At 41.4% G+C, this 72,089-nt stretch overlaps 2 protein-coding genes and 1 long non-coding RNA gene across 8 annotated transcripts in view; 2 read left to right on the top strand and 1 right to left on the bottom strand.

Annotated features, from left to right (window-relative positions):
* Positions 1 to 10,896, top strand: part of RPL7 (ribosomal protein L7) — a 12,494-nt gene extending 1,598 nt beyond the window's left edge. Inside the window, exons 3-7 of the mRNA XM_034763116.1 lie at positions 544 to 710; positions 2,187 to 2,324; positions 3,561 to 3,670; positions 4,918 to 5,128; positions 10,841 to 10,896. Of these exons, the coding sequence (XP_034619007.1) occupies positions 544 to 710; positions 2,187 to 2,324; positions 3,561 to 3,670; positions 4,918 to 5,126 (624 nt within the window). The 3' untranslated portion in view covers positions 5,127 to 5,128; positions 10,841 to 10,896. The remainder of the gene's footprint in view (positions 1 to 543; positions 711 to 2,186; positions 2,325 to 3,560; positions 3,671 to 4,917; positions 5,129 to 10,840) is intronic.
* Positions 10,897 to 18,787: 7,891 nt separating this feature from the next.
* Positions 18,788 to 37,284, top strand: LOC117873579. 3 transcript variants are annotated; one of them, XR_004644762.1, is made up of 6 exons: positions 18,788 to 21,555; positions 22,139 to 22,385; positions 27,472 to 27,645; positions 34,764 to 34,892; positions 36,309 to 36,391; positions 37,196 to 37,284. It is a non-coding gene; the product is annotated as an uncharacterized LOC117873579 (long non-coding RNA). The 3 variants fall into 3 exon arrangements; XR_004644763.1 differs by lacking the exon at positions 37,196 to 37,284 and having other exon boundaries at positions 18,788 to 19,190; positions 21,362 to 21,555; positions 36,309 to 36,386; XR_004644764.1 differs by lacking the exon at positions 37,196 to 37,284 and having other exon boundaries at positions 36,288 to 36,370.
* C2H8orf89 (chromosome 2 C8orf89 homolog) lies at positions 36,014 to 55,627 on the bottom strand. 4 transcript variants are annotated; one of them, XM_034763112.1, is made up of 8 exons: positions 55,369 to 55,627; positions 53,500 to 53,551; positions 46,640 to 46,800; positions 45,300 to 45,456; positions 43,400 to 43,495; positions 39,898 to 40,008; positions 38,336 to 38,400; positions 36,014 to 36,347 (listed from the first exon to the last, which is right to left on the bottom strand). In XM_034763112.1, the coding sequence occupies exons 1-8, from the start codon at positions 55,400 to 55,402 to the stop codon at positions 36,196 to 36,198; spliced, it is 828 nt and encodes a 275-aa protein (XP_034619003.1). In that variant the 5' UTR covers positions 55,403 to 55,627; the 3' UTR covers positions 36,014 to 36,195. The 4 variants fall into 4 exon arrangements, with proteins under 4 accessions (XP_034619003.1, XP_034619005.1, XP_034619006.1 ...); XM_034763114.1 differs by having other exon boundaries at positions 45,300 to 45,453; XM_034763115.1 differs by having other exon boundaries at positions 46,640 to 46,797; positions 55,369 to 55,404.
* Positions 55,628 to 72,089: the final 16,462 nt, after the last annotated feature.

Genomic DNA, 72,089 nt, shown 5'->3' with positions numbered 1-72,089 from the left:
AGTAGATCTTAAATCCGATATATAGACAGCTGTTTTGTTCATCATGGACATTTTGCAGAGTATTTTACTACGCACTACCCTTCAGAAAGAACAGTAATTTTTGGGAGAATAATCTTAGATGCAGTATTAGGATTTGAAGTTCAGAGTTTAATGTTCGTTGGTATATGGCAGGAAGATAGCCTATTCAGTAAGAAATTGCGTATTGGGGCACGATGACATAGCTGTTAAATGCCTTTAGAAACTTTGTCCAAAATGTCACTAATACTACTCTAAATACCAGGTGAGGGAAACAAACTGGTCTGCTTGTCTTAACTATGTCCAAAGTGTGGCAATAAATAATGGTTGTATGCACAGGAGATGCTACAGTACTTTAAAGCTGAGGTTGATTTTTTTCTGTTTTTATATGTTAGGATGGTGTTATTATCTATTGTACACATTTTGTAAAGCTTATTGATCACTTGGAATGATATTATTGAGCTGTTGTAGGTTAATATACTTATGAACATAGTGTACTTTTGGATGACATTTTATCCTTAATTTCAGCTTCGTAAAGCTCAAAGAAAACTCATCTATGCAAGAGCTCAGGCCTATCACAAGGAGTACAGGCAAATGTATAGACGTGAGATTCGTATGGCCCGAATGGCACGCAAAGCTGGCAATTACTATGTACCTGCCGAACCAAAATTGGCCTTCGTGATCAGGATCAGAGGGTAAGATATTTACCATTTTGGATTATGATTAAAATTCATGGGGAATGTATTCATTTTGTTAAATATGTGGGGGAAATTTGGCCTTACCATATTTGATAGAGCAGCACTATAGAGTACTTAGAAGTTCATGTCATTTGTAATAAAAGCCTTCCACTAGTAGGTCCAGGTAGGTTGACAGTACTAGCAGAGGACTTGTTCAGTTAGTCTAGTTCCAACCACAAACCCACCAACATGTTTGGAACAAAGCCCATGTTTTGACATTGTCAGTACATTGTCAGTCTGTCGCATCTTACACGCATTTAACATGCGCGATTTCAATTTTACGTGGTCGGCAAAAACAAAACAAAAAAAGAAAAACAGTTTTAATACTATACCTGTGGTGCGGGTGCTTTCGCCTGCCATTGAACTCAATGGGGTTTTGGCTATACGCGGTTTTTGCTTTATGCGCTAACTTCGGAACAGAACCCCTGTGTAAGATGAGACAGACCTGTAAAGAGGCAAACTAGCAACTGTGAATGGAGAGTGAATTATCCTCATTTACATTTAATCTTGGAGTGATGATAAAAGAGCAGGTTTGTCTATCAATTCAAATTGTTTTCCATGCTTGTTCTTCTATTATATACCTGCAACATTGCAAAAATTAGTATTTGTTACTTTTACAACGTAAACTGGATAATATGAATAAGTCTGCAGACCATTATTAATGAGGCACCATAGGAATCTCTCCCTCCACATGCTTCCGAACAGCTTGTTTAAAGGTGTACTAGGAGAGAGAAATCAACTAGTGATCCAGGAAAAAGGCTGTTTAAAGAAGGGTGTACCTAGTTCTCATTAAAGTTGAACTATATCCTGGTTGTTTTCTGGTGGGGGCACTGAATTGTGAATCAAGAGTATCACCTTTCTGTTTTGCTTTTGCTCAAGTAGGTCAGACTGAGCCCTTGTAAGCTTGTTGAAGAGGGACTCTAGATTAAAAGTAGTAGATCTGGTTTGAATGAAAGTTTCAGAGGGTACGTCTATACTTACCTACGGGTTCGGCGGTAAGCAGTCGATCTTCTGGGATTGATTTATCGCGTCTTGTCTAGACGCCATAAATCAATCCTGCAAATGCTTGCCGTCGACACCGGTACTCCTGCTCCGCGAGAGGATTACGCGGTGTCGACAGGGGAGCCTGCCTGCCGCGTGTGGACCCGCAGTAAGTACCTTGTAGTTCGAACTAAGATACTTCGACTTCAGCTATGTTATTCACGTAGCTGAAGTTGCTTATCTTAGTTTGAACTGGGGGGTTAGTGTGGACCAGCCCAGAGTATAAAATAGAGATGGTAAAACATAATAAAGTTTACTGCAATTGTTACTTTGAATCATTGGTAAGCATATAGCTAATTACTGAATCAAAGCCACATAGCCATGTAGATCAAATTATTTGAATATTACTACAGACAAATGTAAATCTAAGGATATCACTTCTGCACTTTGCAGTATCAATGGAGTTAGCCCGAAGGTCCGTAAGGTATTGCAGCTCCTTCGCCTGCGTCAGATTTTCAATGGCACATTTGTAAAACTCAACAAGGCTTCAATTAACATGCTGCGGATTGTTGAACCCTACATTGCATGGGGGTAAGTGAAGTTTTCAATTTAACTTTATCAAGTGAATTTGAAAAGTAAAATACAGGATGTATTGCTCAACACTGAAATAAGAAGCAGAAAAAGTAAACAAGACCTGGTCTGACTCTCCATCATGAATTCCCATTGGCGCAACATGATGTGTTTTGCATCCATTGTGTTGCACTGGGTTGTTACCCTTGGCATGCTAAGTTCCCTCTAAGCTGCGTGGCCACACAGCTGCCTATTGAGCATCGCGCTGGCACTCAAGTCTGCGGCAGCGAGAGATACCTCTTCCCAGCCCCGGACCTGCCACAACAGTGAAACAGGCGCCCTGACCCAGCCCAACCGGGACCTTCCCCGGCCTGGCCCTGAACCTGCTGCAGCTGGGGGAAAGGCACCTCTCCCACCCAGTCCAGGTGCTGCTGTGGGGAGAGAGAGAGGAGGGGGAGTCCTCTCTCTCCCCAGGTAGCCCCACTACACCCCAAACCCCTTGGCCCCAGCCCAGAGCCTCACCTCCCCCCCCACTGCACCCCAACCCTCTGTCCCAGCCCTGAGCCCCTTCCACACTCCAAACCCCCCTTGGTTCCACCCCGCCACATGAATTTTGATATATGCACCAATATGGAGGCACATCACCTCCATATTGGTACACATAACAAAACTCATTCCGCACATGGGTGGGAAAAATTAGAGGAAACACTGTTGGTATGTGCATTGTCCTCATACTGTGCTCAAATAATTTAATATAGAACTTCATTTTTTGGCATTATTGAATGAGAATCCCAATCACTTCTATGTGGCTTGGTCTACACTACCCCCCCCAATTCGAACTAAGGTACGCAACTTCAGCTACGTGAATAACGTAGCTGAAGTCGAAGTACCTTAGTTCGAACTTACCTTGGTCCACACGCGGCAGGCAGGCTCCCCCGTCGACTCCGCGGTACTCCTCTCGCCGAGCTGGAGTACCGCAGTCGACGGCAAGCACTTCCGGGTTCGACTTATCGCGTCCAGACTAGACGCGATAAGTCGAACCCAGAACTTCGATTTCCAGCCGTCGAACTAGCTGGTAAGTGTAGCCAAGGCCTGTATCAGGGGGTAGCCGTGTTAGTCTGTATCTACAAAAACAACAAGGAGTCTGGTGGCACCTTAAAGACTAACAGATGCATCTGAAGAAGTGAGGTTTTAACTCACAAAAGCTTATGCCCAAATAAATCTGTTAATCACTTCTATCTCACTTCGATATTTCAGTTACCCCAATCTGAAATCTGTGCATGAACTGATCTACAAGCGTGGTTACGGCAAGATCAACAGGCAGCGCATTGCTCTGACTGACAATTCTCTGATTCAGCGGTGTCTTGGTAAATACAACTTAATTTTTTAGCAATGACTTTGGTTTAAGATTATCTGATTTAGCTAAAAATATGAGCTTAAAAATTCTGAACACTACCTCTGTCACTAAAAATAGTGATTTGTCATAGTAAAACCTATCTTGGCAACTTGATGCAAAGCAGGAATGAAAGTATTAGCTTTTCCTATTAGAAATCAAAACTTTCAAAAATGTAAGGTAAATTAACTAACTTTTATAATTTGACTAGGGTCTTCAACAATAAACCTTGTCTCTCAGCTTGATTTGCATTGATTTCTAATGGAAAAACTGATAGGTCAAGCAGGAGCCTTTTAAGACTGAAAATATCAGCGAGAAATCATTACCACTAGGAGGGTTTTGAAATCTTTTACTAAGTAAATATGCAGTAATCAATATCTTATATTGAATCAGATTAAGATTTTGGGATATTAATTTAACATTGTGGTGCAGGAAGTTAATTTCCACATTCCACGTTACTGAATGTTGGTGAAACCTCACCCTCCCCATTCATCTGGAATTAACGGCAAAATAGTTTGTCTATTCACAATTCAAATTGTTCTTGTTTGTTTTTCCATTATTTACCTGGGTCACTAAAAATAGCAGTATATGTTCTACTTTTATAATTTGCTGAGATATACACACTGTATATATAGTTTGTGTGTGTGTGTGTGTGTGTGTATAATATCTATATATATATTCCACTCTATATGCATCCGAAGAAGTGGGCTGTAGTCCACGAAAGCTTATGCTCTAATAAATTTGTTAGTCTCTAAGGTGCCACAAGTACTCCTGTTCTTTGTGTAATCAGTGTTGATTTAACTTATGTTTTTTTAAAAGACCACTATGAAACAATGTTTACCAAAATTCCATTAGATTATCATGGTTTTCTTTTCCCTGTCATTGCTGATTAGTATTATTATATAAACAAGCTTTCTGTAGTGTTTTTCTGTCTTTTTTTCATATGTAAGGGGGAAGTAAACCATTTGTTTCTAATTAGCAATAGTAACAGCCTTGAGGGGAAAAATAGTACACCACTTGTTTTGAAACATTAAAGCAGAGCATGCTGATTTGTGGAATTGACTTGATCTCAAGCAAACAACTTGAGATAGCATTGGTTACTAGTGAACATAACACTTAAGACAACTTTTGGATTATGGATAGTGTTTTGTAGGTAATCATGCCACAGGCCTTGGGTTTTAGTCTGATAGTCCTGTATAATTACTGTTTCCTGGGTTTCAGAGAAATATGGCATCATTTGCATGGAAGATGTGGTCCATGAGATCTATACTGTTGGTAAGAACTTCAAAGTGGTGAACAACTTTCTGTGGCCCTTCAAGTTATCTTCTCCTCGAGGTGGAATGAAAAAGAAAACTATCCACTTTGTGGAAGGTGGAGATGCTGGCAACAGGGAAGATCAGATTAACAGGCTCATAAGGAGAATGAACTAATGGTAAGACACTTAATGTCACAGGGAAAATGTACCTTAAAATTAGCACCTCCTTAATTTTACATTAAATATGCAGTAAAGGATGTGGTCCAGTGGATATGGAAGGCAAAGTTGCCTGATTTTAAGGGGCGGGGGTATGTAGTGGATGTATATTATCTGTTTGGATCAGACTATTAGAGTGTGAAGCCTTATTGAACTAGTTTGTCCAATATCTTATTAATTTATTTTTAATGTTAAAATCTTCTCAAAGGTTATAAAAACACATGTACAGAAATTGTTTGGATCTTCATCATAGGTGCTATGTATTTTTCCCCAACTTACTACTAACTTGCTAAACAAATAATTTACATATTTAGCCATGCTTGGGATTTGTAATGGAAACACTGACTGCCCTTACTGGCATTAAAGGATCAAAAGTAATAGTCATTCCCAGAAAGCTCCTTACTTTTGCTGTTAGCCATCAGTTAACTTCATCGGGCCACAAGGGTTCTTTCTTGTAACCACTAATCTAGATACAAGTGATCTCTTTGAATTTGGCTCTTAGCTTTGCAGAGTCAGATGTGCTTATAGAAATAGTAGGGGATGGTATGGACTATAAAAGCACTTCTAAACTTTTAATTGAGTGTGTGTATTAACAGGACATCTCTGTTCCCTATATTGGCCAAAGTAATACTCTATTTCAGAAAAACAGGCAAAAGGAAAGCATAAAGCAAAAAATTGAAATGGCCAGAGAGCTTGAGGACTACCAAATTCCTAGTCTAGAGGCTGATAAGAAAAAGGTCAGCCTACCAATGTGCTCCATGGACAATGCTATGATGCATTTTATTAACCCACGTATGTTGGGATTTCTAATGGTGCTATTCATGGACCGTGCTTGGCACTAGAACTCATCAGGAACTTTGACAATGTTTTTGTTGGAACATGCCAGTTTGGCAAAACTGAACTGTTTAGTGGGAAAGGATCTGTTTTGACAAGTTTTCAGCTCAGATTTTTAAAAATTTCAAAGTTGTCAAAACATTTCATTATGACATCTGAATTGAAAAATTCTGGGCTTTTGGTTCAAAATGACTGTTTTGAAATTTAAAAAACATTCAAAATTACTGAAACTTTCAATTGACCTAAACTGGAATCTTCTTGGATTTGGGGTTTGTGAAAATTTGAGATTGACTTTGTCCCCATTTGGAATGCGAAATTGTTCAGAATAATTTTTGTGGGATGGGAAAAGTGTTTCCACTTGGCTGTACTTGGGACCTTTTTCATATCAGCCTTTAGTGACAGTCTGATACCTATGCTCTGGGGAGAATTCTGACCACTACACATACGCAGAACTCATGTCCTCACACAGATTTTTGTTCCTCTGCAGAATATAGGTTGCAGGGCCCCATGGGGACAGGGGTAGATGTGCCTGCCTGAATGGGAGAGGCTAGAGGTCAGCCAGGGTCTGCATGGGGGAGGCTTCCTACTTCTCCCATCCACACCCAACAACCCACCACGTTCACTCCCAGGCTCCTTCCCAGCAATTGCTTCCTTGTCCCTCAGCTCCTCGGTTACCCCGAATCCCTCCCCGAAGTTTTTGTGCTGCTTGTGTGGGGTGCTGGAAATAGATTCCTTACTAGGCATATTTGTCAAAAAAAACATTTCCTGAATCTTTTTTTTTAGTCTGTATTGTTACAGACATGCTTGCTGACAAGTATTTTGAAATAAATTACTAAAATAATTGAAACTGGCATGATTATATTGTTATTTTGACAAATAAAATATGCAGAATTTTAAAATATTGTGGGCAGAAAAGATTGCATCATTCAGTCTGCCTTTCCTGCTGTGAGCATAAGAAGGGTTCTGCTACTTCAACGCACATTCCTCCCTTCATTTTCAGAGTTCTCTGTCCTCTGGCACATTCTTCTGTTCCAGTAATTTCTTTTGCTGTTTGTAGCTTTCCTAAGCAGCAGCAGAGTGAAACTGACTTGGTTCTTGTTAGCTACCTGTTGCCCACAGGGTTCTGAATAGCAGCTAGTCTTATCAGTTTTCTTCTGTTGCCTGACTAAAGTCTGAATGGTAGCTGCAGAGATGCACTGGAGCTATGATCAGAGTTTTGTGCTGCATTGACAGAGCGGAATAGACTGGATACAGAGACTTATTGGGCCATTTTAGCAATATGATGTCACAAAGCACTGCTTTAAAGAAGAACAAAGGAAATACGTACTCCCACGCCGAGAATTTATTTATTAGTAAGGCTATGATTTAGTCATATAGTTAGGAACCAAATTCTTGGTCCATGTTGGTCAATTTGACATCAGAGGATTTTAAAAATAGTAAGTTTCATGATTTCAGCTATTTAAATCTGAAATTTCACAGTGTCTTAATTGTAGGGGTCCTGACCCAAAAAGGAATTGTGGGGGAGGTCACAAGGTTATTGTAGGGGGGGGGGGTTTGCTGTCTGTTACCCTTACTTCTGCACCTCTGATGCTGCCTTCAAAGCTTGGTGGCTGCTGGCCAGGCGCCCAGTTCTGAAGGCAGAGCCACCACCACCAGCAGCGTTTAAGTGAGGATGGCATGGTATGGCATTGCCACCCTTACTTCTGTGCTGCTGCTGGTGGGTTTCTGCTTTGAGAGCTGGGTGCCTGACAAATAGCCGCTGTTCTCTGGCCTCCCAGCAATGAAAGCAGCGCAGGAGTAAGGGTGGCAATACCGCAACCTCCCTAAAATAACCTTGTGACCCCCCCCCTCCACAACTTCCTTTTGGAAGGACCCCCAATTTGAGAAACACTGGTCTCCCCCGATGAAATCTGTATAGTACAAGGTAAACGCACACAACATACCAAATTTCATGGAGGGGGGGGGGGGGGAGGACCAGATTTCACGGTCCATGATGCGTTTTTCATGGCTGAATTTGGTAGGGCCCTAGTTATGGGTATTTTTAGTAAAAGTGATGGACAGGTCATGGGCAATAAACAAAAATTCACCACCCATGACCTGTCCATGACTTATACTGTAAATATCAGTGACTAAATTGGGGGGGGGGGGGTGAAAAAAAATCACAGAATTATTGACTTCCGTGACAGACACGGAGCCCTATTCATGCCCTTTTTAAAAACCCAAGCACCTAAATTAGATTAAACAAGTGCTCAACATCACTGATTTTACTATACTACACTACAAAATAGCAAGCCTTCAGATTACTCACTCATTAGAGATTATGAACACCTAAATGCTTTTCTGTGCTCTTAGAGGAGGAGAGAAGGCCTTAATTTTTTAAAGGTGAATTTTTATGGCTGTGAAGATACCTTCCCAATGTCAACAATTCAAATAAAGTAATTGAAACAATGTTTCAATTGATCCAAACCGATTTTTGGTTTGTTTTGTTCTTTCCAGTAGTCACTTGGGGTTGACTGGAGATGGGGAGTGTTTTCCTCCCAGTTGGAAAATGGGCTGCCTTCTCTGAAACTACCTGCTCATAGCAGTACAGGGGGTTTGTGATGAGCTCTGAAATTGGCCTTACCACTTGCTGGTTGTCTACGTGCTTTAAGTTCTATGGATCAGAAGTGCTGTAAGAGCTTGTTCTGTAGCTGGCTAGTCACATGGTGCTGGTTTCTTGCTCCACCTGCTAATTGCAAATAGGCAGTTTAAAATGTTAAATATTTCCTAAGTAAGCAATTAGTATTCCCAGGAATAGATGATTGGCTGGTGGGAAGAGGGGAAGTAGACCATTCTTTGAAATCTTTGGGAGCTCTTCTGAATAGGACTTGAAGGTTGGGATAAAATTATATTGCTATTATGCTAGTCTAGGGATCACAATTAAGTTTTGCCAAATTTTTTTTATTTGGTTCTGATGGGGTAACTTTCTGGGTGGTTAATAGCACAGTGCTTTTAACATTATTCCTGGAAATTTAACAAATGTGATGAAAAAACACTTCTAAAATTAGTAAATAAATCTTCAATCATTCAAAATTGAGCAAAACTGCCTGTTAGATGTCCGCAAACTGGATGGCAGTTCCCTCTTGTCTAAATAAATTGCTGTTTTTTTCAACTGTATCCCAACAGCTTTAAGACCACACATTGCTCTATAGCAGGGGTTCTCAAACTGGGGGTCGGGACCCCTCAGGGGGTCACGAGGTTATTACATGTGGGGTCGTGAGCTGTCAACCTCCACCTTAAACCCTGTTTTGCCTCCAGCATTTATAATGCTGTTAAATATATAAAAAAGTGTTTAATTTATAAGGGGGGGTCGCACTCAGAGGCTTGCTGTGTGAAATGAGGGGTGGGGGTCATCAGTACAAAAGTTTGAGAGCCACTGCTCTATAGCCTATATCAGTATGCAGTCTGCACTCCTTCCATCAATGAGCTTTGCTTTTAAGTTTACTCAGCATGATGGAACATCATTGTGGCCTAAGCTTCCAGGAGCTTTGTGTGGGAAGAAAGTTTAAGCCCTACTTTTTCCTTTCTTCCCCTGAATGTGGTTAAGCTGCCTCTGTGCTCATATATACAGACGGCTCGAGTTCAGTGAGATGGTGCTTGTCATGATTTTGATTGGTGTTCCACCTCAATAGCATTCCTTGTCACTAGCTGGGTTCGGTTTCAGTCCATTCTATACTAGTACTACAGGTCAATACAAACTGCTGTGTCCCTTCCATTTCCTTTTAATCACACTTCCTTGTTTTTATGCCCTTGCCATGTTATATTTGGGCTGCATGTATCAGCGAAGCATTTTTAAAAACTTCTATAGACCCCTTTCATTGGTCTGCAGCTTTTGTAAATACTTTCTCCCCTTTGTTTCCATTCCCCTGTATTTTCTTTCCTGCAGAAAATCCCAGTTACTTTACTACTATCTACTGAAGTGGTTTACACATTCTCTTTAAATATATGAACAATGATTAACTCTTTGGAAAGACTATTCAGTTTTCTCATTCATTACAAAACTTTGTGAGGGGGCAGAGAATTGTCTGCTAGTAATGTAGTGAAAACTAGCTCCCTAGCTTAATAAGGAATAGTGTTCATCTGAACTAATGCCCATGTAAGCAAATGTCTTCTAAAGGGTTGTATGCCTGAAGGTGAATGTTCATTTCAATGTTACGTACCTATGAGGGTATGATTATTCTCCTCTGCCCCTTTGTCTACATTAGGGAGATTTACTAAATATTTCCTATGGTTGCCAGCATTGTCTCACCTTGAGCAGTGTTTGTGTTGGGAGGACCAATGCAGCTGAGTGCTTAACAAAGCTGAAAGGAGTGCCTTTAAGCCTTTGCTTAAAATTCCCTTGTATAGATACAGGACTCGTAATATTAACATAGGTGGAGCTGGCTTGAAGTGCGTTTTTACATAAGTTTAGCATCAACATTAACAGCAGGGACTATGACTTGATTGTGTTCTGCCTTAAATACTAGCTTTCCTCTTCATTCAAGGTAGACTTGCTTCTTTCTTTTGTCACATTAATGTTCTTATATTAGGAGACATAAGATGTTCTAAAGCTACAGTTGGAAGACAGTGCTTTATTACGAATAAAGAAACTTAAGTATTGAGGTTGGAGCTATTTGATTTGCATAGGATTCTAGTAAAGTCATATTAAATAGTTAGCACCTAAGGGTCTTTTCCATGTGGTTGAAAATATATACAAGTCACATCAGCTGTGGTAAACTGATAATTTCTATATTATCATCATGTAGAACTAAGAAAGTCAAATAATAAATATTGTTAATGTTAATTTGTCTTCTCTTTCAGGTGCCCAGCAGTGGACTTTCCTACTCTGATCTGTTAATAAAAAAGTGTTCTGTGCATAAGTCTCAAGTCATTTTGCCTGGGGATTTTTCTGTAGTCCTGTGTAGTCACATTGTCTAGAAGTGGGCTTTAAGAGGGTACTCCCAAAGCTTCCTAATTAAGATTCAGTAGCAGAGACTTCTAAAATACTACTTTTATTTTACTTCACACTTATTCTTCCTCTCCTCAAATATGAAGTACCTTCAGGGTAAGCCCTCCCCCCCTCTTCTGAATTTCAACTGTAGCAGAGAAGAGGTATAGAGTGGCTTTTTTTGGAGGGGGGGGGGGGGATGATGGGTAAGCCTCTTATTTCTATTCACTGATTAAGGCCCTAGGAGGGCTGCAGAATCCAGGCTCAGTTTGCTGCAACATACATCTGGCAAACCAGTAAGTTTTTCACCACCCTTTTCCCAGATTCCTTTCTGCACTCCCCCATGCCAGTTGGGCAAGACTCTGCAGACTTGCTAAGGGGCACAGAAGAGTCCAGGCTCCTTAGGTCTGCAACAACAAAAAAATTAAGGTTCTCAGCACCCCACCACCCTTAAACAAGTTTAGACTAAGACACATGAAAGTTTTCAGTGCATTGAGAGACTAACTTTCTATTAAAACTGTTTGTCAACCAGCTCTGCTACTGACTGTGTCAGTTACACGTGAGAGCTGAAATAAAGGGGCACAAATGGGTTAGTTGTCAGTATACTTCTCAAACTTGCTGTGGCCTAAAGATAGGATGTAATGTGACCAACATCCAAAATGAAGGACAAATTATTCATCCAGGAAACTTCATAGTGTGGGATTCATTCCTTTTGTGTAAATACCTCTTTATATAACCTCAGTTTCATGATTCTTCTGATGTAATTTTCAACAATAAGATACCAGATTTGTATTCCTGTCTCTGCTGTTGAACCATGACTGTGGCAAGAAACCATTCAGAGTCATTTTACTCATCTGTGTGATGAGTTAAATATCTACAGTTGTGAAAGTCTCAGCTAATGAATAGCCCAAATATATGGAAGTGCATATTTTTATATTTATATAACAATGGAATTGTAATATCAAATAGCTACATAATTTGTCTAAGAAAATTACTGTTCTTCCATGGCTAGAGACATGAACAACCCCACAGACAAGAGATTTCCAGTGTTTCAATGGCTGCCTTCAAAAATGGCATGATAGATGTGTTATGGAAGTCCCTTGTGGTTCCATAGTTATGGTCTTATGGAATTTTGCACTTAGAACACAGATTCAGCCATGTTACATGTGAAGCATACAGAGTATTCTCCCCATAATTACAGTGTTTCTGCTATGAGTTTTCTGCAAATTTACAGTTAATTTTATGTTAAAATGGATCCTTGCATCTGAAGAAGTGAGGTTCTTACCCACGAAAGCTTATGCTCCCAATACTTCTGTTAGTCTCAAAGGTGCCACAGGACCCTCTGTTGCCTTTAAGAAAGTTGCACTTAGTGTCAAACATTTGCTTTCTCTCCAGTGATTATTATAATGAATAATTCACATGCTTCAAACTTCTACTAGGGTTAAAGCTCACTGAGCTCTTGCACGTGTACTAAATTTGAAGAACTTAGGATTCGTGGTCATTTTTCCCATTCTTTAAAACTAACAGGTTCTTCAGGTGGTAGCAAATAATGTTCAACTACAGAGAATCCCACAAAAACTGCCCTCTTTCAAAAGAAAAAAAAAAAAAAAAATCACTGCTTGCTGCTGTTCTCCAGGGGACTGAAGTCATAACTCGCCCTGTTATGTGTCCTACTGTTCCAATGGGATTGAGGCCACAGGCTGCTTTTAATTATAGCTGCTGACTTTATAATGGAAACAATGGGTGGTGGCCATTGTGAAATAGAACACCCTAACTTAAGTTTGCACATACCACAAAAACTGGGGAAATGTAAATAACAGGACAGGTCACTGATGCAGAGTGATCTGAATCACTTTGTAAGCTGGGAGTGATGGAACTACCAGGTCATGCTTGCAGGATGGGGGTCCCTATCCTGGTAAGAAGTGACTAGAAAAAAACTTCAGGGTCATGGAGGATAATCAGCTAAGCTCCCAGGACAATGCTGTGGCCAAAAGGGCTAATGTGATGCTTGGATGTATAAATGGGACTCTGGAGTAGTAGACAGGTTACATCTTAAGGAGAAAGTTAAGGAGTGTCCTGATCAATCTGTAAGTATCTACATAGGAGGCAGAAATTTGGTAAGAGGGCTCTTCCATCTAGAAGACAAAGGTACAACACAAGATCCAATGGATGTTGAAGCTAGCCAAATTGAAATTAGAAATAAGGCATAAATTTGAACCAGCAAGGGTGATTAACACTTTGAACAATTTGCCAAGGGCTGTGGTAGATTCTTCACTGGAAAATTTAAAACCAAGATTGGATATTTTCTAAAGGCTATGCTCTCGTTCAGGGGGTTCTCAACCTTTTTCTTTCAAAGCCCCCTGCCCCATATGCTATAGAAACTCCATGGCCCAGCAGGGGGACTCTAGGCTTCAGCCCAGGAGGTGGGCTTCTTCCCCTTGGGGCTGAGGGTCCAACTCAGGAGCCACATGGGGTGCCTGGGATCAGGGCTCCTACTTGCCCTGTTTGGCAGACCCTCTGAAACAGCTCGTGGACCCCTGGTTGATAACTGCTGCTTTAGTTCAAACAGGAATTAATTCAGGGAAGTCCTATGGCCTGTGTTATACGGAAGATCAGAGTAGGTTATTTCAGCAGTCTCTTCTGGCTTTATAATCTATGACGGGTGGCGAAGCTGAGCCTGAGAAGGAGCCTGAATTTACCAATGTACATTGCCAAAGAGCCACAGTAATATGTCAGCAGCCCCACATCAGCACCACCCACCCCTCCTCTCCCAGCACCTCCTGCCCACTGGCAGCCCTGCTGATCAGCACCTCCCCCTCTCTCCCCACACCTCCCAGTCAGCTGTTTTGCAGCATGCAGGAGAACAGGGAGGGGGAGAGAAGTGAGGGCATGACAGGCTCAGGGTAGGGGGGTGGGAAGGGGTGGAGTGGGGGCAGGGCCTGTGGCACTTCCCCCCAGCCCATTGGAAAGTTGGCACCTGTAGCTCCAGCCCTGGAGTTGGTGCCTATACAAGGAGCTGCATATTAACCTCTGAAGAGCTGCATGTGGCTCCAGAGCCACAGGTTGGCCATCCTGATCTATGAAATCTAAAAGTAGCTATGGCCTCAGGCCTATTGAGGACATTAGGATATGGCAGCCATTTTGAAAGAGGGCAATCCTTGGCTTGAGTTTTCTGAAGATTTTTATGCACCAGCCTTTACAGACAGATGCCTTTAATTTTAAAGTAAAAAATTAACCTTGATCCTAAATATCTCTTTTCATAAGTTACCCATTGTGCCTGTTTAACTGGCCAGCATGATGCGGCTGCTTTTGTGCTCATTCACAGTGGGGAATTTCACAGGAGACTTTGTACTGCATCTCTTAGAGGGGCAGCACAGAACTAGCAGCCCCAGGTGGTTAAGCCACATTTTCACCCTCCTGATTCTGGGATACTGGAGACCAGTGACACCTTTGGTGTCACTGATCTTAAATTAGAGAGCAGAACACATCTAATTTACAGCAGCCTCCCTGGGCAGAATCTCCACCACCAGGTCTTAGCCCCTCCCCTGGAACCTTCCCACAGCAAGGCTTGCTAGGGGCCTATGGGAATAAAGGCTTAAAGCTGTATACCATAGTACTTATGCCAAGGGAATTCTCCCCCAGCGGGGAGAGATGGGGCTTTTAGGGCCACTGTGCAACATCCCAGCCAGGAATGCTGGAACAATTTTTATAGTGGAAGTGCTGAGAGCCATTGAACCAAATTGTAAGCCCTGTATATAATAGAAACCATTTCAAGTCATGAGTTGCAGCACCACCAGCATCCCTAGTTCCAGCACCTATGATCCCAGCCCTTTAATGTAACATAAAAAAGCAGGGGAGGGGGGGAGTATCTTATTCACTGTGTTTATCTGCCAAGAAATACCCACCTTTTGAAGAGAAAAAAAAATAAAAAAGATAGCTAACATATAGGACAGATTCTAATGATACAATATTGAAACTAGTAAATTTACATCAGAGGGTCCCTAAGATATAAAAACTAGAAATAGGTATAAAACCAGTGATTTAATACAGGAGGGGAAACAAAATGCCAGAGGATTCAGAACAAATATTTCAAGTTTAGTTCTCTAACAATAGAAAGATTCAAGGGTAGAGCATTCATAATAGTGCTTTCTCTGGTGACATAATCTAATCACAAAAAGCAAAGTCCTGCATGCCCCATACTTGTGCTCTTCTTTTTGTCTCTCTATCCCCACTCAAGTTATTCTTGTTTGGCTTATATAAATTGTAAACCAGCAATAAACCCTGATTAGTGAATACATACATCAGATCAACCTTTTTTGCTGATCTCAATTTTACAATCTCCATTTGTGTATTTAGACCTTTTACCTGTAATTTTTTCTAGCACTGCATAACCTTTTCTTGACATCTAGCATTGCAGAATAGTTTTGGCAGGGTAGCAGAACATATACTAAGGTGCAATGGTGCTTGATTTTTCTCTCCTTTATATAGGGCAGGGGTCAGCAACCTTTCAGAAGTGGTGTGCCAAGTCTTCATTTATTCATTCTAATTTAAGGTTTCGCGTGCCAGTAATACATTTTAAGAAGGTCTCTTTCTAGAAGTCTAGAATATATAACTAAACTATTGTTGTATGTAAAGTAAATAAGGGTTTTAAAATGTTTAAGAAGCTTCATTTAAAATTAAATTAAAATGCGGAGCCCGCCTGGACTGGTGGCCGGGACCCAGGATGTGAGTGCCACTGAAAATCAGCTCGTGTGCCACCTTTGGCACGCGTGCCATAGGTTGCCTATCCCTGATACAGGGCCGGCTCCTCGCACCAGCCCACCAAGCTTGTGCTTGGGGCAGCACCTGGAGGGGGGGTGGCGCGGTGTGGCCCCCGGCGCTCTGGCCGGTTGGGGAGAGCGGAGCCCCAGCTGGCTCGTCGCCCTACCCCGGGCGCTCCGGCCGGTCGGGGAGAGCGGCCCGTGGCCAGGCTTGGCACCCTCCCCTGCTGCGTTCGGGAGGGGAGGGAGGCAGCGGGAGGCTTTTTTGCCTGGGGCAGCAAAAAAGCCAGAGCCGGCCCTGCCCTGATATAGGGTAATTCCCGGACAAACTTGTCCTCTTGGAGAGGACTGTGCAGTCAAACCAATGGAGAGTTTGAGGAGCATGAACAGTAGATATTTCTTTAATCCTAACGGCCAGAGGACACATTAGAAAATGTTGGCCACATATTTAGAGAAACTGGTTAGAAGGTAGTTAATGAGTAGACTCCCGGACCAGAAGATCTATTGATGCAGGCTAACAGGCACAGCTTGTATTTATAAAGCTATATATTTATTTCCCTCTTTGTGGCTTTGTCTATGCATTTACCCTGGTGTTAATCAGCAAATGTGAGCTCTCTCACCAGCACACCTTTTTGCCATAGACTTATGTTTGGGGCATGATTACTTTTGCTAATTAAAAGTCAGGGGCCTTATTGTTCATGAGATTTCCCTTGGGCTGTGGCTGTTTCATGTTCTATGATAAGGCCAAGGCTTGAGAGACAAAGTAGATACCTTGAGTGAATTAAGTTTGGTGGATGAAGATCTTCCCTCTGATCCAGGAAACTTTTAACTGAATCAAACATGCAAATTGAGTTTCTCTGGAAGGAACTACTCCTGATTCGAGATTATCTAGTGTTTAATTAGTTCTCAAGTGCTTTCAGAAATATTCCTTAACTATTTGTTCCAGTATTTGTTCTGGTATTTATATTTAACTAACTGGTTTTGAATTGGACAGGATGTCCACTTTTATCCTTAGAAACTAGAATCACTTTTCCAACTTACAGGTACCTCACTTTCAAAGATTTTTTTTAAAATTATCATTCTGCAGTTTTCATGGGGGTTTTTGAGAACCCTATATTGACACCTTATAGTCCTATTTATTTCCATATATTCACTTTGTCTACATCCTTACTCAGTAGCCTCTTATCAGTCCCTTTCCTTTGATAAACATCTAGATGTTTAATAATATTTTTAATATTGTGCCATGTGAGAATTTAGGCTGTGCAGAAAAAGGAAATGGGAACAGAGGAATACTTAGTTTAACATATCTGTTTTTTAATTTGTTAAAAGGGTGACCAGATGTCCCGATTTTATAGGGACAGTCCCGATTTTGGGGTCTTTTTCTTATATAGGCTCCTATTACCCCCACCTCATCCCAATTTTTCACACCTGCTGTCTGGTCTGGGAATGATGGGAAAGGGGTACAACTTGGAATCCAATGACATCCCAGTGTGATGGTGAGGCCAAAAGGGCCAATGTGAATCTTGGATGCATCAACAAGGGAATCTCAAGTAGGAGTAGAAAGGTTATTTTACCTCTGTATTTGACACTGGTGCAACCATGGCTAGAACACTGTGGTTCTAGTGTCCACAATTCAAGAAGGAAGTTGATAAATTGGAGAGACTGTTCAGAGAATAGCCACAAGAATGATTAAATGATTGGAAAAATGCCTTTTAGTGATAGACTCAAGGAGCTTAATCTATTTATCTTAACAAAAGGAAGAGTTAAGCAGTGAATTGATTACAATCTATAAGTACCTTCATGGGGAACAAATATTTAATAATGGACTCTTCAGTCTAACAGACAAAGGTATAACATGATCCAATGGCTGGAAGTTGAAGCTAGACAATTCAGACTGGAAATGAGGTGTAAATTTTTAACAGTGAGGGTAATTAACCTCTGGAATAATTTATCAACTGTCATGCATTCTTCATCACTGGCAATTTTTGAATCAAGATTGGATGTTTTTCTGAAAGATCTGCATAGGAATTATTTTGGAAAAGTCCTATGGCCTGTGTCATACAGGAGACCAGACTAGGTGATCAATGGTCCCTTCTGGCCTTGACATGTATGAATCTATAAAATGAAAGAGCCTGACAATACCATGTCATAGATTCATTGATTCCAAGGCTGGGAGGGATCATTGTGATAATCTAGTCTGACTTCCTGCTACCACTTTGGAATCAATGAATCTATGACATGGCATTGTCAGGCACATGTCATGTTATTTTAATTTAAAAAAATTAAACTGACTAATCCATGCCAAATTCCCATTTTTTGTTGCTAATTTCAAATTTAATCACCATATCAGTGTTCCCTGCTTGTTATTTTATGCCTTTTTCTATTGTTGAATAACACATTCTATACATTACTATTGTTTAGAATGAAATGATTCTACCCAAGTTTTATCCCCTGTGACAAAGATCCTCCTCTATCTTGGTGGATCCTGCGCTTATTGGCAGATTTTCTTGCCTCAGAGATTCACCATGTGGGTTGGGGAACAGCCCAGAGACCTTCCCCTCTAGAAGAGCCCACAGTCCAGGTCAATTAGGAGGTTTGGGGGGAACGCAGGCCCGCCCTCTACTCCGGGTTCCAGCCCAGGGCCCTGTGGACTGCAGCTGTCTATAGGGCCTCCTGTAACAGCTGCAGGACAGCTACAACTCCCTGGGCTACTTCCCCATGGCCTCCTCCAAACACCTTCCTTATTCTCACCACAGGACCTTCCTCCTGGTGTCTGATAACGCTTGTGCTCATCAGTCCTCCCACAGCGCAGCACTCCTGCTCCCTCTCTGCTCCTTGTACCTCTTGCTCCCAGCTCCTCACACTCACACCACAAACTGAAGTGAGCTCCTTTTAAAACCCAGGTGCCCTGATTAGCCTGCCTTAATTGATTCTAGCAGCTTCTTCTTAATTGGCTCCAGGTGTCCTAATTAGCCTGCCTGCCTTAACTGGTTCTAGCAGGTTCCTGATTACTCTAGTACAGCCCCTGCTCTGGTCACTCAGGGAACAGAAAACTACTTATCCAGTGACCAGTATATTTGCCTTCTACCAGACTCCTGTACCCCACTGGTCTGGGTCTGTCACACCCCCCATTCTATTCTTAGGCCCTGCTTCTGCGTAGTCCCACTGACATCAGTGGGGCTACTACTGGGTGTAACATTAAGCACATGCATAAATGTTTTCAGGATTGTGAACCTAGTTTCCTACCATTTAGGTTGTACCCACATTTAACTTTTGTCAGTGTGAAAAATGTCTCAGTTTACTAACATTCCACAATTTTGTGACCAGTCCAACATCTCTTCTTTTTTTTTAACGAGGGGGAAAAAATCCCCATCCTTAATTTTTTCCATTAGGTTCTTGAGGACCTGGTGTCTTCATTCTACTACAATGTGTTGCTGCAACATCTTGGAGAACAATTAGTGAGGTAAGAAAAAATTGTTTTTCGTGATCTTGCTTCTGCTGATACAAATTAATGTGTCTGACTCACAGTGATCAAACCCAGGGAGGGCAGAAGTAACTTCAGAAAAGCCCATGCATTCCTGAGGAAAAGGAGGATTTGTGTTTCCACAGCTAGGAATCAGGATAGTGAAGGAGATCCTTTTCTCTGAGATCTTCTTCCACCTTGGATTGCCAGGGGCTCCTAGTACAGTAAGCTGAATGGAAAGCCACTTATCTTCTTTAGAAGGCTGAAGTATCTGCCAGGATTCGAACCTATGAGTGAGACCATTAACCCATCCCCTCAGATTCTAAATAACATTATACATAGCTTATGGATGTTTTAAAAACTTCAGCATAATCGTTAGAGATGCCAAGATTTATGATGCAAGATTTAAGAATAGGAGGCATTTCATTGGATAAAGTTGCTGCAATAATAAAATGTAGGCCTACAGAAATATCCTAGTAACATCTTTATAATAAGCTACATATTGAAATATGTTACAAAAGCAGTAATGGCTCTTAATATTTAGTAACCGTTCTCCCGAAAGGAATAAGTTGGCAAAAATTTTCTGCCCAAACTAAAACCAGCAATATCAGAAATATGTGCTTGATTGTCAAATTATACTGGGGGCTGCAAAATTAAAGAATCATAGCAGCCTAAAAAGTACAGGCTGTTACACAGAATACAGTTCTCCAGCTGGAGTCTTCACTAAGTGAAAGATCTTGACTACCAATGCAGCAGAATTCCCAGAATGAATTTACCTCTTTATCTGCTGGAGAGTACCTTTACATAGCTGGTTTGAATAAGACCAGATACCAAGATATAACCTTTGCTATTCAATGATAGAAATACCTTCTTAACATAATTTGGGTCATTTTTCAAGGACAGAACTATGTGGAGGTAGGGAAAGATTGTAACTAATCTCTAGACTAATCTCTAGATGGAGCCATAGGGCATCAATCTACAATGTGAGCTCTACAGAGAAGGAAATGGCATATACCTTAGATGGGCTTTCACTGAGGCTTTCAACTGAGGAAAGAGACGTTCACTGCAGTTTTAAGCTACATGTAAAGATCTATCTGATTTCTTATCTGATTTATAGATTTTAATGCCAGAAGGGACTATAGTAATCATCTGGTCTAACCCAACTCTGTAACAGACCATATGATTTCAAAATTGGACATAAAATCTCTTAGAATTGGTGGAACTGATTACTGCCATTCACATACGTCCTTTTTTGCTCCTATGTTTCTTTGTCTCCAATGTGTCTGCTTTGCCAGCGACTTAGCTTGCCTGTTGTCTTAGGAAAAATATGGTTTCTCACCTATTTTATGTTCCAAATGCTCAGAAATTATCTATGAAAACTGAAAAATTGTCATTGCTACCAAAATTTAAGTTATTCAAATTTTTAAACAGATCCAGAACTAAACTTAGAACATTTGTTTCTTTTTTCATTAAAGGAACAGCACAGTCTAAAATATGACTTATGAGTAAAATAACCCTAAACTATTATAAAAACTTTCATTTTTTCAAAAACTTCAAACATATGTTTTCATAGTCTAGATCACAGCATAACACAGAAATTGTCTAATGGATCACTTTCCTTTACATTCTTCTTCACATGACTTGCCTGCCACAACTACAGCTATTGCTTTTTGTAGAAAAGTAATATTAAGAAAGGGTTTCTATGTTTTTAGCTTTCTTTAGATGTGATTTAGCACATGGATACAAAGAGCCAGAATCATGTGACCACATGACTCTTTCCTGGTTTGGGAAAACCAAAGCAGCTACCTTCAGTGCATCTGAAGCTGGGAGGTGAACATTAGAACCAAGTTTCTATAACTTTTATAATACATTAGCCATGGTAATGGACCTTTATGATATTTCAGTGATGTGTTACTCAGGCATCGATGGTCAGCATATATTAATGTATGTTCTCAGAGTGAATGAAGCAGATTCAGTTAGGTTTTGTAAGTAGAGGGATATGGGTAGATTTGGCATTCTAGCTCATACAAAAAATGGATAGTCTCGTGGTTAAGGCACTAGACTAGACCTCGGGAAATCTCGGTTTGTTCCTGGCTCTGCCACAGATTTCCTGTGCGTCCGTGGGTCTCAGTTCCCAGTCTGTAACTTAGGTACACTTCCCTTGTTCACAGGGACGGTATGAGGAAAGATACATGGGAGGTGCTGAGATATGAGTGAAATGGAGGCTCTGTATGGACACTGGGATAGATTGTGAAATGGCGAGTGGAGCAGGATGCTGCTCTGCATCCTATGATGAGGGCAAAATATGACCTGTGGAGCAGAAGAAGATGGTTGACTGTGGGGAGGATCCGATCTCCAACCTATGGTAAAGAGAACTTTGATTTCAATAGTTATATCAGAGATGAATGTAGCTTATTGTCTTTAGCTTATCTCATTGAGGGTGCATCTGTATATATTTCACAGAAAAAAGGCAGAAGTAAGGTTACCTGTGCAATTTTAATTCAGCCCCCTTGTGCATATGTATTATAGTACAGTCTTTAATTACATGATCTCATGCTATTTTTTTCATAGGACCCCTTGCCTCATTCAGGGCACATGATGGATGGTGCTCACTTAATGGGGAGCTATTCGATATTTTGTTTTATCCTTCCTTGTTCAATGGATGGGCCCAAGCCTTATTTACTGCATGGTGTTCTGAAAACTATTATTAATTTCCTCATGGGCTTTTCTCTGGCATTCATCACTACAGTAGGGTGTCTCACAAACACTAATTTTTCTTCACAACATACCTGTGAAGAGTGGGGGTGGTATTATCCCCATTTTATGGATGGGGAGCTGAGTCACAGAAAAATGATGGTCAAGAGTAAGATTAAATCTGACATTCCCTAACTTTTGAATGCTTGACTTTACAACCTTAATAATGTTCTTTTTTGTGTCTAATTTCCTAGATTAAAAAAAAAGGCAAATTGAAAAAAGAACTGGAATTCCATCATGTAACTTATTGACACCCACATGGGGTCAGCAGCAGGATTGGAACTGTTATATCCACCACACAGCTCCAGTGGCAGAGGTCTAACAGAGTAACTGATAGCAATAGAAGGTTGTCATCCTGTATGTGAACCAGCAGCAGTAAAGGGGGATGAACACTTTGCCAGTGGGTTTCAGACATATTTGATGACAGCAGAGGAATGAAAGGTGAGACTCAGGAATCTAGGATTTCATTCCAGGCTCTGATGGGGAGTGTGCTCTTGTGAGCACAGACTTCTGCCCCATCCCCTCCAACTTGTCCCAGTCCTGTCTCTTTCCCTTCCCTGCCTTCTGATCCCAATCCTGTTTATCTCACCTAGCCTGTCACAGTCTCCAGTCCTGAAGCTTCTTATCTCAGTCCCAGTCTCCTGGTCCAGCACATCCTAGTCTTCCTCACCAGACGAGAGCTGAATAAATTTACTGATTTTTCAGTTCACTGGCCAAACTGAAAAATAAAACAAAGCTTGGTTAATCTAGAATCAAAACTGATTTTTGTTTCTTTTTCTCACTGAAACACAAAAAACAAAACACTTTCATTCCATTTGAATCCAAGATGTTAATTCAAATAAACATTTCTAATTTTCTTTTTCTTTTTCTGGCTGAAACTATTTGCCAAATTTGACCCACATTCGCAAATAATGTGATTAGCCTGAAAAATACATTTTTTGACAAATTTACTATTTGCTGAAAAAAATTGCCAAGTTCTACACCAGGCTTCCCATCTCTATCTCCCCCCATGAAGTCCCAGTCTCCTTGTCCAGACAGTCCCACTTCCTACCATTCTCAGCTCCTCGTCTGATCTCTCTCCCTACCCTGGTATCCAGTTGCTGCCCTATCCTCGCTGGGTCCCAGTCCCAGTTCTTCTCCTTGTCCAATCTGTTTCCCCATCGCCCCATGCACACAGGCTCCTTGCCCCAATCTCGTTGCCCAGCCAGTGCCAGTTCTCCCATCACAACCCAGCTCCTTCTCATATGTCTCCCCTCCCCGTCCCACTAGTTGTTAGTCCTAGTCTCCTCCCCTACCCCTTTGGGTCCTCATCCAAATTCAGTCTCCCCCAACACCTCCATCCCCACATTTCCCTCTCCAACTCCTAGTCACCCTTCTTCCCCCACACCTAACATACCAGCCACCAGTCCGTTACCTCTCTCCCACCTTCAAGGCCCTTGGTCCTTCTGCATTTGAATCAGGCAGCTTCCTCCTTCATGTTACTTGGGCCTACCATGGGGGCACTAGGAGAACAGGGGAGACAGGCTCCTGCTCTCAGTTCACATACTTGGATCCAGACCCAGCATGGCCCAGAGCTGCAATTGCAGGGAAAGCTCTGCTCAGTACCAGGCTAGTGCATGCTAGAATCTTTGGGGAATTCAATTGCTAACATCTGAAGTGTCTACTGAGCATGTGCAAACTGCAGTTTTTCAAAGTCTTGTAACTTGGTCAAATTTGGGCAGATTACAGGGATGGCACAAAGGCTACCCTCCCAGCCAAAGTTCAAGCTTCTGTTCCCAAGCAAGGGTGTGGCAGATTTTATCAAAGCAAAGATTGCCAGAATTTTTTAACCTGGGCAAACATTTTTGTCTACCATCGTTCTTGGAAATGGCTGGACTGTTTTGGCTGAAATTAAAAATAAAATAAAATAGAATCAGTTGGAGGTAGACACATGGAATAGAAAACAGGAGCCCAAACAGCTGATGTTCAGCAAAGTTGTTATAAGCAACTGAAAACAGGGTCTAATGGGAAATGATGAGCAACTTTAATAATAGGCTGTGCTACCAGTCCATCCTGTAATTTTCTATTGCAATTCCAGGGTTTCCTCCCAAAGGTACAGCCATTCCTTTTCAATTTCTCCCCTCTCCCTGCAAACTTCCCTCCAACTTTTATAGAAGATCATTGTCACGCTGACTGGAGTGGCTCACAACTGTGAGTGCCTACCTCAAGGCAAACTGTCAGAAAACAGGGAAGACACCCCCAAATTAGTAGTGTGTTCTATAATTAGATTTCACCAAGCCAGTAACAAATGTGAACTCCTGGATCATTGTATCAGTCTTACCATAGTAGAGTCACAGACAGTCCCCTTAGACTCTCCAGTCTATCTTACCACACTAACAAACTGAACTTTGTGATAAAAGGTCACAACCAAAAATCACATCACATCAGGTTGCTCCCTGTCCCAAGAGACCAGTCACTTATCCTGGATCAATTGGCACTCTAGATTACACTACCTACATGGGCTTTTCCTTTGATGATGGAGAGCGAGGAATGCAGTTTGAGTCTTTGACCTCCGATCACCACACACAATGTCCACTTGCTTTGAAATTAACACTTTTCTGTTAAAGTTCTTCATTTGCATTCCACAAGGCTTCTTTCTCATTTGATGACTTGTTTGATGGGTTATTTAGCTACAGGGATATGCACAGTGTAGAGTAGATGTTTGCTACTGCATTATAGCAGGGTACAGATATATGAAAACAATGCAAGTAACATCCAATTCATTTTCATGAAGTTTAAACAACAACTATACTCTTACACATTTAACAATCACTTTGATCTATACTAATGCACAATGAATTGGCCTGGCTATGCATTTGTAAGCATTCAGTGAGGTCTGGGGCTTTGGCATGAGCTTTCACCTGGTCCGCCAGTGTCATAATCACTACCATGAGCGCTCATTCTGGGATCAGCATCAAGTGGAGAATTTAACTGGGGTGTCAAACCATAAAGCAGGTACTTTGAGGTAAGCTCGGAGGGGAAAGAAACCTCCCTTGTAGCAGAAGGGCAAAAATTCCCTTGATCTTGCTAAATACATATACCATGAAAGCTAGCCTTTGGAGGTTTTAGACAGGTGATGTGAAGCATTACCATAGGGATAACTGACTTTATGGTTGATAAGTGACCAAGGGTTCATTGTGAAATCCTTTAATAATCCTTTAATGTTGTAGCTCTTTCAGGTGGTGGGAGGGATAATGAACCAAACATGGGATTATTAACTCACTCAGAGGGAATATGAGCTGGATTGATGTTGGTTACTTTTACTCAACACAAGCTGCATTGTAGCGCTAGTGATCTGGCTCAGCACAGAGACACAGACAATGTTTTGGCTGAATAGGCAAGCTACCACATGTAGCGTTATAACCCAATATTTTTTAATCCAAATTCCTTTAAACACTAAGATATCACAATGCTGTGGAATCTGTTGGCTTCTAAGAGCAGGCCAACCTCTCCTGTGGGTTACAGCAGGAATATTAGCTGTAGAGAGAGGTTTGTCTTGGGATGCAAGTAGAAACAGAAAATGAGCCATCTCTCACTGGTTACCCAGCACATGTTCATGGATAACTTAATATTTGTGAAGAAAGCTATTCAGTAGCAGGAAGCCAGGTAGTATCATATACACGTTGTATACAGTAGGTTGCAGATCAGGCTCTTGTACCAGATATGGACTGGCTACAGAGCTTCCTTCCCAGAGAGATGCACAGGGATGTGTTCATTATAAGATCCTCTAATGCAGTGGTTCTCAACCTTTCCAGACTACTGCACCCCTTTCAAGAGGCTGATTTGTCTTGCATACCCCAACTTTCACCTCACTTAAAAACTACTTGCTTACAAAATCGCACATAAAAATACAGAAGTATCACAGCACACTGGTACTGAACAATTGCTTATTTTCTCATTTTGACTATATAATTATAAAATAAATCAACTGGAAGATAAATGTTGTACTTACATTTCAGTGTATAGTATATAGAGCAGTATAAACAAGTCATTGTCTATATGAAATTTTAGTTTGTACTGACTTCACTAGTGCTCTTTATGTAGCCTGTTGTAAAACTAAGCAAATATCTAAATGAGTTGATGTATCCCCTGGAAGACCTCTGAGTACCCCGGGATCCATGTACACCTGATTGAGAACCACTGCTCTGTACTGCGAGCTACAGCTGCAGTTAGCTTAAATGAGGTATATTATGCACAACACCTCCTAGCAGCTGAACAGTATAATACAGTTTAGCATTCCAGTCAGAGGAGCAGTGGTAAAGACCTCTGCAGCCAGACAGAACCAGCTTCTGGGATGATACTGCATTTGTTATTTTATTAAAGGTCTCTGTTCAGAGTTGAAAGAAAGGAATCCATTCTTTATTATAGTCACGTGACAGTACTAGGTGCCTGTGATGGGTGCAAGAGAAACCTTGGGAATGGAGGTTGTTCATAACTCTGAAATGTTTGTAACTCTGAACAAAACGTTATAGTTCTTTCAAAAGTTTACAGCTGAACGTTGACTGATGCAGCTTTGAAACTTTACTATGTGGAAGAAAAATGCTGCTTTTAACCATCTTAATTTAAATGAAACAAGCACGGAAATAGTTTCCTTGTCAATTTTTTAAAAACTTTCTCTTCATTTTTTTTAGTAGTTTAATGTTTAACAAGTACTGGACTGTATTTCTTTTCTTTCTTTCTTTTTTTTTTTTTGGTCTCTGCTGCTGTCTGATTGCGTACATCCATTTCCAAATGAGGAGTGTGGTTTAACTGGTCTGTTCATAACTCTGAGGTTCTACTGTAGTAAAATCAGTAGATGACCTGGGTTCAGGCCTGTGTATTCCATAACGGAAGAGTTACTTTACTGGCATCAGTGAACAATCAGCTCTTCATGCAAGATTTCATCTCCCTCCTCTGACACTGGTGGGATAGGGAGGAGGAGGAAACAGGGCACCCACATTTCACATTCTGGGAAATGCGCAAGAGGATGGTCCAGTTTCCTCCCAACAAACAAAAAACTGCTGGATTCCACTCTGCTGTTTGCACCACATTAAGATTTCTCACCACCTCATCAACAGATCCCCCACTGGAGTCCGGTGAAGTCCCTTGAATCATTTGGTGTTTCCTTTTTTTTTTCTTCTAAATTTCTTTATTACTTTATATAGAAAAGCTTCAGCATATGATGGTAAAATCACTGGACTTGTGACTCCTATGGGCACAGCATCTCTGACATGGTTAGACAACAGCAGAATAGGAGAACACCACTTTTGTGTGGATGTGACAGTAAAGGGTTAACTTTCCCTTGCCTTTATCAAGGATAGTCTACAAGATAATAGCTGAGTAGTTTTGGCTGCTTCTGTGGGCCCCTAATAGCTCAGTTCAGTGGCCATTAGGTCTATGCAATCTGGCACCTCCATATATTTGTAGAAGAATGTCAAATTCATTGACTAACATGTCTAGCTTACACTCAGCCTTCCTCAGCATGAATTTTGTACCTTTTTAATACCAGGACTCATTATGCAGAGGCTGCAACTCCAATTGCTTTGATGTACTTCAGCAGCTCTGAAGGAGTCATTCCAGCCTACCACAACAATGATTTAAGAAGAAATCTTACCACAATAAGCAGGAGTGCAGTACTAGCATCTCCGTTTTATTACAGCTGGAGTTCAGTCACTGAAAAAAGGTAAACAGAAACACTATTGAATTACCTGACCTGAAACTTGTCAGCTCATACATGAAATTCAGCACCTACTTCTTAAGTCTATCCCGGGGATCACAGATCCATAATCTTAGTGGTGCCAGCCAGGTGGTCCTCTCACGCACTGTATTACAGTGCTAAAGCAGCTCCTGCCCCCATGCATGAACAGCTTGTCGAGAATATGCTTCATCCAGCTGTTGTGCACTAGAAATGTACCCAGCAGGTGGAAAGGTGACAGATGAACCAATTAGCTAAAGAATATTGATGGCAAGAACAGGGCAAGGTTGACAGCAGAAGGCAGGTAGCAGAGAAAGAGAGGGAAAAGCAGTTAGACAACAGGAAAGGGAAAAAGGGATGAGAAGAGGGAAAAGGAAGTAAATATGGAAAAAGTAGAGAGAAAAGAAAGAAACATCCCAACATAAGCAGCCATTTCTTGGCAGTCACTGAGACAGCCTGATGAAAAATTAAAATAAAATTGAAATTTCAAAATTTTAAAGTTGTTTCTGTTTTGCAGGGTTCAAAACAGACCAATTTTTCATTTACATTTCAATTAAATGTTTGTGAAAGTTAGTGAATACATAAACATTTCAATAACAGTTCATTGAAATGATTATTAAAATTGTGAAAAATAGAAGTCTGTTATTTGCAAAAATGTTAGTTTTTTTGGGGGGGGGAGGGCCATTTTTTAATCAAAGAAAACTTCAACCTGCTTTAGTCACTGAGAGAGAAAGTTACATAAAAAAGAGCTGATCTCATATCAAGAAGTGGTAGTAAAAATAAGGCAGGCCCAATTTATCGGGCATAACACTGAAAAAAATTATGGGAAATAGAAGACTGAGTTTCCAAGGGATAGAAGGCTTCTAGGGAAGAAGGCAAAGAAACCAGGGAAGGGTCCCAGCTCAGACATTCCCTCATAGACTTGGGAGTGAAAAGCTCCATATTTATTTTCTTGGTATCTCTTTCTCCTTGTATATACTTGCCTTATCATTTATTTGGATGAAATGCCAATCCCTACTATAGGGCTATATGGATGGACCTGCTGACGATTATGTACTTTTCAACCTTTTACCCATTTCTTTTCCATCTAAATGCCAAGTTTCCTGTTACTTACTCGGGAATAATCCAAGAAGGGGATGATGGCATAGATTCAGGAAAGCCAATAGCGGTATTTCACTTATTCAGATTTGTATACATCTCAGTACCAAATATTTAAAACGTGTTTTATAAAGCAATTTCTGTCTACCTGGGATTTTGCACTGATCAACATCAATGACAGGGAAAACAATATTTTTGCCTTTTAATTTATATTAATATATTGTTCATGTTTAGCTCTATTCTGACAATGTTTAGCTAAAACTGAAGTTACATGCACCGCACTTATGGAAGTACCAAGAACCAATGCTGTGTTCTTTAAACAAAAGAATCAGTGAAAGAGCTCTGAGCATATTGCAACACAGTTACATTAAAATAATTAAATCTGCTGTTGGAACCTTAAATATTTATTTTAAGGCAGACCCTAATTCGAGCTTTCACAGACTCAAGACTGGTTACCAAATAAGGCAGCAAATGGCTCATTTCCTTTGACATAAACCATTTATTTCAATATTATTAAACAGGCACTCGCCAACCAACCAAAAACTTGACATATTGGCGCCAGCTGTTTCACTCCACAGCTTTCTGGATACAAGCAAGAAAATCAAAATAGGAAATATCTTTTATTATTTTTACAGCACCTGTTACCATAGCAGCAGAGCAATTATTTAGTCACAAAATGAACAATTTTAATTTACACAAAACCACCCAACTTGGTGGCATTAAAAACATCATCCTTTTGTAATAACCAAATTCAAACGCAAATAAACCAGACAAAAGCTAAGCCAAACAAAAATATCTGACACCATGCTATGAAAGTTTCCTAGGCTCCAGCGGACTTCCAAAAGAGGAAGGACTTCCTAGGCCCTTAGCTGGGAAATCCCTGCTGCTTGGCTTGGAACCTTTAGCCCTCAGGAATGAACAGCAATTGCTTCTCAGCTAGGGAGGGAGATAGGCCAAGAAAGCGACTCCAGCTAACCAGGTCCCACACCATTCAGGGCCTTTACGGATAGTTTACAGATACAATTCAATTACCAATAGAAAGTCAGTGCAAAGAGTTGAGCCTTCAATAGGGGGCACTCTGCCAAATGCCAGAGACCAAAACACCACGGGGAAGAGAGCCCATTCCTTGGGAAGGATAAACTATTTGCAAGGATTCACTTTTCCGACTAGATGACAAGGCCTCAGGGCAGGGAAATCCCTCTTAGGCTGCTTTAGAGCTGATCAAAAGTTTGCTGCAAACATTTTTTCAAAATTTTCTCATGAAGAAATGTTTTTCATCCTGATTAGAGAGTGCTTGACATTTTGAAAATCTGCTGATAGTTTGCAAATGTTTGTCTGCATTTTTCTGTTGGAAAAGCAAGCTGTAGTCAGGGAAACCCAGGGCTTCTGGTGCCCTTCTGCTTGGTTAGATGGCTACAACTTAGGAACTGTCTGTCTGAACCAGTACTGGCCAGCCTGTTAAGAAGTATCAGTAAGCAAACAGGGCATCGTTTATGTCTCTATGCTCTATAACGCTTGTATAGGACTTGAGTTACAACTGGGACAGTCGTGAGCTGTTCTGCTTCCCATATGGGCCCCTAACTGGAAGGGAGTGAGTCTCTCTTTACCACCATCCAATACAGTGGTATTGGGCAGTTTTCCCTTTTACATTGACTTGGTGGAGAATACTTATCCTCTCAGGTGCCAAGATTGCTGTATCATATGAAAAAAAATCCAGAACTGGATGAAATTTCAAGGAGCCACTGCCGGTTAGGACACAAGAAGTCCATGTAGCTGTTCAAAGAGCTTTGGTGTAGACTTAAAAATTCCTGGATAGGTGCCTGAACTTTGGCTGTCTGGAGACAGATAGGTACAGAAGGCAAACTTCCTAGACTGTACAAAAGGGGTCAGTGAAACCTTGGCCAAATTTACAAGTATTAGGAACTAGTACAAGTCTAATGGCCAGTAGGAGGCACTTAAATGAGATCTCTGTAAGTGTTTTGGAAAAACAGCAACCCTCTGCCAAACCGGAGAGCCTAACAATGGAGGTTCAAGTGGCCTCCTGTAAGTCTATAGAAACCATAACTCCCTGAGGAGATGGTCAGGATGACCAAGCAGGTAATTTCTTTTTGAACCTCTGGATGATAAGGGGGAATGAACAAAAGAGATTATCTCTTTCAGCCAGAAGCTAGATGGTTCCTATCTCCAAAATGATTTCAGTGAAAATAGAGAACATAAATGTATTGCTTCAAGTGAAGAGACATCATAGGCCTTATGTCAAGAGGTATTGCACCATATGGCTGCATCTAAAGTGCTTTCTGAACCAAATCTTCAAGGGAATAAATTCAGAACCTAAAGAACCATTAACAGGAAGAGCTAAACTGAGGGAGGACGTGTGCTCTTGACTGTGGGGCAGAGAAGGATCTAACAGGCTTATTTTTAGTTCAGTTGGTGGCGTCTTGGAATTGGATGTCAACATCCAGTTTAACTACGAGGGGGCCTTCACCATTAAGGAGGAGGCAGGAAGGAATGAGAGAGAGAGAAGCCCATCTCTTCCAACTTTAAGGCCCTTTGAGCATTAGTTGAATGTAGCTAGTGAAAGCCCATGGTCCACTGAGACTTCCTCTTCCACCTCTCAAGCCATGACTGTGTGGAAGCTGAAGATTTTATTAATTGGTTCTGCTACCGGGTTCAGCAGCTTTGCACTGAAAACAGATTTGAGCATGTTGAGTTGCACTGGATTGCCACAAGAGAAACAGTTTTCTCTGGCTACTCACATTTTAAATTCACTAGATGGAGAAAAAACTAAGCAACAGAATAATTTAGGAAGCTGTGTGGCACCTCAGTACTTATAATGCACACTCTGCTGCAAAAGTTTCTTCTAGACAGCCTAATCTCATTTTTTTCAGAGTCTAGGTGAGTGCAAAACAATCCTGTAATTCCACTGCGTGCTTATGAATATTCAAAGAGTGACATAAGTAAAAACTCATCATGTTAGACTGACTGTACCCACTTGGAAGAGTCACTATTGTTTGAAATAAAGCCTTCTGAAAGTGCATTTATCCTGCTATATATGAAGTGATTCTTAAAGGGAATATAAAGCACAGGCTTTTTAGATTATAAAACTGAGTGTGTTTAACCAGTCAGTTCCCTTTATTTGCATAACATTCCTAAACCTCTAATTTTGACTGTCATCCCTAAATTTATTCCATTGTAGCTGAAAAAGGGAAGGGAGAGAGAGAGAAGCATAGTAAGGGAAGACCACTGCTTTAAATGGGAAGTTTATATACAGCTACATCCTTCTCTAGGAGGATTTCATAAGTTCATTACCCACTATCTGAAACTTGTTTTCATAAAAATAAGAGGGTGCTTCATTCATATGGTCAGCCATGGATTATCTATGCATTTATATTGTTATGGGTTGGGATAAACCTCATTGAAACTAGGGGATGTATCCATTGCCCTTCATGTTAGAAGCATAAAGCTCCTTTTTGGAACCAGGTAGTTGAAACAATAGGGACCCCCCCAACCAAAACACAGTGACACGTCACCACCTACAACAAAAGCATATGTGAAGCAGCTCAGGAATTTGGACTATGTGGGTGGAGGAGCTTTGCTGGATATTGTTTTAGTAGAGGTGTGTGAGAATGAGTAGCAGGAAAGACACCGCAGAAACCACAGACAAAGAAACGGAGCAGAAAGCCAAGGATACAGCCAAAACAAGCCTGACCTTGAGGAAAGCCTGGGGAGAGCTTTTGGGTGAAAAGTGCCCACTGAAAGAGACTTGGAACTGTGAGCAAAAAAACTGTCTCCTGTTTGAGTCTGCCTTTGCTCAGAGAAATAGGACTTTGTACAAACAGGATTGCACCAAAGGCCTGGTCCACACCAACCCCCCACTTCGGACTAAGGTACGCAAATTCAGCTACGTTAATAATGTAGCTGAATTCGAAGTACCTTAGTCCGAATTTACCGCTGGTCCAGACGCGGCAGGCAGGCTCCCCCGTTCGATTCTGCGTACTCCTCTCGCCGAGCTGGAGTACTGGCCTCGACGGCGAGCACTTCCGGGATCGATCTGGGATCGATTGCCTGCCGCCGAACCAGGAAGTAAGTGTAGACCTACCCAAAGAAATAACTGACTGTCATCATGAAAAAAACTTGCAAGACCCTACATTTTGGCTAACTGCTCAGGTCAAAAAAGGGGTAACAATATCATGTTCCTCATCATGATATCAGAGCATAAATTATGATCAGCTTAGCTTCACATATCTGCACAATTCACTGCATCGACTCCTGCTTCTTGATGATTTCGAGTTGAAGTACCATATAAAGCACACGGGGTACCCTAGTGGCGGTGGCGGCAAAGGCACAGATAACTGTAACAGGTAAAGGATAACTACTGTGCTGGATTGGATCACTAGTTTACCAACTGCACTTTCTTTCCTTTGGAAATGTCCAACATCCAGTGCTTCAGAGAAAGCAAAAGACTTGATTTTCCCTACATTACAATGTGTAACTGTAAATATTTTTAATCGTAACTTTACCCACTCACTTTAAAAATGCAGCTGCAATGTTTAACTCTAGGCCCTCCTGCAGCAGTGCCTTCCACAGGTTGACTAAATGATTTAATTGTTTCCTTTTACTTTACTTTAAAAGTTGCCTGTCATTCATTTTATCAAGTACCCCTTCCTCATGCATTATATTGAGACAGCATGAAAAACAGACTGACTAGTTTCCTATTGCCTTTCCTAATCTCTAAATATCTACATTCTTTGACTCTTCTGTACAGGCTATAAAATACTGATTGATGCCCCGCTCCATACCCCCGTAAATCCCTCATAGTTCTATCCATTTTCACTACTGCTTCTCCGAATTTTTCTAATAGTGCACTTATCAGCTACACTTTCATACGCAGTAATGGCCTGAATTTGAGTTGTTGAGCATCTACAGCTCCCATTGATTTCAGAGATCATGAAAAATCAAGCCATGTGATTTTCTTTTTTAAAAGACTTCCATCTGCATGTGACACATGACATGTTACAAATCTACTCTTAGGCACTTGGCATATGAAGAGTCAATTACCATATTATTTACCACCTACTTAATAAGCTAAAATTTTGGATTAATTTTAGGAGTGTTTGCAAAGGTTAGGTGGCTTTCATAGGAAAACTGCAAAGTCATTTCACAGGGTGGAATTAACTAATTTTCTGAAATTTCACAATCAGAGTTGTTTTCTACCAAACGGGCGTTTTCTACCAAATTTTCAGCCTCTTTTCTGTTTAACAGAAGGAGGGGGGAGAGAGGAAGAGAGACACTTTTTTGTCAAAGGAAAAAAAAAATGCCAAGATGTTCTAGATCAGTCCCATAGGTTCAACTAGGTTTCCAGTGCCCATTTTCCAGCTGTCTTCCACCCTATTCAGGGCTAGCAGAAATACCATGAAGAAAAAAGCTTTACACCTGAAAGATTGTTGAGTTTTTGATTAAGCTGCCTCATGTTCGTTTTAGTGCCTACACCCTATAAACAGATTGCATAGAATGTTCCTTAGCAAATCTTCTCTGAAACTGCAGGTACAGCCCAAATAAACTGGCAATAAGATTTGCTTGACAGTCTCTTCAAATACAATATTATTTGACATCACCAATAGGCAAACATTTAAGGTCTGTATTCAGTTTCCAAGCAGCTCTTATATGATGCTACATTCAGAACAGAAAAAGGATTCGTTTATTCTCATTGCATTGTTGCATGTACATTTTTTCCTATGTGAAATATCTCAATGAATTGCATATATATATATATTTATTACAAGTCATTTCTGTAGTAGGGAAAATACCATACAAGATCCAGAGCGGGCAGCATTTCAGTGGTCAGGGAAGTTTATTTTAAATCTCTATAGACTTACTTGATTAGCATGCCCTAAAATTCTTTGAGTTGAATGATGCTATATAAAATATAAGAAATAGTGTTTACCGATAGGAGAATGGCAATTGATATTCCAGTTCTTCTAATATTTGCTATCCCTTGCTTTTGTTAGATTTGGACAAAATAACTGAGAAAATATCAAGTTACAAGCCAGGAAGGGGAAACATCACCACTTTTACAATGCGATGACTGATGTCACTCAAACACTACAAATCATTTTTTTCTTTGAACTCTAAAACAGGTACTGCAAGTGTGAGTTCCTGGAAGAGAACCAGGGATTATCAAATTTCTAGTTGTACACAATACTTGAAGTATTGCTTCACCAGCTTTTATTAATGGATTTTAAAGAACATTAGACATTGCTTGTGCACTACTCTTTGCCTAGCAGGAAGTTTTTCTAATTACTTGTAGAAAATTAGCGGCATATTTTTAAAATAATATTGGCCTAAAGTAGTTTGTGGCTGTTAAGGATTTCATTTCCTTTAAGCAGCAATAATCCATGTGGAGGAGACAATTGAGCTTTCAAGCTGCAGTTCCTAGGAATTCTTCCATCATGAATGCAGAATTTGCTCATTCTATTCGGAAGCGGTTTTGGGTTTCTATCATAGGGGATCCCGAGGAAACAACCCCTGGACAGTACAGCTCTTACAGGAGCCATGTTTCCAGGGACTTCCCTACTTTTACTCCTCCAAAAGATACCTTGCTCTCTGATGGTATGAAGCAATCACAAATTAATATATAGACAAAATGTATGTTGGTTTCCCCAGAATGTTTGGGATGGGATGGGAGAAGGAGAAAATCCAGGGAAACCTATCTCTCCTCTTGCCTATCTCCCACAATTCTGAAGGCAGTCCCCCAGAGGAGCTACCATAGGTTTGGGCAGGAGGAGGGAACTGAATCTACTCAGAGCCAGATCAGTAGAGGCAAATTTTATGAAAGGGAGGAAGATCTGGCCCCAAAGTTTATTGATGATATACAAATAGTGGATTTTATATGGGAGTAACTATGCCACCCAGTGGAAATTTTTCTCATTCTAAATATGCTCATTATTAATTGAACAGTAATTGCATATATTAAACTGCAAAATGAGATAAGATCATTAAAAATATATACAATTACCCTTTTATCTAGTACAGAAGTAAATTTATTAAAGATTAAATGTACTATAGTTTCCACCATAGAAGTCTATTTTTCATGTGTACACGTAGCTGGTTTTTAGTGGCAGAGTTAATACAATCAAAGGTCTGCTTCTCATTTAAAGATTAATATTTCAAGTCTACATTATACAAACTGTAATCCATATCTTTAAGACTCAAGTTATTACTTTTTAATGAAAGCACTGCACGCTGCTCTGTATAAATATATAAAATATTTATTAAATATATCACAAGATTTGGTATTTACAGTTTATTTACATTAAACAGGTTTTCAGGTAAATCATTATTTAGCATCATACTGTATTTAAAAGCAAAGTTTTTGTATTTCAGTGGGCAAAACAATCTAAGCTCACAAAATAGTGTACACAAGAGCTTGTTTCTTGCCCATCAGCTTGTCCATGTTTCTTCTTTCTTGCCCCTTTTCAATTTTTTGTTTTTCTCTTGACGTATAGTTTCACACTGAAATGATTTTATTTCAGAGAGTCTCTGTATGTATTCAGGTGGAGCTCCAGCAAAAGGATCTGTGAAATGGTGATGACCTAAGGGGCGGGAAAAACCCACTGATTCTACAATACTAAATCAGGTAGGTCTTAAGTACCTTTAATAAAAAATATGTCTTCAGCAGAGTTACTTGAAAGGTTGGTTTGTGTTTAATGAATCACTAGTCTAACCCTAAAATTTGGCATTCCACTTTCAACTTAAAACCTCAACATGGGGATATAGGATTCTAGAAAACAAGTCTTGACAGTATATGTATTTTTAAATGGTGAACATCTCAACAGTCAAATCCATATTGAAAGGGGCAGTGGACAAGCAAAAGTTGCTAAAAACATGTATGATACTAACATTTTAAACAAATATTTTTGGCAAATTATTAAAAAAAACAGATCTCTGTCTGGTTTTCAGTCCCACTATTATTCATTTTCTCCTACTTCTTTTCACATTGCTTTTTAGCTCATCTACCTACACATGCAGAAATATTTTTATATAAGGGGCTTTTAATAACAAAGGTATGCATTGTATCTGGAGACATTTTTATTTCAGTATCATTACAAATATTAAAGTATTACACAGGATACTGTTGACAGATTAATTTGCTACCTACTAACCCTTCCAAGCAGAATAAATACAATTGTGATTTGGAACCAAACTAACCTAAAAACGGTACTTGCTAGATCGATATTTCAGCATAACAAAGTTTAAGTGGCTAATATGGTCAAGTGAGTTTAGAAGTAGCACTTTTCAGAGATAGTCTTCTAATGAAAAAGTTACAACACAGATGTTTCATGTACTTGTTGGTAGTTACTTTCCTCCTCAAATGTAGTGACACTGGAGGTCAGTGGGTTCATTCGAGTAATCTTTTCTCTGATCTCATCATACTGTTTAGAGACCAGTATTCTACTCGTGGAGCACAAGATTAGCAATCAGTAACTTCAGTTCTAATCCCAGCTCTGACAGTCACAGCTTCTGTCGCAGTTTCTCCATGTGCAAAATGTGGATAGTGGGAAGATTCTGTGAAGTCTACAGCTACAAAACACTTCATAAAGCCCTCTGAGTGCCAAGTAGCCTCTGTATAGTAATAATTTTGTGCATTATTTAAATTTCTTCCAATCACAGCCATGAAAAAGTGAAATGTCATTGTCTCACAAATGACCTAAGTATATGTGTTGTCTCACACTACTCTTTCCATACAGACAACTATTCATGAAACTGAACTGAAAAATAGAAATTCTGAGCCCAAATAAATAAATAAATAAAAATTTAAAAAAAATAAAATCAACAGAAAAATCAAGAAACATCTATTCATGTGACTCTTCTGTCATCTTAGAACAGGAATAATTCCTAATAGTTGATGACAGTATACTCAAAATAGGTGTTTTACAATTATCCAACCCAGCTTTTCTCATTTTTAACTGCCTGCAAAAAGTGTTATTTCTTCATACACTTCACTGTAAACATTATCCCTTCAATAAATATATGTAATCACTAGAACTTCAAGAAGTTTTATCACGGAGGAAACAGTTTTCAAAAGAACAACAAGGAGTCTGGTGGCACCTTAAAGACTAATAGAGTTATTTGGGCATAAGCTTTTGAGGGCAACCCCCCCCACTCCGAAGTGGGTTTTTTTAATCAACGAAAGCTTATGCCCAAATAAATCTTTTAGTCTTTAAGGTGCCATCGGACTCCTCATTGTTTTTGTAGATACAGACTAATATGGCACAAGACAACTAAAGCATTGACAAGTTAGAGCTTGTCTACAGCAACAGGGAGTTTGTGACAAGTTGGGGATGTAATCCTCTTTCAAAGAGGACTAGATCAAAGCTCATTAACAAATTGTTAATGCATGTCAGCAGAATCCACAAAGTATGTAGCAGGCTAGGGTGGGGTAGATTCACACCTCAGTTGCCACAAACTAACTGTCCATGTAAACAAGCCCTTAGAGTTACCCCTTCTACAACTCCTCAGTTCTAATAGAATCTGACAAGAGCTGAACACTAAAATCGTACACGCATTATACATTTCTTACCAAACTTGTATCTGGGTCCCGCTGGAAGTGAACATATGCTGGAAATGTGGTTATTCTTCTTGGATCTATGGATGTCACAGTTAAAAGTCTTGGAATTAATATATCTGAATAAAAAACACCCACTTTATAGAGAGCACAAATAAAAAAATGGTTAGATTTATTCACTGGATGTAAGTATGGAAAGTCATTAGTGTCTTTCCTAATGATGTTCCCAAAGATCCAAGGGAGTTGAGAAAGACTGTTTTGTTGATGAGAGGTTGAAAGGATTCTTGAATTCTATAATCATTTTATATTTCCATAGCCCTTTCCATCCAACTGCCTAAAAGCACTTTACAAATATTAATTCCTTAATATTGATATGCCTATTATCCTCATGCTGATGGGTAAATTGAGGCACGGAAATTATGCTCTGTGGCATAGGGCAAGTTTATCAGCGGTAGAGCTGGGAACGGAACCCAGATCTGCTATTTCCTAGCCTGGTACTCTATCTATAGACGAGTTAGGGCTTGTTAGGGATTGTGGGTACTTTGATAGTCTCTGCCTCCGAGCCTTTCAAACTACCCACAATCAGCAAAATTTGAAAGGCTCAGAGGCAGAGACTATCAAATCAATTGCTACAACTATAGACAATAAAGAACAGCAAAGAAAAAAACCTCCTAAATCTCATTGAATGGAATGGGAAGGATTTACCACCTATTGTGGCTCTTTTCTGCAGACAGTACTTTTGGGGCCGGAGGTGGTAGGTCAAACCAGTCCATCTCCAAAAGTAACTATAAAGAACATTTTTTGTTAGATATAAAAAAATAGATGTTTTCTTTATGCCACCAGGGCTTCCCCCTACACCACAGGAGTTTGCAGCTGTTCTCTTAGGACAGTCCTTCATCCCCTTTATACTACCAGAATGGCACAAAGGGATTGAGCAGAAGGCTAGGATATATCCCTTGACATTTAGGGCTAGTGATATGAAACCATCCTAATCTGGTACTTAACTGTACATGTTCCATTTAATTTTAAAGTAGTAACCACATTTGTAGCCTTTTTAACTTTTTCCCATTCTGGAATTTTATTTCACCAGACTATAATGGCCTCTATGTTACTAATTACAATAAGTAAAATGTTGAACACAAAGATGATAGAGCATCCAGTTTTCTGCCCAATGTTTTTCAAACAAGTCACTAGAAACTAACACAAGTGCATATATACTAACCTTTTTGCCTGAGGAGCACAGAACAGTCTGATCTTTTCCACCAACATCCCTCCTCCCTCTAGCTACCTTTTGTACAGATTCCTTTCCATATATGACTCTCTCCAGTGCTCTGCCATTTCAGGCCTTGGAGGATTTGCTGGTATAGACACACCAATAGAATTATACTGGCAACTCTCCAAGTGGAGATGCAGCTTACACAAGCAAAAAAGTTCTTTTCACAGTAATGCTTAAACCACTGTCCTTCTGTTTCTCTTTTCCCTGATTCCCCCTTTCCTGTAGATATGCCATATCATGTGTTTCTTTTCATAAGGGAACTGGGGTTACATTTCCCCCACCTCCACTAAAAATTCCTTACCTCAAAGCTCCTATCTCTCCACCTCCATCATGAATGGCTGGCATCTTCAGTGGACTTGGGTTCCAAGAATCTAGTCCTCTCTTCTGCAGATCCACCACAGTTATGTCTCCCCTGCAGAAGGAAGTAGTCGTCTTTCAAAAAGTGACGAAGAAGGGCAGGATTTCTATCTCAATTGGTATTGCAAGAAAGGCTCTGCTGGTAATATTGATTTTCACCAGTTATTTCCCCATCACTCCCAGCCCTAAAATGTTTCCCAAATGGGGGATGCATCCTTTTGTGGGGGCAGGTGAAGAACTAGCCAAACCTCTCAATTATTCTCCAGAATCTTCATTTAAACAAACCAGGCAGTTTTGAGGTATGAACTGTCACATTTATTTCAATGGGTGCTAACTTAGAGCCCAGTGACATAAGCAGGTAAGAAAGGCAAGGAAGTATATTATGAAGATCTATATCATGGGAAGGCCTCTAACAACATACAGTAGAGCTGAAGGGGAGCGCAGCTGATTTTATTTTCCTGAAGGGGGTCTCAACTTCTGAAGGTTTGGGAAACACTGCACTAACCATAAGTAGCCTAAAGACTGAATGTTCCTGGTAAAACTATAGCACATGCTTTAAAAATGTAGGAAGGGAACAGGCTTAAGTATGTGGGAAGCTTAAATAACCTAGAGTTTATCTACAAAAGGAAAAGCCTTGGAATAGCTAGTGTGGAACCAGTGGTGCAAGTAAAATCCATTTCTTACCAGTACGGGGGGGGGGGGGGGGGACAAAACTAGGGGGGGGGACACATGACTTCCCCATGTGACTCCATGTGACTCCTCCCCACCCTATCCCCAGCCCAGGGCCCCCACACTCTCCCAGTTCCCTCCCCATGATCCATCCCATGTTACTGGAGCGGGGGTGTTCTATCCTCCTCCTGCTGCGCCGGAGACTTCAGGAAAGGAGCAGAACATGGAGCCGCTGGTCAGCCCCACGCCAGCAGCTCCTCCAGCCTCCTCTACTGCCTCCAGCCCCCACCCCTGCCCTTCCACAACCCTGCGTCTCCGTCCTCCGGCTCTATCTGTACAGCAGCAGCCCCGCCAGAGGACAGGGCTGGATAGGCAGGGCTGGGGGTGGTACAGTTGCCGGAGAGCTTCCAGTATTCTGCTCCTTTCCCTGCTGCCCCTCCTAGCGGGGAAAGGAGCAAAAGTCCCAGCCCCAACCCCTGCCCTTCCACGGAGCTGTGTCTCTGTCCTCATACTACAGCAGCAGCCCTGCTGGAGAACAGGGCTGGGGAAGCAGTGCTGGGGGTTCTGCACCTTTCCCCGCTGGGAAAGAAACAGGGAAAAGAGCAGAATGCCGGCAGCTCCTCCAACAGCTGTACCACCCCCAGCCCCACCCTCTCAGCCCTGTCCTCTGGTGGGGTTGCTGCTATACAGATGGAGCCAGAGGAGAGGCAATTCCGTGGAAGGGCAGGGGGCGGGGTTGGGGGTGGTACAGCCATACCAGAAGAGGCATGGGGTCACCGGCTCCTCCTGTGTCTTGCTGGTATGCCATACCGGCTATACATATCTTGCTGGTATGGCATACCGGAGCTTACCGGCCTACTTGCACTGCTGTGTGGAACTGACATTGAAAATGGATTAAGTTAAAGCACAAAAAGGCACTCTTAGTGCAGAATAAGTGTGTCCATACAAGGAGCTAGTGCAGAAGAGGCCGTTGTACTTTAAATTCATATACTTAATTCATGCTAACTTTCCTGAGAATTCCCTGTCTAGACAAGCCTATAGATTTGGTTTGGAGGAGCATCCAACATGTGGGAAAATGAGTAAATTTTTTTGTTGAGGGGGTGGAACTAGGAAAGAAGGAACTGGCAGTATCTAAGGTACAGGGCTGGCTCTACCATTTTTGCCGCCCCAAGCAAAAAAAAAAAAAAAAAAAGAAGCCGCCTGAACTGCCAAAGCCGCCCCAAGAATGGACGGAATGCCACTCCTTAGCATGTGCCGCCCCAGGCATGTGCTTCCTCCACTGGAGCTGGCCCTGCATCACCCCCTGCAAGGCTGGCTGCACGGGGCAGGGGGAGGTGGGCCCACATTCCTTCTGTCCTGCTCCCCCCTTTCTTCCCCCCATAACTGCCTGCCCACCCAAAGACAGGACCCACCCAAATATCCCATGCTGGCTACCCCACTGAATCTCCCTCAGTCATTATCTAAACTCAAAACCGACAGTCACGTCCTATATTTGGTCGACGATTGATTTCACAGTCAAGACAGGATCCCTCACTGGAGTTGTTAGATTAAAGGACAACAACTATCTCCTTCAGTCTATTGATTAAATAAAAGCAATTTTTCCTTGGGTCAGCCTCCTGATATAATTTGATTACCTGCTTATTAATTTAATGATTTGATAAATGATAATCTAAACTATTTAGAGAGAGAAGGTGGATGAAGTAATATCTTTTATTGGACTAACTTCTGTTGGTGAGAGAGACAAGCTTTCAAGCCACACAGAGCTCTTTTCTCTCACCAACAGAAGTTGGTTCAATAAAAGATATTACCTCACCCACCTTGTTTCTCTAATATCCTGAGACTGACACAGCTATAACTACACTAAATATCTAAACTAATGTCACTGTTAACTCATTGATCTACTGATTTAATCTCAATTGTGATCTTAATTGATTATTGTATTGTTTCATTCTTAGTTTACTAAAGTTATAGTAGTTTTTGCCTTATTGATATATTTGTTTAATCTAAATATGTGCTTGCTTATTCTTTTTAGTAAAATCCATAAAAAGTACATAGACCTGGTTCTTTCAAATTGAAACATGGGTCCAGAATCACAAGGAATACGGTAAAATTAGTTATATTATCTGAGAGCCACTTGGCTCTCTTCCTAAATTAAAATGTTTGTCCCTCACAAGCAATATTGCACTATAAACTGAAAGTCTAGAATTCTGGAATACTGCCAGGGCAGAGAGAATGTACTGCTAGAGCAAAATGATTTTGTTTGGTGTTATGGAAAATAGGACACAAGTTTTACTTATTAGTATGCATTAATTAATTTGTGCTTGAAAGCTGGAGCAATTAGTCTCCATCACACCCAGAAGAAGCCCCTAATCCAGTATCTCAATCACAGAAATAAGAGGTCGCAAAATTTCATATTGGAGGAATGGAGACAAGGTGGGTGAGGTAATATCTTTTATTGGAGCAACTTCTGTGGGTGAGACAAGCTTTTGAGTTTACACAGAGCTCTTCTTCAGGTCTGTGTAAACTCGAAAGCTTGTCTCTCTCACCAACAGAAGTTGGTCCAATAAAAAATATTACCTCACCCACGTTGTCTCTCTAATATCCTGGGACCAACACAGCTACAACAACACTGCATACATATTGAAAAAAGGCAGTTAAAAAGGAGCAACCATTTAAGAACCATATTACTAAGATCGCTTTGCATATTCAGTAACTTAAAATCTTTCCTTAACTCTTCAGGGAATGGTGATACATAATAATTTAAAATGGAGACTTACCTATTTTTGCAAAACTCGTATCCTAAGTACTGTGATGAGGTCTGTGGAAGTATGTATGAAGTTGGCACACAATTATGCTCATCTTCACTATAAGAGCTAAAAACAATTAGAACAAGATTTAAACAGATAACGGAAGTCTGTATTAAAATGATAATCCATTGTATAACATGCTTCACTGAATACCATCCCAGAACAAAGATCATTAACATTGTGAGATGACATGTGTCTGAAATAAGAATCCTTTAAGTAGTATTTTTGATTATAAAATCATAGGAGAATTATGACTAAATTCCAGCTACAGTCTGTTAGGAGAGACAGTCCAACAAAATTTTCAATAATGGGTGAATTTCTGGCAAACTGTTTTAAGGAGTAAGAATGAATGTATGAAAGGCCACTCTTTTTACTGAGTACAGATTATATTACTCTGTAATTAATTATTGTTTGCTTTATCATTATCAAGAACAATGATTCAGAAAAGATTCACTGGCATGAGCAAGTTGTAACAAAAATATGAAGTGCAATACATGCTAATGATAGCAGAATATTACATATACTATATTTTGCTGAAAACAGCATATTTTTAGGGACTTAGTATGTTGAAAACTAAGTGCCACATGCTATTTTTGCCATTGTTTACCCATCATATTTATTTATGTCCAGAAATGACTCCAGATAGACAGCTTATCCGCACATGGCAGCAGTTTGTAAACCATACTGAAGACCATAAGAAAAAAGCCCTAGACAAAACTACTTTGTGGATAGCACTGGTGTCATTACAAGGAGGGGACTTGTCCCCCTCACATCTTTTATATGGGGAGGGACCAAGGGATGGGAGACAGGGGAGGGAGTGAAGAGAAACATATCTGTTGAGAAAAGTTACTCCCCTGTTTATATACGTAAGTTCGGTGGACACCTGTGTGGGAAGCATGGCGTTCCAACTGAAGCAAACAGATATCAATTATTAGATACAAAGAGGAGCACAGACAATAGGTTCTTAGTAAGAACACTGTGAGACAAAGCAAAATGCTGAGAAGGAAGCTTGAAATATTGCAAAATTAACTTCAAGGTAATAATCCTCATAGTTTTTCTTCTACAATGACTATTGAACATCTGGTCACTGCTAACACGGTAGATGTTCTCTGTATCTAAAAGGCACTCCTGATGCCTGTAGGAAGTATGGATTAACTTACTATCTTGACTAACACACAAATTAGTTCTAGAGGGCTAGACCCAAGATATAAGGATAGAATTATTTCAGAAATGTGTCTAGAAAGGTACTTTCTATAAGAACAGTAAGAGATCTACATATTTCCAGATGTGGATCCTCTTTTTCCAATCAAAAGGATTAACTTCTTTTCTGTTGACAAAATCTTCTATTTAGCAGAACGCAGAAGCATCATTGCTCTTCACAGCTACACTTGGAATTTACTAGGAGGACAGCTTTATTTCTTGTGATTCTGGTAAGGTGAAAAAACTGCTGATTGCCCTCTAGCAATGGCTTCAAGTCTGACATTGTGCCATGCTACAGAATTAATACTGACTTTGAGTGTCAGTGAGTTAATAGTATATATGGGATGTGCCTTGGAACCTACTCTGGATTTGGACATAAGACAATCTTTGCTTTATTGCTGCATTGACTCAACAGAAGTACATCCATAGAATTGTTTACACTTTTTACATTATTCTTCTGCATTACTCAAGGCTCAAGTGAAAAAATAAACTAGAAGTTTCACTTCCCACTCTCTTCAGCAAATACTCATTTGACAAAGCTATCAAATACCTGGACTCTTTTACAAGTCTTTTCAGGTGCAATATGCCAGGGTGCACTTTGATTCTAAAAAGCTAAAATGTTCTAAAAACAAATACTTTTTATATGAAAACATTGACTATGGACATATACCCAGTTGGAAATGGTTTAGCAGCACCATATGCAAATCCTTTTTTCATCTGCAGAATAGGAGATGGGTTTTCTTGATAGCTCTGGACTCCTTGAGTAAGGTTTGGTACTGCAGCACTCTCCTCGCAGTCTCTCAAGTCAAAGGTTGAAGAGTATTCTGCTCAAAGTAAATAGTCACAGAAGTGTACATAAAATATTAGCATCTGAGCATAATTAGAACACACATTAAGGAGTATAAATGAGATGAGTTTGTTAAGCGCCTTTTACTAAATATGAAATCAGTAGAGATATATCATCGGGAGAAAAAACACATGGGTTGTTTGTTTTTAAAAAGTGAGGCCATTTCACAAAAACCACGTCTCACTCAATGCATGGTCATATGAAACCCTTGGAAATACCAGGAAATGTAAGGTACATTAGTAATTAAAGGCCAAATTTTGCTCCTTCTGAAGTCTGCTTAAGGCTGTGAGTTTGTCACGGAAGTTATGGAAGTCACAGATTCCGTGACATCTGTGACTTCCGCAGTGGCCGGTGGGCCTGGCTCAGGGGCAGCTCAGGCAGATCTGCCAATGGGAGCTGCGGGGGTGGTGCCTGCAGGCAGAGGCAGCGTGCAGAGCTTCCTGGCCACGCCTCCACCTAGCTGCTGAGCGAGAGGGATGTCACTGCTTCCGACAAACCCGCAGGTAAGCGCCATCCAGAGCCCACCTCACCCCGTCCCATGCCCGAATCCCCTGCCCCCTCCCACACCCAAACTCTACTGCTGCTGCGGGGAGGGGGGGGGAGGCACGGAGCCAGGTAGGGAGCCTATCGGCCCCACCGACCCCACCCTCCCAGCACCAGTGGGGGTCCCAGGCCAGTACCCGCCCCTCCTCACAGCACCTGGGCCTCCCTCCCCTGGCACCTGTGGGGGCCCTGGGCAGGCTCCCCCCCCCCCCGCAAGTTTTAGTCACAGGTATTTTTAGTAAAAGTCATGGACAGGTTGTGGGCCGTGAATTTTTGTTTACTGCCCATGACCTGTCCGTGACTTTTACCTAAAAATACTAAAAGGTAGCCTTATTGATGATTAAATTTCTATTAACTTTAAAAGGAGAAGAATCAGGTCCTTATAAAGAAAAGATACACACAACAGACTGATTATATAGAAGCCTTAATTAAGGAGCTCTTATGGTTGTGCATGCCAAAAATTAAGCTTGGAGAAATGCAGCACTAGAAGTTCTACTCCCTCTTCCACCCCTACCCCCCCCCCCCCCCCCCCCACACACACACACACATTTGCAGCACTGGAAAGGACAGCTTCTTAGTGAAGTTAACTAGACCATAAAATGACAAGCTGAACCATTTACCTTTTTTTATCCTTTCTGTCTTTAACAATGCACTCCTCCAGTTACTTTCAAAGGGAAAACATCCCAATGATCTTCCTGAGGCTTTATTATTCAGATATTTGTGGTCAGACATTAGACTTGGCATTTTTTGTTCTTTTGATGCCTGAGATGAAAGCGATCTGCTGTTTCAGATATGAAATGAAAAAGATACCGTGGATGCAAATATGTGTTTAAAGAGTAAGGTGATCGATGTTTTTCAAAAGTTACAAACCGTGTTGTCAACATACATAGACACTTTGAATCAGGACTTCTCAATATGTGGGAAATTACCCATAAGTGGACTGCTGACTGAACAAAACAAGTCAGTAAAATCCCATGGGCACTAGGACTCAGCAGGAGTGTGAGCAGGAGATGGAAAGAATCACTTATTCTCCATCCAACTCCTGCCTCCATCCTACTCCGTTCCCAACCCTTGCTTCAGGTTCTCAGCCATTTCTTCCTCACCACACACCACATTCCGCTCCAGGAGAAGGAAAATATTACTTCAAGCGGGTGTCTAGCTGGCTGCTCCATAGCCTCTTGAAGCCGCAGAACTCCTATTGCTTAGGGCTGTGCATTACGGAAGGCGAAACAGTCTCAGGCAATAAACAGCCACAGCCCCTCTTTCCCCAACCTTTTAGCATGTATGCCAACAGCCAATAGCCCCACAAAACTCCAAACCATCTGGCGTTTTTTGCTATCAATCTAATTTCACAATTTTTGTAGCAACAAAGGACTGTGGGATTGGGTGGGTTGCCTTAAACTAATCTGGTTTTGGATCCCTAGTACAAAAAGACTGAGAATCATGGGCTTGAAAAATAATATGAAATGTATTTTATTTATTAAGAGAGAGCTTTAGTAATGTGTACTGAATGCTCAAGAACCAGGGTCAGTTTTTTTTTTAATAGTGAAAAACAACTTTTTCTGGTCACAAATATACAATCCTGCAAATCACTGGCTGCCACTATGTATCAGCATCTATGGTGGTGGTATTGATGTCAGCCACTACAAAACCCCATGGAAAAAGTTACCTGCCCTATTCAAACCAATCAAGAACAGAAGTGGATGGTCATTTGGCCACATCCTCACTCCATCCACCCAAAAATGAGTCAAAGAAAAAGGGGGGTAGATTTGTGGTCAGAAAACACCCAAAAGCTTTTCTTCCACCCACCAAGATAACAGCAGAGAGCTAATGGAACATCGAGGCTAGTGAATACAAGCTACAATATGAAAATACAGGAGAAGGAGGTTCAGTGGTTAGGATGCTGGTCAGGGACTGAGAAGAGCCAGGTTTTATTCCCTGCTATGCAGAAGTGAAAGTAAGTTAACGGACTTACTGGTACGCAGGGAGGTCAGGGTCCTGGGCAAGGTGGGGGGGCAGCTCTGGGCCCCCAGAAGGGCGGGGCCTTGGGCGGAAGGGACGGGGCTGGGGCCAGACTCCCCTAGCCAGCCCTTCAGCGCTGCCCGGCCTGCGCCGCTCAGGGCTCTGGCGGCGATTTAAAGGGCCTGGGGCTCCAGCCACTGCCAGGAGCCCCGGGCCCTTTTAAATTGCGGGGCCCCAGGACAGCTGCCCCTTTTGCTCCCCCCACATCAGCGGCCCTGCCTGTATGGTAGCTGTGTACCGGCTTTCTTACTAGTATGCCGTACCGGATCGTACCAGCTTACTTTCACCTCAGCTGCTATGTCAGACATTTTGTGTAACTTTTGGCAAGTCAATTAGAGCCTACCAATGAGGCAATAACTCAGACATAAATGATTCTCCTGGACTCAGAACTACACCAGCTCCATCCCACAAGGTTTTTCCCACAACTATGCAGAAGATCTAGGTTTAATTCTGTCAGGAGATATGAGTGCTAGAAAGGCAGCAAACTCAGCTCAGAACCTTTGTAACCAACTCTTGTTTCAGACCTGACAAATTCTCTACATCAAATACATTGCTTACAAGATATTTGTCCATAAAGGGTAACATGTAAGGTCTCTATTGAAAGCCTGAAACTTCTAGATGCTCAGAATCACGGTGTGATTTGAGAATGTAACCCATACACCACCTAGGTGTGGTGTTCTGTCCCAGCTAGTGGCACTGAGATCACTTAAAGAGAGAGAAAACGAGTCTGCTCTACAGCCTTAGCTAACAACCAATTGGCTTTTAGTTCATGCACTAAGGTCCCCGGTTCGATACTGCCCGCCGACGACTGGGGCCTGTCGGCGTTACATGTACACACAGTATTTAAGGAATAGTGCAACCATATGATGAGCAAGTCCATTATGTCCATACCTGGATTGATCACAGCCTGGTTAGTAATGACCATGCCATCCTTCTCCCACCAGGGTAATAAATAAATAAAATAAATAAACGCGACAAGTATACACGTAGACGCAACACGTATACTACTGGTGTAACCCCAACAAAGAGGATCTGTGGAAGCGATAACATCACCATAGCCACATGGAATGTAAGGACATTGAGATAAATAAGGAGGTTGAAAGAACTCATGTATGAAATCGAACAATATACCTGGCACTTAGTAGGAATCTCTAAGGTCAGATGGAAGAACTTTGGAGAGATACTAACAGAAAAAGGCCATGTACTCTATTACAGTGGACAAACATGTCAATGGTGTAGGATTTCTTGTGCATAAAGATATCAAGAATTCAGAATTAGGATGCCGCCCAATGTCCACCAGGCTCATTTCCATCCACCTAAAGGCAGTACCATTTAATATCACAGTGGTTCAAGTCTACGCCCCTACAAGAGACTATGATGATGAGAAAATTGAAGATTTTAACAATCAGCTCCAAGACATCATTGATAAGGTACACAAGAAAGATATCCTGATTGTACAAGGAGATTGGAATGCTAAAGTGGGTACTGATGCACAGGCAGATTAGCGAGATTATTGTGGCCCTTTCTGTAATGCGGTAACCAATGAGAGAGGATTGAGACTTTTGGAGTTTGCCAGCTATAACAATCTGGTTCTTGCAAACACATTAGGAGCACATAAAGCATCCAGACAATCAACATGGCATGCACTAATGGTCTACATCACAGCCAGATCGACTACATCATGGTGCAAAACCGATTTCGTTCTGGGATTAACAGAGCTAAAACAAGGAGCTTCCCCGGTGCTGATATTGGAAGTGATCACGACCTTGTGATGCTAAATTTTTGGCTGCAGCTAAGGAAAATCGTCAGGCCAAAGTTCACCAAAACCAAGTTTGACTTAGAAAGACTCAGAGACAGAAACATTGCAGAGTCATTCCAAGCAATGATCGGTGGAAAATTTGCCCCACTGCTTGCTCTAGAGGAAGACATAGAAACAATGACCAATAATTTCAATGCTGTAATGAATGAGGCAGCAATGGACATCCTTGGGAAACATCATAAGAAGAGATCATACAGACTAACACAGCTGCTACTCTGAAACCTATCATAAGAGGAGAGTCCTGTGGCACCTTTAAGACTAACAGATGTATTGGAGCATAAGCTGCGTCTGACGAAGTGGGTATTCACCCATAATAGCTTATGCTCCAATACATCTGTTAGTCTTAAAGGTGCCACAGGACTCTCTGTTGCTTTTTACAGATCCAGACTAACATGGCTACCCCTCTGATACTTGACATCATAAGAAGACAAAACCATGGGTCACAAATGAAATACTACAAATGTGTGACATTAGAAGAGAACTTAAGAGAGACAAGAACAGCACTGAGGGAGCTGATAAATACAGAGCAATTGGCAGATATTTCAAGAAAGGAATTAAGATGACCAAGGAAATATGGATTGAAAAACAATGCTCTAAAATTGAAGAGTGTATCAATAATAAAATTAGCACATGAGCCTTCCAGGTTGTAAAAGATCTGATGAAGAAAAGATGGACCAAAGCTAACGTAATTCAAGACAAAGAAGGGAACAGCCTTACAGAAGAAAAGGACATCATCAATAGGTGAACAAACTACTGCTTTGATCTATACAACCGCCAGACAAATGGAGATCCTAGTGTCTTAGACAGTCCACGTTTAACAGAGGAGGATGACTTTCCAATACTATGTGAAGAAGTGGAGACAACTGTGAAATCACTCAAGAACGGAAAGGCTACAGGTATTGACAACATCCCAGCTGAACTGATGAAATTCAGAGGAGAAATAGTAATAGATGTACTCACCAAGATCTGCAACAAGATCTGGTAGACTAGTGAGTGGCCCTCCACGTGGACACAGTCACTAATCATCACTCTGCCAAAGAAAGGCAACCTGCAATTGTGTCAAAATTACCGGCCCATAAACTTAATTAGCCATCCTAGCAAAGTGATGTTGAAAGTCATATTGAACAGATTGAAGCCACAAGCAGAATATATCATCGCTGAAGAACAGGCTGGCTTTTGTACTGGAAGAAGTATCACAGAACAGAATTTCAACCTTCGTGTTCTATATGAGAAGTATTTACAACACCAGCAGGACATCTACCACATCTTTGTTGACTTCAAGAAGGCGTTTGACAGAGTATGGCATGAAGCTCTCTGGGCAACCATGAAGTAGTACAATGTTGGTTGTAAGCTTATGCTTACCATTAAACAAATGTATGCCAAGGCCAGCAGTGCAGTTCTTGTCAATGGCACAATAGGAGAGTGGTTTCGCCTTCTTTCGCCCACACTATTCAACGTCTACTTGGAGTGCATAATGACTGATGCCCTAGAAGATCACTTATGCACAGTCAGCATTGGTGGGTGCACAATCTCAAATCTTCAGTTCGCTGATGACACTGATGGCCTGGCAGGCAGCGAAGATGAACTTGCCAACCTTGTGAAATGATTGGATGAAACTTCCGCAAAATATGGCATGGAAATCAGTGCAGAGAAAACCAAGCTAATGACAAACAAACGTGATGGGATCAGCTCACTTATCACTGTCAGTGGACAAGAGCTGGAGATAGTGAAACAGTTCAAGTATTTGGGGGCAATCATCACTGATGAAGGATCCAAGGCAGAAATTCGGGCAAGAACTGCGCAAACAGCAGCAGCAGTGGCGAAGCTAAAGCCAATTTGGAGGGAATAAGAACATCTCCCTGGAATCCAAACTGAAACTGCTGCATCCACTTGGTCATCTCCATTTTTCTGTATGTGTGCGAGACATGGACCCTTACAGCAGAACTTGAACGGAAAATACAGGTAGTAGAGATGCTTTACCGTGTTATATCGGGTTGCGTTATATCGAGGTAGCGGTGTACTTGGAAGTAGAACTGACAGTCGTTAGTTGTATTTTACACTGGTTTTCTATGACTCCAATGGGCTGTTCTGATACCAGGAATATTGTAGGGCTGCCTCAACAATATGCCCCTCTGTTGGGAGGGGTGGCCTCGGATGGAGGGATACCAGTATAGGAACCATTACAGTGGTTTTACATCATCCTTTCAGACATTAAACAAACAGATGTAACACTGGTATGTTAATGGAAAATTGTTTAGGTTAATGAAAAGAAAAGCTATTAAAAAACCCATAATGTCAAGAAATTCTTTAAGTTCTTAGTGATGTGGAACAGAATCGCCCACTGGAATGCAAACAGATATTATTAAGGCAGTTCAGTTTCTGAAAGCAATCTCACCAGCCTTGAAATGAGCAGGTTCTGGAATGAACTATGTCATGCCATCTTTACTTGTGGTTGGAATTTTAAGTCAGAAGTGTCAGAAATAGTGATTTTCTAATCACCTTACTAGATCTCAAAAAAAATTGCCTAGAGGGTGAGGCAACAACATACATGAGGATTTTCTTGTATGTTTTAATAAACATTGTGTTCTTCCAATTATGTATTTTTTCAGGATAACCCTGGAAGGAATTTATTTTATAGATTCTATTTCCATAAGGCAGAACAGCATCATTCAAATTAGATTTTGTTGTCAGTGATTCAAGAGCACAGTGGTTTAGTGTGTGTGTGTGTGTGTGTGTATAATAACAAACAAAATGCCACGTTTAAAGTGAAAAAATCCACAAACTCATTTTGAACTTCAGAATTTTTCACAAAATATAAGGAACTTCAATTAGATGATTTTTGCATAGTCTTCAATGATTACAAAAAGGGTTTTTGCTCTGTATAGTCATGACCAAAAATTGTGATAGGGATGCAGTTCTCCCCAAGGTTATACACAGAGGAAAATAATTCACTACCATATTTAAATGTCAACAGAAAAATTAATTTTTTCTGTGACCTAATACTTTTGGTGGATTGTAACTCGTAGGAATAATAGTTAATTGAATACCCATTTGTTTTGCAATATTGAAGCAAAAAAACCAACATAATCTTTGGGCTGCAGAGCCATCAAAAATCAAGAAGGTACCACCCATCTCTATAAAAGATCCTAAATGTTTAGGATTACATGACTACATTTTTAGAACAGCAAATTGTAGGAGAAGACACATACCATACTCACATTCATGAAAAGAATGAGAACCAGACAGTATAGCACTGTATTCTACTTAGCTAAAGTCCAAATATGGCATAAATGATATACACAATTCTCCTTTCTACCCATGAAAGGAGAATCGTATATGACAACTGAATATTCATACAATCTCTCTCTTCTTCAGGATAAAAGATGGCCTCACATGTTGAACTTATAAATGTTATGTAACACAAGCAATAGCTTGATATGTTCAGAAAAAGACAATTTCTACCTTTCGTGAACCAATCTCCCCATATTCTCCTTAACCTATTCTGGTATCAAAGCATAGTTAGAGTAGGCTATTGGTAAATCCAATTACAAAGAAAATTATCCCTACTTTTTAAAAAATACTTATTTTGTGACAGAATACTGCACGCATTTATGTCACATGCCATATTAACAAACTTACCATTCAGAGAGGAATGATGACTCTGGGTATTTAATGTCTTTTACATATGATTCTGCAACACAAAAAGTGATAAAACTATATTTAAAATCAAGAAAACCAAGTTCCTATGTATAATACCAAAAGAAAATGGTAAACAAACTCTAATTACCGTTTACAGCAAAATTCTCAAACAATTTTTTTTTAATTACCTTGCCACCAATTTCCTCTACCACAGCCTTTAATATAAATGAATTGATAGGATTTGTTTCCTTGGAGTTAGTATTAGCCCTAATGTCTGGCCAAATTCCAACTTCCTATCCAATTCTCTGAATTTTCAACTGGATTGGGTACTTTTTACTTCCTGTTCTAAATTGTGTAGAGTGCTATACACTGCTGAACAGGTGTCATGTTTCACCACTGAGCTGTTTGTATTTTAGCTGTGATTGGTGTGATTCTTATGTGCAGTTGTAAAGCAATTTGGGATCCTTCACAATGAAAGGTTCTATATAAATGTATAAATTGCACGTGTGTAAGGCACTTTATAATTAAATCTCACTATTTTTAAGCAGAACTCCCCAAAAGTCAATAGCAGGAAATGGCCTGATTTTATTGAAAGTATGTCTTTTTTAAAGACCTTTTCAGTCTGGGTATATTTTAAAAATAAGTAAGATTTATAAAACAGATTTATGTTTCCAGATTTCAATAACTCATAACTGCATAACTAACAAAAGTGGTATCAAATTTCTGTGTTTAAATAAGTGTCTTTTTCACAACCCCATTTTCTTCTGCTTAATGTTCTGGTACACACATAAGTTCTGCCATCCTAATCACTGCCCTGGTAATAAATTGATACTGGGGTCCCTGCTGATCTCCCTTTTTTTATGAGTAGAGTTTATATTTTTTCCTAAAGAAAATGTAAATTCTGTGCTTAAAATATTTGATGACACTATCCTTTACATTAGTAATAACGGTGCATCAGAACACTGGCCATTATTATTTAACATTTATGTTGCAGTATCTTAGTTTTCTAAAGTGCGTGTATACGTACTAGTATCTTACTTTACTAACAGGAAACAACCTATTAGAAATTCTGGGAGCACTCTGGAACTGAGAACATCATTTCCGTGATGCAGCTAAACTAACTGGAAAGTCAAAGTCCCAAGGTTCTGTCTGTTGAATATTCTCAGAGCCTCACGAACTGTGTGATGCAATGTTGTTTGCAAGTAATTATTTATGCCTTTGAAATGAAGATGTTCTTCTATTTCCTCCCCTTTTTGTTTCCCATCTTCCTTGAATTTTCATTATAATGAGCAAGATATTTTGAAATCTTATAAAAATCACTCAAACATTACCTCTTATATTGAAAGGTCAGGGTCTATAAAGTACTGTATTTTAGTGCTACATTTTATTTTTGGTGTCTTTCATAAAAAATGTTTACAGCATTTTGCAGTCATGAGCTGTGCAAACACAGAAGTAGCGTGTGGTTTATAATAATACCATTCAAGTAATATCGGTACATATGACCAGGCAGAGCTGGATAAAGAACCTGGCTTCGGGGAGAAGAGGGAGGGGTAAAACAGAAGGATCAGAAAATAGGTTGTGACTGATTTGTTAGAGAGCTGCTTGAGAGGGGACTGAAAGCAAGTCAGTTTCGTCAAGAGTGAGCTTTTCCGAATCAAAAGCCTTTCAGGGCGGAGGTTTCCCCGCACGCTTGGAAGTCTCTGCCCTAGAACTGGGCGTGGCGTTGTGCTGATGGGGCTACTGAACGCGTTACGCCGAGAGCCCCGGTCGCTCTCCGCCTCACAACCTTCCTTCCTACCCCCGGTCCCAGCCCACCGCCAGTCTCCCCCTGAGGCCCTGCTGCCCCTTCCCCCGCTATCACACACGTACCCCGGTGCCCCCAGCGGGGCTGGTTCCTGCTCATGGTGCGGCTAGCTTCGGGGCTCAGCTCCCGGGCGGCTGCGGCGGGAGGGGGCTGGGAGGTGCCCGGCGGCTGCAGCAGGAGAAAGAGGAGTCCCGGCGGCAGCGGGATGCGGCCCCGGGCAGCAGCATCCCCGCCCCGCCACAGAGTCACCAGGCGGCGCCCGCGGCACCAGCCTAGGAGCCCCCCACGCTGCGAGCCCGGAGCCTGGGAGAGCGGCCCGGCCGGTTACCCGGCAACAGGGGGGAGCCCCGCGGGCAGGGCGGGGCCTCGGTGGGTGCGGCTGCCGCGGGGCCAAGGGCAGGGGGCGTGGCCCTGTGGAGAGCAGGGAGGGGCCAGAGGTGGCGGGTTTGGGGGGATTGAGGGCGGGAGCAGAGTGCTGAGGTGAGGGGAGTGATGGGGGTGAAAGTTGGTGACTGTGGGTGGGGAGGTGAAGAAGGTGGCTGAGACAGGGTTGGGGGGGGAAGAAGGTGGCTGGGGGGGTGACTGAGAGGGTTGGGGGGGAAAGGTGGCTGGGGGGGTGACTGAGACGGGGTTGGGTGGGGGGGAAAGGTGGCTGAGATGGGGGTGGGTGGCTGAGACAGGGTTGGGTTGGGGGGGAAGGTGGCTGGGGGGGTGGCTGAGATGGGGGTGGGGCAGAAAGGTGGCTGGGGGGGTGGCTGAGACGGGGTTGGGTGGGGGGGGAAGAAGGTGGCTGAGGCAGGTAGATCAGTGGGTGAGGGAGGCTGAGGCAGATGGAGGATTGAGTTGGATCCAAATTGAGGTTGGGGAACAAAATTGTCTGGGGCATCATGGCAGGTGCCTATAGGGAGAGCTGCGTACCCACTCTGGGGAGTGTGGGATGCATCAAGTCAGTGTGAGCAGCAGCTCTCCCTATGCCCCATCGCTATGTGCACATGCTATGCCTACACATCTACGCTCTGAGCTCAGGATATGCCGCTCTGGCATAAATGGCTTTCTCTACACCTCTTAACTGTGCATTATTTGAGGTGGATTGATTCAGGTTTCTCTTGGCCTGTCTGTTTCTTAAAAAGTGAATACTGTAATGACTGAGGTGAGTAACTATGCAGCACGTTACACGGAAACTTAAAGATAAGTTTGCTTCCATATCACTTTTTCACATTGTATTTGTTTTTTCTCTGCATGTTTTGTCAAGTGGCTGTACGTAATTTACCAGTCCTCAAGGCACTCAATTAAAATACACAAATTAACAGTTTACATGACATATGCTATATAAATTAAAATGAACCAAAATACCAACATAATAAAAGATGTTCTTGAGCTAGAGACAGTTCACAACCTGCAATAAGCCTGTAAGATGAGCTTGTACCACAATATATGTATTGAAAAACAGTAACACAAGGTGGGGAGAGAGAACGAGAGTTTAGTTTCAACAAAGCAGGATTCAAAGCGTAGTGTATAGGCAGATCTTGTAAATCTTCATGGAATCATAAAGCTGTCTGGAAACCTTGGGTATTCACTTTTAGGAGAGAGCCATGAACCTGACATGACTTCAGAAGTAGGAAGAGATCTGAAGAAAGGGGGTTACTTGATTCACTACTCAGGCATTTAATACCTCTTCTCATCTAGCTTTGATTGTTAGTGGGCACTTAGAAAGCACCCTAGATTCTTTAAATAGGATTGTGGACTATTAGAAGAAAAGACACATGAAATGTTGCACATTTCAATAGCATGGAAAGCGATGGTTAAAATCTTCATTTAATTGCAATTTAGCACAACAGAGCCATAATCAGAAAAAGTCTTGCAATAGAAGCACTGTCCATACTGCAAGCATGTTAAGAAAACTAACATTGTTTAAAATAGATTAACATGATTTGCATCCACATTCAAACTTTTGAAAGCCAATTTACAGTAGTATTTAATAGACACTCATGTGAGCTCATCATGAGCTAAATCCTTAGGTGTAGATGAGGAATAATACAATGTGGGAGGGACTGAAAAGGTGGCATAAAGCTCACCTTTGTTCTCTGCCATTTCTGAGCCAACTCAATGCCAGGCTAGTTGCCAGGCATACTATAAATGCACACCATGTGGTTTTCTATTAATTTTATAAACAACATAGCAGTAAGCAGTTATCCAGATGTTTAGGACAAAGAAAAAAAATGATTTCAGATCCCAGCAGTCCAAGCTTGTTATCCATGGAGAACAAGCAAACTAGGGTGCAACTGCTGATAACCTACCAACATGCTAGGAACAGGTATGACATGGCATTCCATGAGCTGGATAAAGCAGATTGGCCTAACAAGCTATAACATCCAAAACATACTTGTCATAAAACAGACAGACAGACAGACTGACTTATATGGATTTTGAAACAAGTCTATCAAACCTAGCAAATGGAAATGGTCATGGATTTCAGATAATGACTTAACATATTACATGTATTGTGAGTTTGAATATTAAAATTCTAGGCCAGACTGAGCTAGTTTCAGAGGAATTAAGGAAGTTACAAGTTTCTTTGCTGACATACACAAGACACACTGGCTGGATATAGGAGAGTTCACAGTTGGAAATTATACTTTCTTTTATTCTGGACATTCAAGTGGACAAGCGAAGCATAGGGATGAGGTTGCGACAGAAATGGACAAGAGAACATTGAACAGCTCAAAACTGGTGTCTGAACAGATGTCATAGCAAGGTTTACTACTGCCTATAGTAAACTGCATAAATGTGATCTGCTCTTATGCACCAACAGAAGCAGCGGAGGTGGTCCGATTTTATCAACAGCTAGACAGCATCGTAGATGAGTCCTGATCAAGATATGATTTTGATAATGGGAGATATGAATGCAAACATTGGTAGCGGACCTGGTAAGCAAATTAAAAGTGTTAGACTACACAGCACTAGGACAGCTAATGGTAGTGGGAAAAGGTTAAGAACTTGCGGTGAGAAGCACAGTATGATTATTGGGGGGTACTTGGTTTCCTTAGAAAGATTACATGGAATTTACCAGATGGCCCAATCAAAAGCCAGATTGACCACATTATTAGTATCAATAAAAGGGCATAAAAAGTCACTGTTGGATTTTAGATAGTAGTGCCCAGTGTGGCAGTGAACATGAATTACTAATGGGAAAGATTAATTTTAAGTCCAAGAAAAACTGGAACCACATTTGATCTTAAGTTAAAAGGAAAGTTCTGAGGGAGGTATACAAGGTGATGTTTGGAAGGACTTTCAGGCCATTAATTTAAGATGATGAAGAAATCTCATTTCAGACTGGGATATGAAATATTCAAGGATGCAATACAAAATACACCTTCCAGTATCTTCCTAGGCTGTAAGCAAACAATGACAATGGACAAGCAACAAAAAGAAGAACATTACAGGAAAAGTGTAAACAAGTTGACTTCTGGAAAAGTAGTAGTAAAAGTGTATGCAGTGGTGAAGAAATCACAAACATTGGACAAGCAAAAGTTCTGGAAAAAAGAGGCTCCAAAACTAGAGGAGGCATCAAGAAAACAAGATATAAAAATGATATACAAAAAAGTTGTATGCAAACACAATCAGGCCAATAATACAAGCAGTAAGAAAGGCTAACAATAAATTGATAGCAAATGCCAAATAGGTGTTGGAAGTTTGGAAGGAGCATTTTGAAAAAAGTGATGAATCCTGTAATATATCCAGATGCAAATATTCTAGACATGCTAGATGAACAGGGCAGCTTGCAGGGCAGAATGGATATCCGCACTGAACCACCAAAGAAGAAGAAATAGGAAAAGCAGTGAAGCAGTTAAAAAAATGGGATAGCTACAGGAATAGACAGTATAACAGCTAAGCTGCTAAAATCCAGCAGGACAAGTACTATCAAAGCATTAGGAAAATATATATAAGAAAATATGGGAGCAAGAGGAGGTACTGGTCAACTGGCTAAACAGTTGTACCAAACCTAAAGAAATCACATCCTGCTGATCCAAATATTTATAGAGGAATAAGTTTATTATCAGTACTGGGAAAAATCATGATGAAAGTAATTATCAACAGATTAATGCCAGTTTTACCGGAGGTAGTAGGTAAGGAACAGTGTGACTTTAGGTCAGGCCAAAGTTGCATTGATCAGATATTCATGCTTCAACAGTTGATGGGGAAAAAGCAAGAATAGGGATTAAAGACTTCACAAAGGTATTTGGTTTGGAAGAAAGCATTATGGAAAATAGTAAAATCATAAGGAGTTCCAGAAAGGATAACTGCAATTATAAACATAATGTATGAAGACTCCCGAGTGTTGTGAGAATTGGTGGAAAATTAAGCAACTGGTTCAAGTCAAAGTTTGGTGTAAAACAGGGGGCATGGAATCACTGTCGCTTTTCATCATGTTCTTAAATTGGACATAAAGAATGGTAGACGAATCAGAGCGTGACATTGGGTGATCAAGAATTAAACTCTTTAGCTTCTGCAGATGACATCGTATAACTGGCAGACATTTGAATTAATGATGATACTCTTTGCTACCTTGGAAAATTGGTATCGTCAATTTGGACTTAAAATAAATGCTAAGAACACAAAGTGATTGCATCTTGGAAAAGGACAATAGATAAAGTGTTGAAGTGCAGCAGCAAAGTCATAGAACAAGTAAAATCTTATATGTACCTAGGAAGCTTGATTAGTGCCAATGATTCATTAAGGATGAGGTTAAAAAGGAAATGTGCTTTAGCTACAAGTTCTGCACAAAAATTGGTGAAATTATAGAATGATGAAAACATTGCATTTGGTGCCAAAGTGAAAATTTATCAAATCACTCTATTAACAATATTACTCTGTGATCTGGAAGCAGCTGCTTTGAATGAAACAGAGATCAGAAGGTTGGAGACAATGGAAATAAGTGCACTTTGGAAGACGGCAGGTGTAAAGTGGAATGATTTTAAGTAGGACTGTCAAGCAATAAAAAAATTAATCATTAATCAAGCTATTAAACAACAATAGAATACCATTTAAATATTTTAGGATGTTTTCTACATTTTCAAATGTATTTATTTCAGTTAAAACACATAATACAAAGTGTACAGTACTCACTTTATATTTTTTATTACAAGTATTTGCACTGTAAAAAACCAAAAGAAATAGAATTTAATTCACCTTATACACATACTGTAGTGCAATCTCTTTATCATGAAAGTTGAATTTACAAATGTAGAATTATGTACAAAAAAAACCTGCATTCAAAAATAAAACAATGTAAACCTTTAGAGCCTGCAAGTCCACCCAGTCCTACTTCTTGTTCAGCCAATTGCTCAGACAAACAAGTTTGTTTACATTTTCAGGAGATAATTCTGCCCACTTCTTGTTTACAATGTCACCTGAAAATGAGAACAAGTGTTCTCATGGCACTGTTGTATTCGGTGTCACAAGGTATTTACGTGCCAGATGTGCTAAAGATTCACATGTCCCTTCATGCTTCAAGCACCATTCCAGGGGACATGCATCCATGCTGATGATGGGTTCTGCTCGATAACAATCCAAAGCGGTGTAGACCTACACATGCTCATTTTCATTATCTGAGTCAGATGCCACCAGCAGAAGGTTGATTTTCTTTTTTGGTAGTTTGGGTTCTGTAGTTTCTGCATCAGAGTGTTGCTCTTTTAAGACTTCTGAAAGCATGCTCCACACATCATACCTCTTAGATTTTGGAAGGCACTTCAGATTTTTAAACCTTGGGCCACGTGCTGTAGCTATCTTTAGAAATCTCACATTGGTACCTTCTTTGCGTTTTGTCAAATCTGCAGTGAAAGTGTCCTTAAAACGAACAAGATGTGCTGGGTCATCATCCGAGACAGCTCTAACATGAAATATATAGACTAATGCAGGTAAAACAGAGCAGGAGACATACACTTCTCCCCCAATGATTTGAGTCACAAATTTAATTAACACATTTTTTAAATGAGCATCATCAGCATGGAAGCATGTCCTGTGGAACGGTGGCCAAAGCATGAAGGGGCATACGAATGTTTAGCATGGTCTGGCACATAAATACCTTGCAACTCCTGCTACAAAAGTGCCATGCGAATGCCTGTTCTCACTTTCATGTGAAATTGTAAATAAGAAGCGGGTAGCATTGTTATACCAATAGAATAAAAACCAGCAGGATCTTATTAAGAGGGATAAGGCAAAGATGCCACATTTATTGTAAATATAATGATAAAGCAAAAGATAAAAGTTAACAACATTGTTTGAATACTTAGGCCTGATCTACACTAGGAGGTTATGTCGAATTTAGCAGCATTAAATTGAATTAACTCTGCACCCATCCAAACAACAAAGCTATTTAGTTCGACATAGAGGTCTCTTAAATTCGACTTCTGTACTCCTCCCCGACGAGGGGAGTAGTGCTAAATTCGACATGGCCATGTCGAATTAGGGTCGGTGTGGATGGAAATAGACGCTAATAGCTCCGGGAGCTATCCCACAGTGCACCACTCTGTTGATGCTCTGACCAGCCACACAGGAAAAGCCCCGGGAAAATTTGAATTCCTTTTCCTGTCTGGGCAGTTTGAATCTCATTTCCTGTTTGGACATCGTGGCTAGCTCAGCAGCACTGGCAACGATGCAGAGCTCTCCAGCAGCATGCAATCTCAGAATAGAAAGAGGGCCCCAGCATGGACTGATCGGGAAGTCTTAGATCTGATCGCTGTGTGGGGCAATGAGTCCGTGCTTTCAGAGCTGTGATCGAAAAGACGGAATGCAAAGATCTACAAGAAGATGTCAAAAGCCATGACAGAGAGAGGATACAGCCGGGATGAAACGCAGTGCCGCGTGAAAATCAAGGAGCTGAGACAAGGGTACCAGAAGACCAAAGAGGCAAACGGACGCTCTGGATCCCAGCCCCAGATATGCCGTTTCTACGAGGCACTGCATTACATCCTAGGTGCGGCCGCCACCACTACCCCACCACTGACCGTGGACTCTGAGGATGGGATATTGTCGACGGCCGCTTCCTCGGAGATGTTAGCGGACGAGGAAGATGAGGAAGGAGATGAGGAGGACGAGGCAGTCAACAGTGCTTACAACGCTGATTTTCCAGACAGCCAGGATCTCTTCATCACCCTCACAGAGATCACCTACCAACCGTCCTCAGTCGTTAACCCGGACCCAGAATCAGGGGAAGGATCAGTCAGTAAGTGTTTTCAATATGTAAACATTTATTTTGAACAGAACATTAATATTAACAGTGGGTTTTTCATGATTAGTTTGCCCTAGGCGCTTAATGTTTTAGTCCTTGGCAGTGCAACTACTGCAAAAAAAAAAATCTAACAATGTCCGGTTTATCATGATTGGTTTGCCCTAGGTGCTCTACTGTTTAGTCCAAGCCAGTGCAGCTACAGTAAAATTCGGTCTATATGTCCGGGGATAGAGCTGAAATCCTCATGGGACATCTCCATGAAGCTCTCCTGGAGGTAATTGGAAAGCCTTTGCATGAGGTTCCTTGGGAGAGCGGCCTTGTTGTGTCCTCCGTAGTAGGAAACGTTTCCACACCAGGCTAGCAGCAAGTACTCTGGGATCATTGCCTTGCAGAGCATGGCGGCATACGGCACCTGGTCTTTGCAGGCTTTCACGAAGCATGCATTCTTTGTCTTTCTCTGAAATCCTCATCACAGTGATGTCGCTCATGGTGACCTGCTTTGAATTAGGGGAATGTTAGTATTGGGACTGCTTGCCCGTTCCTTTACAGAACTGTAACCGCCGGTTTACAGCCATGCAGTGGAGGTGGGAGAGGGGCAGCATACAGGGATCTTTCCCGGGGACAGCCGCGAGGGGTGGGACAGGGGCAGAGTTCATGCTTGCCGGATTGCTGGCAGCAGGAACTGGCCAACACTAGGAGCATTGCTTTGAACGTGAAAGGAGGGCAGTGCTATTATTAAAGTTTTAAGCAGCCACAAGTCTACAGCTTACCATATCAGCCTGCTACCCAGATTCCGTTGTCCTGCCCCGCTTGTCTGATCTGCACTGCAAGACCCCAGGCACTGAATGTGAAGGCCGAAAATTCGACCTTGTCCTGAGTGCGCATGTGATAGGTGCTGTGCATGATCTTGTTCACAGAGAAAGACTATGTTCTTTGTTCACAAAAAAATTTATCTTTCTGAGGAATTCACTCCCTTTTTCCCATCCCACAGCTGTGACTGTCTCCCGACCTACCCTGGCATCACACTCCCAGAGGCTGGCGCAGATTAGGCATAGAAAGAAAAGGACACGGTCCTTCATGAGCCAGGGCATTAGCGGGTAGTCTGGGTCCCCGAGGATCACTATAGGCATCTCCACATCCCCAACAGTTATTTTGTGGTCCGGGAAGTAAATACCTTCCTGCAGCCTTCTAAACAGACCAGAGTTCCTGAAAACACGAGCGTCATGAACCTTGCCCAGACATCCGACGTTGATGTTTGTAAAACGTCCCATATGGTCCACCAGTGCTTGCAGCACCATTGAAAAATAGCCCTTTCGGTTAATGTACTGGCTGGCCTGGTGGTCCAGTCCCAGGATAGGGATGTGAGTTCCATCTATAGCCCCACCGCAGTTTGGGAATCCCATCGCGGCAAATCCATCTATGATGACCTCCACGTTTCCCAGGGTCACTACCTTTGACAGCAGTACCTCAACGATTGCGTTGGCTACTTGCATCACAACAACCCCCACGGTAGATTTGCCCACGCCAAAGTGGTTCGCGACTGACCGGAAGCTGTCTGGCATCGCAAGCTTCCAGAGGGCTATGGCCACTCGCTTCTGGACAATCAGAGCTGCTCGCATCCGGGTGTCCTTGCGCTTCAGGGCAGGGGACAGCAACTCACAAAGTTCCAGGAAAGTTCCCTTCCGCATGCGAAAGTTTCGCAGCCACTGTGATTCATCCCAGACCTGCAGCACTATGCGGTCCCACCAGTCCGTGCTTGTTTCCCGTGCCCAGAATCGCCGTTCCACAGCATCAACATGACCCATTGCCACCATGATGTCCACGGCGCGGGGTCCCGTGCTTTGTGACAGGTCTGTGCCACTCTCAGACTTCATGTCCTCACTGTGCTGCCGTAGCCGCCTCGCCTGATTTCTCAGCATCTGCCTCTGGAAAAGGTGGATGATAAGGTGCAAGGTGTTGACAACGGCCATAACTGCAGCGATGGTCGCAGCGGGCTCCATGCTCGCAGTGCTGTGGCGTCCGCGCTGTCATTCACCAGAAAAGTGCGTGATCTGATTGCCTGCCGGCGCTTTCAGGGAGGGAGGGCGGGAGTGAGGGTTGGATGATGACAGTTACCCAAAACCACCCTCCACACATTTTTTTCCCCAGCAGGCATTGGGGGCTCGACCCAGAATTTCAGTGGGCAGCGGGGACTGCAGGAACTGTGGAATAGCTGCCCACAGTGCACCGCTTCCAATGTCAACGCTTGCCCCATTAGTGTGGACTCACACAGTCGAATTACTGTCCTTAGTGTGGATACACACATTCGACTTTGTAATATCGATTCCACATATTCAATTTAAGTAAAATCAAACTACTCTCGTAGTGTAGACATACCCTTATTCCTATCACTACTTATTCCTTATACATACACACACACACACACACATCGATTCATTCACACAATCATTCATTCAAGTTCTGTATAGGTGTTATAGTTACCAGCCTAGAAGTTGCTCATGCCAAGTTACTGGCCAGGTATCTTGGTCATGAGGATGGAGCCGAGTCTGTGTCAAGTGCACCTGATGCTCCTGGAGGCTGGCTGCAGAACCAGAGATTCAAAGTCCTCAGTCTTGAGAGTCCATTCTTATAGGATTTAATGTCTATGTTAGTCTATGGGAGCTGTTTCATTCTGCTGTTGCTGACTCAATCAGCAGATGGCACATTCCTGGACATATTTCTGGGCACATTACTGGTGGCTCCAAACTGTCCAAAGTTTGTGTTTCTCATCCTTCTAGGTGATGAGGTGGATCTCAGTTTACCCTCCAGGGGTTGTCTGGTCATTCACTTGACACATTCTTCGGCCGATGGATACTCCCTTTCTAGGCTGGCACCTCCCTAACCATTTATGTATATCAAACATACATCAGCATTCATTCCATATCTTAACCATATTTTAATTTACTGTCTCCACCACTTTCGGGGGGTGTGCTAATTCATTTGAGACTCCCGGCCCTTTAATCATAGAGGGTGGGAGTCTGTCCTAGGAGCCGTTGAATGAAGTGAAAGTCACTTAACAGCTTATAGTGTTTGTTTACATTATATCAATTACTTCAAGAACAAAGTCAATTAACTTGTTTGTAAGTTTTACATAGTAATAAAGTATCTTTCACAGGATAGATATAATCAATGGTTTCTACAGACAGTAGCTTACAAGTTTTAACAGATGACCCAAGAGATTTTTGTACTTGGTGAAACTGTTGGATTTTAAAGTGTGGGGGACAAATTATGAGGGGGTCACTGTCACTTGGGAGAATCACTGTTAGTACCTTCTTTAATATCCCTATAGCATTATCATCTGTAAATGTAAACAAACTTGTTTGTCTGAACGATTGGCTAAACAAGGAGTAGGACTGTGTGGACTTGAAGGTTCTAAAGTTTTACATTATTTTGGTTTTGAGTGCAGTTCTGTAACAAAATTCTACATTTGTAAGTTGCACTTTCACGATAAAGAGATTGCAATACAGTACTTGTATGAGGTGAATTGAAAAATACTATTTTTTGTTTATTATTTTTACAGTACGTATATTTGTAATAAAAATATAAAGTGAACACTGTACACTTCATATTTTGTATTGTAATTGAAATCAATATATTTGAAAATGTAGAAAAACATCCAAAATATTTAATACATTTCAATTGGTATTCTATTTTTAATAGTGTGTTTAAAACTGCGATTAATCATAATTTTATTAATTACTATTAATTTGAGTTAATTGCATGAGTTAACTGCAATTAAATCGATAGCCCTGATTTTAACACAAATTAAGAAGTTAGAAGGAGAGTAGAATGTGAAGTCAGGGTACTGGATTGGCTACAATTCAAAAGGTTATGATGGTGCGGATATTGCAGAAGACAAACAGATAGGATGTCAAAGAAAATAATTCAAACGTAACCAAGATCTGTTGGCTCTAGAGACCGGCCACTGACTAGATGGTGGAACATCATACACAGGGCCATTACAGGCTGGACTTAACAGAGGAATAAGAAAATGACAGGAAGGAATGATGACATTGTATTGCTCCCACTGTCTGCAAAGATTCTTTGGGAAGAGAAGAATTATAGCCACTGTCTCCAGTTCCCCATTAACAGAGACCCTATTTGAAATCTTCTGACATTCTTGCTCATGTCTGAGATTCCCACCTTTTTTCCTACTAGCATTCTATCTTTGCTGATTTTCAAACTTCTTTCTCACCTTCCCAAGAAAATAGAAACACTAGCTAATTAATTCTCACCATATCCGTCACGGGTGGGAGGGAAGTATTATAATTCCCACACTACAGATGGGAAAACCAAGGCAGAGAGGTTAAGTGACTAGTCCAAAGCCACAGAGGGAGTCACAATCAAATATGGGATTAGAATTTTGGGGTTCCTGGCTCTTGGTCCTGTGCTCAGATCACCGGACTGTGGCTTTCTTCTAATGCCTTGTCTTGTTTGGGTAAGTTGGTTGATCTGCACATAGAACAACGATTTAAATTTTCCACATTTATGACATGGTACTCCAAAGGTTGAGCAGATTCCGTGTGGGTAGGGCTTACCACAACATGTGCACAATTTCTTTGTGTGAGCTCTTGTTGTGATTCTGACTCTCAGGTGGCTGGGCCCTGCCTATGCTGCTCTGAATACTCTTTTGTGTATAAGCCTGTATGAACTTGTCAGTACGTGGCCCACACATGATCTCTATTTGTGTCTTCATGGCTCTGAGGCTCTGCAAATGTCTATTGCTTTTTGAAACCCCAAATATTGCTCCCTCAGCAACCTTTGCATTAGTCTTTTATCGGTGACCCTGAACACAATTTTGTCTCTAAGCATGTCATTGTCTGTATTTCCAAACAAACAATTTCTGTTTTTTGCCTTAGCTTTGTGACATACTTGGCTATCTGCTCTTCTCTTAGGTGTTGGTGAGACCAGAACTGGTATTGTTCAAACACAACATGTTTCTTAGGGTTAGAGTAGTGCCTACGCATTAAGACCTCATCCAAAGTGGGACTATTTTCAGTTAGCTGCTGGGAGAACATGTTATGAGCTTCCTCTCACACTAGGTGCAGTAAAGTGGCTGCTTTAATGTCTGCTTCTTTTTTGCACCTTTTTGCACCTGAGGCTTCCCATTGCTCCAGTTCTCAGGAAGATTGCCAACTGAAAATAAAGGAGTAGGTGGCTTGAAACCCTCCATGTTCAGATTTTATTTTTAATTCTATTTTCTATTGCAGTGGCTCTCAATCTTTCCAGGAGTCTGATTTGCTTGTGTACCCCCAAGTTTCCCCTCACTTAAAAACTGCTTGCTTACAAAATCAGACATAAAAATACAAGTGTCACAGCACACTGTTACTGAAAAATTGCTTACTTTCTCATTTTTAGCATATAATTATAAAATAAATCAACTGGAATATAAATACTTACATTTCAGTGTACAGCATATAGAACAGTATAAATAAGTCATTGTATGAAATTTTAGTTTGTACTGCTTTCACTAGTGCTTTTTATGTAGCCTGTTGTAAAATGAGGCAAATATCTAGATGAATTGATGTACCCCCTGAAAGACATCCACATACCCCCAGGGGTACACATACCCCTGGTTGAGAACCATTGTTCTAGTGTAACTTTTACTTTTGGGTTCACTTTTGTGTCTCAGTACTCATAGGCACTGACGCCGTGGGTGCTCCGGGACTGGAGCATCCACAGGGAAAAATTGATGCTCTGCACCCACCAGCAGCCAAGCTCCCCTCACCTCCACACCTCCTCCTCACCCCCCACCCTGGGCAGGGCAGGGGCGGGGCCTCATGGAAGGGGTGGAGTGGGGGCAAGGCTGGGGGCAGAGGTGGGAGTCGAGCACCCACATGAAAGAGGGGGAGTCGGCACCTATGTCAATACTCTGTACCTTGTATTTGGTTCCTGCTGGTCTGTGGATTGCAGTTTCTTGTCTGTTTATAGCAGTTTGCAATCTTTACTGATCTACTGTGCTCCTGACGAAAACAGCCACTTCTTGCTTCATGCAGTATGTGGTCACTTCTGACACCACGTCATACTCTCTGGCATGGTCAGGCAGCAGAGAGAGTGTCTTCCTCAAAAGTATGCTGCAACCACAGTACTTCAGAGTGAGACAGAGATATAAAGTTTAGATCACAACTGTCTTTATTAGATACATAACAAGATGTCTCCTACAAAGATTGAGAACATCTTGAGTGTGCCTGCATGATGTAAGAGACCCATGACACTCAGAGGCCCTCTGGTGATTATGTGAGACTAATTTTAAAGAGATAGTACCATAATACTACATTCAGTAGCCTGGCTAGAGGCAAGGGTTTCATGGTAGGAAGCAGGGGCGGCTCCAGGCACCAGCGCACCAAGCGCGTGCCTGGGACGGCAAGCCACAGGGGCTGGCCTGCTGGTTGCCATGAGGGCGGCAGTCAGGCTGCCTTTGGCGGCATGCCTGTGGGAGGTCTGCCAGTCCCGTGGTTTCGGCGGCAATTCGGCGGCGGGTATGCCGAAGGCGCGGGATCGGCGGACCTCCCGCAGGCATGCTGCCGAAAGCCGCCTGACTGCCGTGCTTGGGGCGACAAAATACATAGAGCCACCCCTGGTAGGAAGGATCCTTGCTTCATGGTGCATGGCCACTACTAAGGGTATGGTAGTTCTCCTTCTGCACTCCTGTTCCATGGACATCAATGTCTGGTGGATAGAGTACTACATCAAATTGGTTTTCTCCAATCACAATCAGCTGCACTAGTATGCACAGGGAACCCTATGGAGCTGGTCTTCATAGCATGGTGAAAGTATGGCCTTCCCAAATGTTGCTTGCTGTATGCAGCTGGTTACTTTGCTTCTGGAACCCTTTGTATTTAGGGAACAGTATTTGTCTCAAAAGGAGTGCCGGAAGTACACACATAATCCTGCCTTTTTCCAGGCCTACATATGGTAGGCAGTCTAGCCATTAGTTAGGTTTTAAATGTACTCTATAGGTAAAATCAATGTCAGACAAGTGAACATAACAGATCATCTGCATAAAATACCGTTTTGAGGCAGGTATATGCTCTTTGCCATAGTATAATACCTGAGAAAGATAGTTAATATCTTCAGGTATAAATTCTGAGGCCTTCAAGTATCAATCCTCCACAATTTCATACCAGCTACAGCATTAATAACCAAAGAATGCTAGCCAGATATTTCCATTTCTGCTTTCCTGCTATGTGATGATATAACAAAAGAAAATTCAAGTGCAAATCAGGACTCTGCAGAAACTGTGAAATCGGAATAGCTCAACAATGCCTTTTAATGTGTGCTAAAAAGAAATGCTACTATAGTAGCAATATGCGTCATCTAGAGAATGCTGTTGCAGTATAAAATTATTAGATATCACAAATTAATGAAATCAGAATCTAAGCTCTTTGGGGCAGGGCCCATATATTTTCTATGTCTGTACAGTGCCTAGCACAATATGACCAAAAGCTGGACTGGGATTTGTAAGCAGTACCATAATAAATACAGATAATAACAAAATTAACATCATTTCATAAGGCTAAATCACACCCAGAAAACACAAATTGATAAACTGTGGATGTAAAGAATCCAAGGGAAGTGAAGGTAAATTTGATCCACACTCCAAATACAACAGGCTCGCTGATGCCAACCTCTGAGCAGGGAGACAGATTATTTGATTCTCTGTTCCAAAACTGGAGATACTGCAGAATCCCTGAGCAGTAAAGTAAAAAGAAAGAGCATGAGCAGTGAACAGTATGGACCTCACTGAGTACCCATCGCTACAACTGAAGTCACAGAGTTGCCAGAACTCAGCACCTCTGAAAAAAACCACAGAAACAACAACAAAATCAGGCTCTGTATCATAGCTAACTGAACTAATATAGTTTTAATGGAAAAAAAGTAGTTGTGCTAAAAATGCTTTAATATGAACTTTGGCTTGGGTTTTATGTTTTAATACTTGCAATTAGGATCTCTCTCCAGACTTTTATTACTTCTGCAAACTGGGAAAATATAATGCGTGCAATTGAGGAGGGAATTTATTCATGTTTTATGCACAGCCTTGTCTTAAATGCCATTACTGGGTACTTGAATGTGGAAAGTAAAACCCAGCAGGTATGCTGGTCTTTACACAGGGGCGGCTCCTGGCACCAGCACACCAAGCGCGTGCCTGGGTCAGCAAGCCGTGAGGGGCGGCCTGCCGGTCGCTGTGTGGGCGGCAGTCAGGGAGCCTTCGGTGGCATGCCTGCAGGAGGTCCACTGGTACCGCTGCTTTGATGGTGGGTATGCCGAAGCCGCAGGACCAGCGGACCTCCCGCAGGCATGCCGCCGAATCTGCATTACCAGTGGACCTCTCGCAGGCGTGCCACCGAAAGCCGCCTGACTGCTGTGCTTGGGGTGGCAAAATACATAGAGCCACCCCTGTCTTTACATACAGACTCTTGGAGTCACATCAACTGGTCGCTAGAATCTGGGTCTTGTCTTGTAAGAAATGCAGATGCAGACCAGCCTGACCCTTATCCAGCTCAATTCAGAGGTATTACTGAGTCAGCACTGTTCTAGGACTTAGGTGTGCTGGTCTTTTTGCATCATACATGCCACGTTCCATACCATAGCAGTATCCTAGCTTACACTTAGGACAGGGAAGAGAAGCTTGAAAGAAGTAACAGGAAACAATGGAATGTAATTGCATTCTTCATTGGCACTGCATTTAAACGAAATACTGTAGAATTCCTTATTTTTTCTGTTAAAATGTTTGTGCTATATCAGTGTTGTGTCTCTGACTCACAATTATTTTTGCACTGAAAATAACATTTGTTTTCCCCCAAATCAGCAGTTCCCAGAGCCATGGGGAGCTTCCAGTCACTGCTTGTTTCCTTGGCTCTAGAGACTGTCTGCTTCAGAATCTCGTCCATGTAAAAACAAACAAACAATCTTATGTGACCATCTCAGCATCTAAAATAGCACAACATAAAAACAACATGAACACAGCTCCATAGTACATTATATTCAGTTATTTTTAGCAACCCTGTGCACCACCATTGGTTACCCGTTGCTAATAGTTTTGCGGGCACACCTTGTTTCTTTGCAAGAGTCATTATAAAAATTCTTGGCTCTGTGCTAGGTTTCTGTGGCACCAGAGATGGACACATTTTTATTGACTTAATCTGACTAGGAAATATCTCCCACACAATTGGGCTGTTGCCTGGGAAATTATTAATTGTGATGACACCACATCCATCAAAGATGTTCTGAATTGTTCAAATGTGGAGCTGGTGTTTAACTGCTGCTACTCTTGCAATCTACTCAAAAAGTGAGGAAAGTACTTTAAAAAGGGTGAAATGAAAGATATATAAGCACCGTGGATAAAGAAAAAGAAATCACTGAAAGGTCTCAGGTCCTTTTACTCTCTTCTTGTATAGCTAGCAGCTCCATTTCTCTGGTCCAGGCTCCTAGCCATGTCCACACTGGCAGGTCTGTTCTTCAGCACCCCTGACAGTTTCTCTACATTCTGCTTCCTGATGAGCCTCATACATGTTT

This window comes from Trachemys scripta, chromosome 2 (genome assembly GCF_013100865.1).
Source record: "Trachemys scripta elegans isolate TJP31775 chromosome 2, CAS_Tse_1.0, whole genome shotgun sequence".
NCBI lineage: Eukaryota > Metazoa > Chordata > Testudines > Emydidae > Trachemys > Trachemys scripta.
Note: the sequence above shows the minus strand (reverse complement) of the source record. Positions and strands in the feature narration are given on the sequence as shown.

What these genes read in the sequence shown, in the direction of transcription:
- C2H8orf89 (XM_034763112.1), bottom strand. Translation starts at nt 55,402, where the DNA reads ATGAGCAGGAACCAGCCCCGCTGGGGGCACCGGG. An exon ending in GACAGAAAGGATAAAAAAAG is followed by an intron (nt 45,457 to 46,639) that starts GTAAATGGTTCA and finishes ATTTACTTTGAG; the next exon opens with CAGAATACTCTTCAACCTTT. An exon ending in TACGAGTTTTGCAAAAATAG is followed by an intron (nt 40,009 to 43,399) that starts GTAAGTCTCCAT and finishes TTCCTTCTGCAG; the next exon opens with GGGAGACATAACTGTGGTGG.